The 60719-nt window shown below is 38.5% G+C and overlaps 2 protein-coding genes and 1 pseudogene across 2 annotated transcripts; 1 reads left to right on the top strand and 2 right to left on the bottom strand.

Moving 5' to 3' along the window:
* Nucleotides 1-4391: 4391 nt before the first annotated feature.
* LOC140242311 (uncharacterized) lies at nt 4392-6934 on the bottom strand (annotated as a pseudogene).
* A 9545-nt stretch (nt 6935-16479) lies between these two features.
* LOC140242542 (dehydrogenase/reductase SDR family member 6-like) lies at nt 16480-28805 on the bottom strand. The gene is made up of 8 exons (XM_072322282.1): nt 28673-28805; nt 24542-24620; nt 22795-22894; nt 21955-22063; nt 20962-21022; nt 19597-19769; nt 18274-18366; nt 16480-17708 (listed from the first exon to the last, which is right to left on the bottom strand). The coding sequence occupies exons 1-8, from the start codon at nt 28742-28744 to the stop codon at nt 17655-17657; spliced, it is 741 nt and encodes a 246-aa protein (XP_072178383.1). The 5' UTR covers nt 28745-28805; the 3' UTR covers nt 16480-17654.
* Nucleotides 28806-32646: 3841 nt separating this feature from the next.
* Nucleotides 32647-43547, top strand: LOC140242753 (pyridoxal kinase-like). The gene is made up of 7 exons (XM_072322511.1): nt 32647-32736; nt 34667-34826; nt 34976-35180; nt 36345-36493; nt 39044-39165; nt 40091-40157; nt 43010-43547. Exons 1-7 carry the CDS (start codon nt 32647-32649, stop codon nt 43126-43128), a joined length of 912 nt encoding a protein of 303 aa, XP_072178612.1. The 3' UTR covers nt 43129-43547.
* The last annotated feature ends 17172 nt before the right edge of the window (nt 43548-60719 follow it).

Genomic DNA, 60719 nt, shown 5'->3' with positions numbered 1-60719 from the left:
CAAAGTTCTGATGTCAGAGATGATTATGACACTGTGTCAAATCATTTCATTAAAATAAGTAAATATATAACCAGGGCTCAACATTACTGGGTCAATCCACGTCAAATCAACCAATGGTGTTAACGCGACCCCCTTCAATTTTCTTTAAACTCGCACCAAATGTGCCCCCAAATTGCTGACGGAAGATTCTGAAATATTTTGGCCCAAGGTCAAACGGTTGCTAAGATACAGCCTCCCTTAGCAACCAATGCGTGGCTGAACAAACGAGTTTAAATAAAATTTGCAATTTTTGATTGACTGCTGCAGCCAAGTTATATGAGTTACATTGCTCATTTTCTGTAAATTGGAAGAACTATATGATCCTAACGTGCCAATATATTATGGCGCCGATATGACAATCCGTTATTGCGCAAGAGGTCACCGAAAATGGTGTTAAGCATCAAAGTTAATGTTTTTGGGTGCATGTTTGGAAGCTGATAACTTTAAAATTAGATTAGCTTAGAACCCAATATTATGCATATTTACAGACTCTAACTTGCTCTACACACCTACCAAAAATCGGTGGGGTGATGTCACTTATGCATATAGTGCACATGCGCAGTGTGCCGCACATAGGTTGTTTCGAAAATGGCGGATGGGATAGGCAGAATGGAGATGGACCTGTAGAAAAAGTCTTTTCAAGATCAAGGGGCCAGTGTGAACAAGAACAAGTGAACAACCGGTATACTATAAAAGTAAGCTTTTTTCTGGTGATATTTGTAACTTATAGAGCCGCGAATATCTGTGACAGACTGTATTTCTTTTTCAAAATTACTGATGTAGCACTCTTTTGACTCAGGGCGCTCCCACAGTCTTGCTGTGTACAAGGAGCGCCCTGGGGTTAGTAGGGACGTAATGTTAGTTATGTTAGTACATTGCACTCTCGTTACAACGAACACGGTTATAACGAAATTTCATTATAACGAAGTAAAACTTCTGGTCCCAAAATTATCGCCATTAAAGTCTATGGTACAAAATTCGCTTGAAACAAACATGGTTATAGCGAAAATTTTTGTTATAACGAAGTCTTTTCTGAGCACGACTGACAAAGAAAAACAAAAGAAATGAGCTCCATTATAGCGAAATGCGGATCGCGTCCGAAAATACGTAATGGAACAACTGAACATTCATATCATCTCTGCATGGGCGAACGCTTCACATTACTGTGTGTTCGCTCCTTGTGTCCTGCACAGTTTCCGAGGGTGACTTGCATTATTGTTATACAATAATCTGAAATTAAACTAGGTTAGATTTGTTCCGAAGGTACTTTATTACAAAACACACAGATTCTGATACATTTAAATGTCCATTAGTTCGGAAATGAAATAGGGTTTGTTATTACAAACTTTTTGGCGTTATTCAAAAGGTTCGTTATTAGTAAGGTTTGTTAAACCGACAATGAAATATGGTTGTTATTACCACGGTTCGTTAGTCCGAAAATAATAGTGATTCTAAGCTTTCTTTAATCGGAACATTAAAAACAATAGTTAATCCAATAGTGAAAAAGGTGTGTCCACTAACAAAACTTAGGAATTGGAAACTTTATAATCGTCTTAAGATAATTGAACCTTCAAAATAACTAACCTTTCACCTTTTTATTTTATTTACAAACCTTCGGAAGAATAACAAACCTTATTTCATTGTCGGATTAAAAAACCTTTGGAACAGTGAACCTTTCTCATTTTTTCTTTTACAAACCTTAGGAATGACGAAACTCATTTCATTTTCCGATCAACAAGTCTTCGGAAAACTAACAAAATATTTGTATCTAAATGATGAACTTTTGGAATAATGAATCGTCGGTAGAGCGAAGCTTCAAAATAATGAACAAACCTTCGGAATCCCGGGAATGGCAAAACTTCGGAATAAAGAGCCTTTTTGAGTAACGAACTTTAGTAAGAAACGAATCTTTGGAATAGCGAACTGTAACGGAATCCTAAACCGTCATTTTCTATACGACTTATTGTGTTACACTATTTATGCACTCTTTTAAATGTAATATTCAAACGAAGTTATAAAGGTACCATCTCATTTCACATAGCTTTCCAGTGTATGATGAGTATCCAACAAACAGAATATGATATATGCGTGGTTTCCTTGTTTTTGTTATATATTATATTTTTTCGGTTATAACAAAATTTCGTAATAACAAAAGAAAATGGCCGGTCCCGAGCATTTTGTTTTAACGGGAGTGCACTTTACTACTACTAATAGAGGTCTAGACCATCTAACATTAGTAGATTTCTAACGGTTAGTAGATTTAACTGTTACTTATCTTTTACAGTCAACTATTCTAGACCTAGGTCTAACCGGTTTAAGGAGAGGGAGAGAGAGAGAGATAGTCTACTCAAAATTAGGCAGAGAGAGTTATATTGGATAAAAAATTTGAACATTCACAGTTCATTCAAACTTGTAGTTTGCATATAATGGAGTTTTTCATGCAGTACACTGAATCGGTTGCAAAAAAATTAAGTGTAACAAAAACTTGGGAGGCTGGCTGGAAGTGCATGATTTCTCTTTGTTTCATGACTGAGACTTGGCTCCAGCATTTCAACGAGCCTCATGCAACCTTCCCTAGTAAATCTATATTTTCTTCTGTTGTCGCTATCAGATAATGCTAATGGTTGCGACCGATCCCTGAAAACCTGTGGGAGTCTCTTTCTTCTATCTGCCTCAGCAGCTAGCATGAGCATGGCAGCCATGATGAAATGAAGTTGCCAATTGCATAGCAACCAATAGTATTCTAATTACTAGCTTATTTTAGGGAATCAACGCACAATGAAGGGAAAATATGACTTCCATTATGGTAGGTTTGCTACAAAATCGGTAGATCAGAAGAGAAAATCAGTAGCCGGTCAAAACCTCTAAAAAGCGGTAGTCTACCGCCCAAAGCGGTAGAGTTGGCAAGTATGGAATAAATTACCTTTATGTCCTGATCATTCCTGCTTTTCCTGGTCCTCTCACTGGTGAAATGCACAAAAAATATGCGATAAGATTCCTGTTGCAGAGGTGCAGCATTCCCATTGTCTTCTAACCCCTTTCCCACTTTTGCTCCTCTCATGAGCCTTTCAAACTGTTGTCACTGTACTGTTCCCAGACAAAATCCACACAATACGCATATTGCATCTGATGCTGTACATGTGGCCGGAACACATTTAATGCATTATATACTTTGAAGGTCTTACTAGTAATATGTTTAAGAATGTTCACTGCCACATCTTCATCCAGGGTGATCACATCAGTCTTTACATAGGTAGTTGCCTCTGGATTCAGCACATTTCTGTAATGGAGCAATGAGGTCAAATTTGCTTCTTTATCTTTAGTTACTGCAGTAGCAAGTGCAAAGCACTTGCAGAAACTCCAGTGTCGCGCAGTTGACCGCCGATTCTAGGTGTACAGCTCTTGTGTTGAGGCAGGTTATGTTTTGCCGTCTCATTTCTGCCAAGTCGAGCATTGAATGGACCGGTGTGGGCCTTGCCCGTTTAACTGTTGGACCTGATGAAAAGCGTCAATCTGACCCTGGGTTGCTGCACTGTTCCCTAGCCCCCTTCTTGCCAGACAATCTCTCTGCCAGTGTCCAGGTTGGAAGCCTTCCCAGCACTACTAATGTTGACTAACTGGCCCTCTGGGGCTGCTCGAGGCCAGTTCCAGTGCCTCCAGTCTCCCCTCAAGTGCTGCTACCCTCTCACTGTTCGTCTTTTGCGTGGCTATGACATCTTTTACCAAGATCATGGTGTCCTCTGATGTCTTGCTGATCGACGTGGAGGAGTCTGGCTTTGGTCTCATCAGTATGGTCTGGAGTGGTAGCAGTATGGGAGCAGGTTGCTGCTGTCTAACATGCCTTCCCTTGCTGCTCTGCACAAACCTCCTAACCTCACAGAGACCCCTGACGGACATGTTGCAGGGTCTCATTAGTGCGAGTCATAGTCTGAACTCCTCATCCTCCAACCCCCACATGAACTGATTTATGAGGATGCAGTCTCCTTGTCCATCATGAGTGGCCTCAGGGTAGTTATCCACAATGCACATATAGAGGGACTAGAGCGCAATCACGTATGACTGGGCAATTTCTCCCGTCTGCTTCGTTCGCTTGTAAAAGACAGCAAACGGATCATCATTGATGGCATCTCCATATTCTGTTTTCAGTTTATTAAAAGCCGCTTGTGGCATCTACTTTGGAGAGGGCAAGTTTAGTACCAGTTGCCGGGCCTCTCCCCTGAGATTCTTCACAATGGTTGAGTATTGGAGAAAGTTGGGCTTGTCGTTGTTGGTACCTCCTGCTGGGTCAACAGATTGATGAGAGCGCTAATGAGCTCTGTGTCGGCTCGAGTAGCCATTTTGAATATTGCATCTTAAAAATAAAGAAAAGCCTGCTTCCTCTGTTTATTGATGTTGTGGTCAAATATAGCAAGCTGAGTGTGACCTTGCATGGTTAAGAAGTGAATTCCACAAAATATCTTCTCTTTTTTTCGTTTTTTTTTTTTTTTTTTTTTTGGGGGGGGGGGGGGGTTTACAGGACAATACTTCAACATCGCACTATAGAAGACCTGAAGCTCACCAGTGTGGCAAGCTTTTTTCAAGAGAGAGACGTCCTTCAGAATATACCTCAAAAAGAGGTGCAACCAAGCCTTGAAGTCTTAATCTTCTAATTCGTCAAGGGAACGATTAATCTGCTGACCAGTCTCCCATTCATGTTAGTATGTGTTGTAGAACATAAGGGAGGTCCAGTTCTCCACCAGAAGATAGGCACCGCCTCTGCATGAGTGCGGACACTACCATATATAGATATTGAATGTATCCAGGGTGCTAGTGCTTCATGCGACTACTTCTTGGCATCCTCAAGGAGCTTCTTTTTGACAGACTTGGCAAGATGCCACACATCAAACTGGTGAACTACATTTGGATACTCCTTCTTTTAAAAGCACAAATACCCACATGCCAGTCTGCAGCCACAAGTAATGGCATCATGCTCAAAGGAAGTGAAGTGTAGAGCCTACACAGCATTGGTTAGGCCTAAACTGGAGTATGCCTCTGAGGTTTGGAACACTCACACCTTGACGTCCATTAGCAGCCTCGAACAAGTGCAGAAGGCAGCAGCCCGGTTTGTTGCTGGTGACTACAGATGGTCTACATCATCTACCCGTCTGGTGTCGGCACACGGATGGAACACGTTACACCACCGGCGACTCCTGGACCAATGTTCACTTTTTTACAAAATCCACTATGGAGTGGTAAGCCTACCATTGCCCTCAGCGGTTACCCCTGCAACCTACAATGGAAGGAACGATCATGACCTCAAGTTCAACATACCCAAGACAACTATTGATGCATTCAAGTACTCATTCTTTCCAAGGACAATTTGGATCTGGAACCGCCTGCCTAGTCAAGTTGTACATGCCACCACCTTAACAACATTCAGAGAAGCTGCTCTCCCATGTATTACAACCTTGCAGCCTTCTTCTGGATCACTCATCCCTTAAAAGGAGGATGCATTCAGATTTTACTCGCACAGTGCACACTTTTATTGTGAATAGAGATCATCACCATGGCACCTCCCAATGGCACACATGTGTAGTTTCATCCCAGTATAGCTTCTTGGAGCTGCGAGAGGGATTACAGTATCAAGTATCAAGTATCACTTGATCTGTTGCAAGGCTTTCCATGTACCACTGAAATCCAAGCTTCTTCATTGTCATCGAGCTTGTCTCGGACACCTGTACTAAAGCTGCAGCAATAATTTCATTGGTGTAGCAACCCATCATTGAGTAAGTACAATATTTCAACAAATAGCCTAAAGAATTGCATCATCCATCCCCACATACCTCTACCTGTGTGCTGGTGCAGGCACTGTGAAGAGGGGCAATGTGACTAAGATAGTATTCATTAACTACAGGAAGTAGAAAATGACTGATAGTCATAAAAGCTGATTTGCCTATATACTTCAACCCCAGTGTAGCTGCAAAGGTCCATATCCACTTCTCAGTAGCACCACTTAAAAGAATAGCAGTGGTACAAAGAATATTACCTGCACCTGTCTGATTTATGATAGGTTTAGATGCCCAGTTGAGCATCACATGTCCAGAAAAACAAATTAGGTTGACTCAAAGGAGAGAACCTGGTGTTGATTTCTGCTTCTCGTCTACTTTGCACTGGCAGAACCCACAGCGTAGACTATGAAATAGCATGTCAAGATTCTCCATGAATACCATGTATTTGGCCTGCTCACACATGCAGTATGTAGCAGTGCTTCAGTATCATACTCCTCGTCATGTTCACTGTAATGGTCACTAGAGATGTAGCTTTAATTCCGATGCTGTCAAGGGATCACTTTGGATGGAACTTTCATTTCAAGATGACTTTATCCTGCTGCAGTGAGTTGGCTGTCCTGTACAGTACAGTAGAAAGAATCAAGAAATTGTAATTATACTTTACCTATTTTGGCCAAACAGGATGACATCCAGGTTTGCCATAGTGAACAAATAAAATAGAACAAAAACTTATTTGGTCCTGTCATTATCACATCACAATTTTTTCCCCTCTAATAACATGTCTTTGATAGGAGCAAATCTATTCCTTGTCTCATGAATCATGGAAGAGAGGATGGACTAAATTTTGCTTGCTTCTGATTTCAACACTTTAGTTACATAGACATTTCTGTTATCTTCAGACTGGACACTGCCTCATGTCCAATGATCATGTCTGATCTACTGGCTAATGTAGCTGCTACAACATGTAGCTGTATTCATTCCACTGTGGTGAACTGTCCCTGATGTTTTATTGTAGTTCTGTTGACTGTCATTTTTTCCTAGCCTGAAGTTTACTCCTTGTTCACTTGTACACATCCTTCTGCTTTATTTTTCTGTTCAGATATTTCAAAGAATCCCCTACTCCACATGCTGTGAACTGACTTTGTCACATGACAAAGGTGTCTAAATGACTGTATTGCCTTGTCGAAGTCATGCTTGTTGGAGTAGGGTAAGGCATGTGTCGCAGGTTTTACTTGGAAACCTTGCCCAGTTCAGGTTTATTTATCAAACAGGAGGTTTTACAACAATAAAAAAAACATAAACACTTCAATCACAGTTAAAGAAAACAAATTTATTGGACTTAGTCCAATGCCGTTGACTATTAAGCCGGGAATAATAATTGTAATTATAGTGAACGTTATTAAAGTGTGTTCACACGATTGTGAAATGATAGAAAAGTGTACCTCTAAATTGCAAGACACAGCGTGAGGAAAAAAAATACAAAAGTTGCAAACACTTCAATAGACACAAGGCATTGAAGACATGTATAAAATACTTTGGGTAAAAAATTATTATCTTACATTATTTAATGCTGGAACAATGGTGTGTCCTCATAATTCCAAATCTTATATCAAGCAACAATGTGATAAGATAATGTGATTCTCAGAAGTTGAGAATGTTTTCAGGCTTACAGAACTCAATTTTATGTTAAATTATGAAAAGCTATGGAGTGGACAGGACTTGTGATGTTAGGTCCTTCCCTCAGGGACAAGCTACAAAAAATCATCAAGGCCACAGGTCAGTGCTAAAACAAGGGGCACATTATGAGTTGTCCACTCCGACCTCTTCCATTCTCGCAACATTGCTTTCATCTCTTCGGATGCTTTTCTCCAGCAGGCCGCCTTAGGAAACTCTTCCTGCTGTTTCATCTGTACAATCTTTCCCAGGAGGGGGTCTTCGTGCTGAGCTTTGTGCTAACTCTGACTTGATGACTTCCTGGATAGTTGTTGCCAATTCCTTCTCTGCATCTCCATTGTTCAGATTGACATTGAGACTCATAACTAGTGGCAGGGGTGGGATTAGACTGCAGCACAAATGACACCCGGTAGAGTCTCCTCAGTGCAGTCCCTGATGTATGCTTCCATGTCTAGTGGGATTCTAGACAGGGTGTCTGCGTCGGCATTGGTACGTCCGGGTCTGTATCTGACCGGGAAGTTGTAGTTGGCAAGTTCCCTGACCCAGTGCTAGCTGGTTGCAGTCAGTTTGGCTGTAGATAGTACATATGTCAATGAAGGAGGATGCATAGTATAGGTGGTCACGAAACTTGTCACATTTGGACCACTTACATGCCAGAAACTCAAACTTGCCTGAATGCAGATGATAGTTGCATTCAGCTGGTGTCAAGAGTTCGCGATGCATCGGCAATTCCTCCAAGTCTCTCCCCTTCTTGTTGATATAGCATAGCCCCTAAGCCATCGTTCGACGAATCCATATGGCGGATTGTGCCTGCCTCTGAATAAACCGTACCGTTGAAATGACAACAGATCACAAGTTCTCATTTATGGGCTTTGTTGGAGTCTTTATAATAGTCACATACGTATGCCTCTCACATCATGCATATGTTCACAAACTCTGTTTCAGTTTCAGTTTTCAGTGAGTTTTATTTCTCCACTTGTACATAACAGAAAATAAGTATAAGAATATTGCATTAATTTTGCATTACAAATATTTAATCATGTGAAATAATACATAAATATCATGATTCAGATCTTTAAGTGTACAGGTGGAGGAGACCATTATCAATAAGGCAAACGCTTGACTTGGACAACGGCCTCTGAATATAATATGCCTTGTAAAATTTTTTTATTTAACTAAAGGAAGGAATGGAACAATTATACACACGTAGAACAAATAATGTAAATCTTTAAAGTATTCTAAATGTCATTTGACCAAAAAGGACAACACAAGGTGGAATGTATAAGGACAAAAGAACAAAACAAAGAAAAACAAAATCCGAGAATAAGGTACCCGAATAGGAAGAGTAGAGGAAAGGGAGAAGAATAAAGAAGAAAAGCGATGAGATACAGTGTTCAGGAGTTGGGAACTACAACAAAAGCGTAATTTCTAATTCCAGTGGTACATTGCAAGAAGAATGTTTTTTATAGGATGATTTAAAACATTGTAGAGAAGAACTGCATTTAAGGTCATCATTCAATGAGTTCCATACGTCTGGACCATGATGTCTTCTGGAATTTTTAGCGATAATGAGTTTAGGATTTTCCAAATGATAATCTGTTGCATGACGGGTAGGATATGAATGAATACTATAATTTGAAATATACATATCTTTTAAACAATTCAGGGAGCTGATTGCTAGTATATTTATACATAAATATTGGTGTTTGCCATGTATGTATATCAAAAATTCTAAGAGTCTTTAAATCATAAAACAAAGATTCAGTGTGTGCTAAGTACAGATTGTAGTGTGAACTGGTAATAAGTCTTACAGCTCGTTTTTGTAATACATGTAACAATATCGACTTTATTTTGTTGACACTGCAATTCCCCCACACAATATTACAGTAGGTGATATGGGGTGATATGGGGTAATATGAGTGCATTATAAAGAATTTGAAGGGTATGTTTGGTAAGATATTCTCTTACTTTCCAGAGGATCCCGATATTTTTTTATATTGTTGAATGAACTTGGTGTATAACATCGGACCATGTTAGGTGTGAATCGATAGTTAACCCCCAAAATTTTACACAAGACTTTTGATCCAGTTGCTTACCATTAATATATAACATATCATCCATTGGTGTATGGCTATTTCTAAAGAAAACATAATTCGTTTTTTCAATATTCAATGATAATTTGTTGCACTTAAACCACGTTGAAACCTTTCATAATTCTGAATTGACAATTGTAATGATTGTATGTAGGTTTTTATGAGAAAAGAGGATGCTCATGTCATCTGCAAACAAAATAAAGTTAAATAACTAAGATGAATGCACTAAATCATTTATATATATCAAGAACAATAAAGGTCCTAAAATCGATCCTTGTGGGACACCACAGAGAACGTTTTCTTTATTGGACTCAGTCAATTGATAAAACACATATTGCTTTCTGTTGTGTAAATAATCTTTAAACCAGTTTAGAGCTTGGCCGTGGATACCGTATTTCTGCATTTTATACAATAAGATATTATGATCTATGGTATCGAATGACTTGCTCAGATCCATGAAAATCCCGATAGCATGTTCTTTTTTCATAGACGATTCAATAATTTGATCATGTAATTGAATAATTGCATAATCAGTAGAATGTCTTTTTCTAAAACCAAATTGATTAGGAACTAATAATGCATTATCATGCAGAAACCCATAAAGTCTTTTATGTACAATCTTTTCTAAAACCTTTGATAGGGCAGGAAGCAAAGAAATTGGATGATAATTCTTCATTTGAGATGAGTCATCTTTCTTATAAATTGGTATAACTTTGCCTGTTTTTAATGAGTTTGGGAATTGACCAGAAGAAAGCAATAAATTAAAAATACAAGATAATGGGTCGGCTATGTGGTTTATTATCTGCTTAATAAGGTTAACACTAAACCCATCATAGCCTTTAGAATGACTATCTTCTGTGTCTCCTTGACTGGTCAGCCTTTTCGTGGGATGTCTGCTTGGCCAAGGTGTAAGCCTCCTGCATCGCTCCTTTCCATCGTAGTGCGTAGGCCTTGTGGTCCCCTCCGTATGGGATCTCAGTATCTAGTCCAAAAGCAAGGTCAATGGGAAGCCTTGGAGTCCGTCCAAACATTAGGTAGGCAGGAGCGTAGCCTGTGGCTTCATTCTTTGTTGCATTAAAGGCATGCACTACCTTATTTAAGTGTTCCTTCCAGTTGGCTTTTGCATTTGCTGTCAGTGTTCTGAGTTTTGACAGGAGAGTCCTGCTAAAGCATTCTGCTTTGCCATTTCCCTCGGGGTGATAGGGAGTGGTCCTGGCGTTTTGAACTCCAGAGAGCTGCTGAAGCCGGCGGAACAGCTTATTTTCAAACTCTCCCCCTTGGTCATGGAGGATCCGGTGGGGGAATCCAAACCTCAGTACGAAGTCATTAAAAATCCTATCTGCCGCTGTCTGCCCTGCCTTGTTCCTGGTGGGGTAAACATGAGCGTACCTGGTAAAGTGGTCTACTACAACCAGGATATACCCAAAACCTCCCTTGCTAGTTTCAAGATGCAGAAAGTCAATGGAGATGAGTTCAAGGGGTTCAGACATTATACCATTGGGGCCTTTGGGGGACGATTCGGTTTGCGCTGAACAAGACAACTGCATTCATGGTGAATGAAATGCTCCACTGTTCCCTGCATGTTCAGTCAATAGAATCGCTGTCTTCGTTCAACACCAAGGTGGCCCATTTCGACATGAAGATCATGAAGAGCACGCCTATGGTATTTGGCAGGTAGAACCAATTGTCGTCTTGTTGATGTATTCCGGTAGAGGATGTCATCCTTGCCCAACTCCAACCTCTTCCATTCCTGGAACAATGCTCTCATCTCTTTGGGTGCATTTCTCCAGCAGGCCGCCTTAGGAGACTCTCCCTGCTGCTTCATCTGCACCATCTTTTCCAGGGGGGGCTCTTTGTGTTGAGCTTTAGCTAACTCTGCCTTGCTGACTACTTAGATAGGCGTCGCCAATTTTCATTCTGTATTTTCATTGCTCAGGTTGGCAGTGAGACTCGTAACCAGTGGCAGGGGTGGGGTTTGGGTTGAATGTAGCTGTGAGACTGCAGCACAAACGATGCCTGATGGAGTCTCCTTAGTGCAGTCTCTTATGTATGCTTCCATGTCTAGTGGGACTCTAGACAGGGTGTCTGCATCGGCATTGGTCCGTCTGTATCTGATTTGGAAGTTGAAGTCGGCGAGTTCCGCGACCCAACACTGGCTCGTTGGGTTCAGCTTGGCTTTGGATAGTACATATGTCAATGGGTTGTTGTCCGTGTAGACCATGAAGGAGGGTGCATAGTACAGGTAATCATGGACCACTTTAGTGCCAGAAACTCCAACTTTCCCGAATGCAGATGGTAGTTTCATTACGCTGGTGTCAGAGTTCGAGATGCGTAGGCGATCACTCGCAGTCTCCCCCCTTGCCATTGGTACAACACAGCCCCTAAGCCATCGTTCGATGCATCCGTATGGAGGACAAATGGCTGCTTGAAATTGGGGAAAGCCACAATTGGTGGTCTAGTAAAGTGGTCAATTAGCTTTTCTAGTCGCTCCTGGTGAAGTCTTGTCTGTTTGACTGGAGTCCCAGATGGGGCTTGGGCATTCTTCGTAGTCCCTCTTGATGGTCCTTTTGACGTCTTGATGGCTGCCTCTTCTGCCGTGACAGAAAGCAGATCATATATCGGTTTTGGTCACCCTGGAAAAGTCTGGTATGTATCGCCTGTAATAGCCACGTTGTCCCATTGCTTTTCTCACATCCCTGACCATAGCTGGTTCCTTCTTCTTGAGGGAGAGTACTGCAGCAATATCGCTTGGATTCGGCTTGTGGCCCTCTGCAGAGACGATGCGCCCCAGGTAATTCACCTCCCGCTTGAAGAGATGGCATTTCGTTGGGCACAGTTTCATCCCATGCTTTCTTGCTGACTGTAACACTCTTCTTAGGCGAGAGACATGTTCGTCAAACATGTCACTGTATACCAAGATATCATCAATTTAGATAACACATATCTTGTTGTTGAGGCCTTCTAAGCATGCTTCCATGCACCTTTGGAAGGCTGCAGGGGCGTTCTTCAGTCCAAATGGGATCCTAACCCATTCGTAAAGACCCCAGGGAGTGATGAAGGTTGTCAGGGGTCGGGTGACTTCATCCATAAACCCTTGATGATAGGCCTTCCCCTGGTCGAGGGTGGGGAACCATTTCTTGCCTCCCTAGGTGTCGAGCATGTCTTGAATCTGGGGGTTGGTTGCCGGTTTATACTCACCGTCCTTTGGTTGAACTGACGGTATTCTACACACAACCGTAGTGTCCCACTCTTCTTGCGCGCACACACAATTGGGGATGAATACGTGGACTTAAGAGTAAGTCGTAACTGAAGGGTAGGGATACATCCCATATATCTTGTTTGTCCTTGACAAAAGCATCACTCTCCACTATTGACAGATCCAAGTTTCTTCTTTTTTTTTTTTTACCTTTTGAAGTCGTGTTAACGAATTGAATAACAACAAAAAAAAAAAGTCTTATTTCAGAGACATGCGGATTGTTAGTCAATGTTTCTCAACTGGCACATGAATTCTACTCCTGCTACTGTTCGAAAATTTCATGGTCAGCTCATAGTAAAGCACTGCCTCTGTATTCTTGAGATCTTATTTTGACACACCTCAGCAGTTTGAAAAAAAAACCTCTTCTTAAGTCCTAAATGACAATTAGTGATCCAAATGCTTTGAACATCAGCATTTTGCATAGCAAGGCTGCACTTATAAATTGGTGCATATACAGTAGAAGTGAAACTTTGACATCACTTCACTTCTTATCTAATTTGTGTTTTGGTGGGAAATTCAAATACATGTATTTTAAGTAAAATGGCTGCCACTCATTTGCTGTTAAAAAAATTGTCAGTACTTGTACTGAGTTGAGCCTTAAGAATTAAAATTGACACCATTATACCCTTTAAGTAATATTACAAATAATATGCAGTACAACCATACCAAGGGTGTTATGCTGCCTACTGTAAAATAAATTCTGGTTTCTCTCCAGTATATTTCCTTCTCGAAGCTACTCTACCATCTCATATACATCACTACTTAGCAGCTACAGTGTAGGTGAAGCCAAATATAGGAACACAAAGTTGAGTGAAGCTGTTTCTCTTCCAATTATAAGTTCCTATTATAAATGGGAACAGTTGGTAGGTATGTGAGTGAAATGGTCATAACATGATGATGTGTTAAGGGTTTTGATTGGAATACATGTATATGTTGTGTCCTGGAAACCACAGTCTGACTTTTATCACTTCATAATGGTTTTGTTTTATTTTATTATTTTTTGTTTGATTCTACTTTGATGGAGAAAAAAAGACTTGACAGATAAAGTTGAAATAAAAGAAGTATACAATTTGAAAATACATACACTGTATGCGCTAATTCTTGTGTAAGTCTCATCAGTAAGTGAATATGATACCTAAGTGTAATATGAGTGGTGTCAAGTCTTTATAGGACAAGTTCACCTTCATATCCATGTAAATTGAGAGAATGCAGCAACATTAATAGAAAACATCAGTGAAAATTAGAGGAAAATTGGACAATCCGATCAAGTTTTCAATTTTTGAAGTTTCAGTGCTGCAATCAGTCGATGAGAAGACTACAACAGCTTGTGATATCCCATGTGTAGAACGATATAAAGAGGATATAAAGAAAATTCTGCAAATTTTCTCTTTTCTCGCTTTATAAAAGAGTGCTTTACTTGCCTCTTTCAGAAAGTGGGGGAATGATATTACCCTGAACATATGCCAGGATGTTTTCACTGTAACAAGTTGAGGGCTTGCATGTGTACTTCTTTCAAAAAATATTTTGGGGAATTCTTTTTATATTTTCCTCTTTTTTTTCCAGGCAGATGACATCACAAACCTTCTCATCCAGCAGAGACAACACAGAAACTTTAGAAATGAAAACTTCTGAACCAATCCACTGATGTGTTTTACTGATATTGCTGCATTCACTCAATCAACATGTATATGTACATATGAAAGTGAACTTGTCCTTCAATATTCATAGTGAGAGTGCAGTAATTCTGTGAATGGCCCATAGCCAAGCGAGAGAATGACATACACCCATGAGATCATCAAATACATGTACATACATCTATGAATATACAAAGAAGCACACACAAATGTAAACACACACACATATATCTATTCATGTTTGTTGTATTTAATTTTTTCTGCAATCACATTATTACTGATTTCACAGCACTTTGCATTACAAACCATTCTCCTGTTTTGCACTTAGAGTGCAAACTATTAATCTTTGTTAAGCACTCATTATTTGACTATGCATGATGTCAGTCTTCTGTCCTCTTTTGAGCTTTACCACATAATGTGACACCTTTGATTGGATTTGGCATCATCACATTTGATACTGTAATTATATTTTGCACAAAAGATAAATGCACAAAGGGAAAGATGAGCAAAAAGCTGTCACACCTGCCATATCCTAATAATCATAAAAATGGAGATGTTCTGAGTTTTACATAAAGCTGCTGGTACATGGCAAACAATTCTTAAATTTTCTCTCACACAAACATACATTCCGTGTACTTTTTGGGTAGCTGCCCTCTTTCTACCGTCTTCACATTTCTACAAGAATCATATGTTTTGAAAACATATACAGTATGCAAGTACAAGTGTACTTTATAGCATGTCAATCACATTTCGCCTCTGCAGAACAGGGCTACCAATAATGACATTCTTTCAAAGGTTGCATGACAAGTTAAACCCTTTACATATATTACTGATGACAAACATGATATGATTTCATTCTACAATTGTATAGAATTTGGTTTACAAAAATATACACAAAATTTCCAGAAAGATGGCAGTGAATGACATAAGTAGCTGCATCTGCTCTCCTTTTCATTTCCACAGTTCAAAGAATGCATTGGCAGTTATCAAGAAAGAGATGTCAAGAGGGAATACTGTACAACAAATTTCAAATCTGATAAATCCTTCATGATTTCACCTAACATGTATTGTCTAATGTATTGTACTTCCTCATTATGTTCATCATGTGTTCATGTGAAAGCCATTGTGTATTTGTGATGGCTGTTTAGTGATGTGATGCCTGGAAGAGATCCATGTGATACCCAGTATGTCAAAAACTTGTACACTGTAACAGGATAAAAAGAAGTTTTTGGTTCGGGTCCATACTTTTCCTGCACTTAAAGCTCATACAATGTATAGATGTTTGATATGAAAAAACTCATTTGTAATCACATTTTTACAATTTGTTTCTGAGAGTGTTTAGTGGTGTGGAGTGTTCAGATGCTCAAGAATGTCCCTTCATCAACTGCTCACTGCAAAGAATACTCCATAAAACACTCCACATACTCCATGTCACATTCATATTTCGTGGCCTATCAACTGAAATTACAGTTTTTATGTATATACTTTAAAAGTGTACAAATACCCTGGAAATCAAATTATGTTCAGCTAGAATACACAAAAGACAGCCATAATTCACCTGTGATAGCCCCTGAAAGTATACATATTTCGAAAAATCAGATCATATCTCTATAACAATTTGGCACTTGTGCTCTGTGCGTTTAAGTTCTCCATAAGCACCGGTACTGATGTGTGTGCATCCTAGCTACATTGGCGTGTATACGTGTACGTTTTTACGAATAATAGCAAGATTCCATGTTGGTCGGTCAAGCTGATGATGCACATGCATTGCACAAAACTACTGTTCAAGACATGTTTGGAAAAAAAAAAATATGTGACCCGCTACAACAAAAGGATTCGAAAGTCGGGGGAGGACAATTTTCGGAAAATGGCATGACATTATTCCCTTACTCTTCTACTTTCATTTCATATATAGCACAACTCATAAAAGTACTCGGTTGCGGAGATATCAATGATCTTACTAACGCATGTCAAGTGGTTGAGGAAATCAGAGTTTTGAGAAAAGCGCCTTCAAAATTTTCTTTCTGACAAGGGGAGGCGAGACACTTTTCACCGCTTGACAATAAAAGGCACGCTCCTAGCGATGTTTATTCAAGCAGAGCGCCAGCGGTCTATGTACGACCAATCAGTAATCAGGATGCCACGCGCTGACCATTAAGATCACTCCCTCGTTGCTAAGGGAGGAGTCTAGCTGCGGCACTAAATCCAAATCTTTGGACATCTTTCTGTTACTTTGAAAGTCGGAAAACCATGGCCCAGAAAAACGCTGGTTTCTTGCCTTTCCTTTGATCATTTAGCTTCGAAATTTCGGCAGATGATAAACAAAACATTAGGCCACAAAATTATGCCAAAAACAGAAATCAGATTGTTTTGACCACTTTTGATGTGACTTCAAACTCGATTTTCTCGGTTCAGCGACTTTAGGATCCTTTTGTTGCAGCGGGTCACATATGTATAGCGCGATTGTTCAGTTGAAAGGATCGGGTCACTGACTAGTCTATTTCAAGTTGTTTTTGTTTTGTATACTTTTTAAGATTTACATTTACACCCCAATAAATTAGAATAGGAGAGACCAAAAAAAAATTATATTTTGCAGAGGGCATGTCTCAAGTACATTCTACAAGTATAGCAATTATAATACTCAGGGTATTGGTACACTTTAATCATGTATCATCACATAATAGATTTCATGGTTAACCAAAAACTGACTCCTGGAACATGATCAGCCCGACGTGATGTGAGAAATATATGTATTGGAGAAACATCCTTAAAATTTGCTTTCTACTAAACAGAACTCATTTAGCATGGATTGTTTTTTGAAACACCTTTACAAACACGTTCTTTAGCAGTTCCAAAAGATTCACATACCCAATACAGGACACTCTTGATCAAATTAACATGGTTATAACGACATTTTGATAAACCAAAGTACTGGCAGGAATTCAAGATCTTACATGTATATGTATCATCAATGAAGTCTATTGCTGAAGACTCAACTTACAATTGCTAAAGAGAATTTCACATTTTACCAAAGGCACTTCAATTTCACAGCAATTGCCACAGAGGAATGTTAATCAGTATAAGAACTGTACCATAATCCAAATGCACAAAATGCATTTCTAAATTTGAAATGTCAATATATCTGAGTGTACAGTCACAGAAGGGTGGGATCACTAGCTGCAGTATCCGCTCAGATTGACCATCCTCCATCCACTTTCATTTCACAGCCTGTGATGAAACTTGCCTGAAAAAAAAAGAGAGAGAAAAAAAAGATGGCTTTGATTGCCAAAGGAAACTGCAAAGAATACAGACTATTTCTGCCATATTACCATCAAGAAATTACATCAATGCTGATGAAATCTGATTTGAAAGAGGCATCTCTAAAAGTTTGTTTGAACATTAAAATTCTGCAAGATGCAACACTTAGAATGGTTACAGGTCAATGGCATGCATATACATATAGTAATATCTCTGCTGATTCTAGCAATACTGTACTTTCAAATACAGTTTATGACATTCTTTTGGTGATAAAGACCTTTCTTATCTTGGCAGAAAATAAATTGTGTAAGAATAAGCTTACAAACAACAAAATCCTAATTTCAGGGTGATATGCAGCAGTTGCACTAAATTTCAAAATGGTCCTAGAAAACAAAGGAAAATTACACCATCTCTAAGGGTAAATTGATTCATTTATTAGATTGAAGTTATTCAGATACAAATTTCTTTGCATAAAGCAATGTGAGTGATTGGGCTAACCATGACAGATGGATGGCTGTAACTGTAACAGATATTGGATAAAGTTTCCTCACCTCATCAGAAGCTAGAAATACTGCAACATTAGAAACTTCCGTCGCACTGCCAAGACGCCCGCCAGGCTGACGTGCAAGAAATGACTTCATGGCCTGTAAGGTAACAGGAATGTTTTTCCTTCATTATTACACATGTATATCTTGATGAATCGCTTATAACAAACACCAAAACAATGAGATTTCATAACTAAGAGCGTTTCTTGAAACATATTTATTTCTATAATACTAACATCTATTACAACATGCCCAATATAAACAGCCAATTTGCTTGATTTCTTTATACATGCAACAAGTACGCTGCATTCACCACCTGACAAATATATGGCACACACAATATCCACATAAGCAGGCAAAGAACATCACATGCTCAGTTCACTGTTTATCCTACAGAATTACTGGTAACAGTTCATAGGAGCCAAAAGCACTACAAGTGAAAAACAAAAAGATGGTGTGAAAAAAAAAAAGAGAGAAAGAAATATAAAGCAAGTACATGTAGACAGAAATGGGGCGAGGACTCAAGGTGACTAGGTAACCTTCATAAGAGTTTAGAGGCATCACAATTGCATCTTATTATAATACAAGCATTCAAATGCAAGCTCTTTTGAGCCAATGATCTATCTGGAAAGAGTATTTTTAGTAGTTTTTCTAGAACACCTTTTTAGTAGAAAAGTGTGATTAGGTAACAATGTCTTTGAGGCCCCTTTTCATTTCTTACAAAAATCCTTAACACACTCCTCACTTTCAACTTTAATAACTTTTGAAGAGATGATAATTTTGCTTTGAAAGTTGGTATTAGTCATGAATAGAAAATGTTCATAGAGCATGCGAAATTTCAGCGTTATCTAGTAATCGCTTCATTTTTGCTGCTATTAGTGTTCTACATCCTGTTTTTTGTCCCTTTCATTGCAAGGCAAGCATGGCTTGGGAAGATTGTACATGCTTAAATTGAACATAATTATACTTCAGAGCCTCTTGTTCAATACACACTTTTCCAGACTGTATGCTTTCTTTCGAATATTTTCATAGGTTCGTAGAGTCCATTTGAATTGAGCTATGTATCACTTTAAAGCTTACAATCTGCTCTTTCAGAATCTGCCCTTAAGTAAACTAAAAGTCAATGTCTGGTGACTTTTATTGGTTTTGTGAGGCACAGTCACATATGCTTGTAAAAGGCATCTCACTGCATGACACGAGTAATACACTCGTGTCAAACTGAACATGCCGAATGATCCTACCAGTACTGTACCTCAGGTTACAACATAGACATCCCCTATGCTACCAGCAAATATCAAATGAACACTATTGTATGTGAACTGAACACACTTGTTCCATGTCTCCCGTGTCAGCCATTCTCTGCCTGAGTGATGGGGTGTCGATAGTTCCGGGGCAGATACAGTTACATCGGATGCCCTTGCTGACATAGTCTGCTGCCACTCCTTTGGTAAAGCCAATCACTGCAGCTTTAGTTGTGCCATACACACATCTGTTGACTGCACCTATTACATGAATTTTGAAGAATTTATAATATGATAAACACAGATAATATGGAGGAAGCATTGTTCTTCCACATAGTAATTTTGCTCCACATTTGAAAATGCACTTTGAGACAATGCACACTTTAATATGTGAAATATTTTGACTTCATTCTACTCAGCGGATGTGTAAATACACTGGTGTACTACACAATTGAAAAGTAGAGTTAAAATATGTTGAAACTTGAATATGAAGACATTTCATTTTGTAAACTAATGGGTACTCAACTGACGTTGCACATGGTGTGTAAAATCTTAAGGATTACAGACACAGTTGAAGTGCTTACCAATCTTTCCACTGCTAAGAAGCTCAGCAGCCAATATGTAATGCTTATGCAGTGTACATGTACATTAGACACATGGATACAGCATGTGACTTTTGCATGTATGATCTACTTCATTAAGGGCAATACAGTAACATTTGGTTACTGTACTAATTATGGGTTCAATGGAATTGCATTGCACAAATCTTTAAAAATGAGTGACATTTCACTCCAATGTATTAACATGCAAATAATATGTTTGTTCACCTTATCATATTTGTGATCATATGATATTCATGCTCTCAAACAATGATCATATTCCTTCTATGCAAACTTAGTGTACATGTTAATCATGGACGTTACCCAACTATTGTGCTGTGGGAAAGACTTTGCCCTTTGAAGACCCTGTTGAGAATACTAGTAATCCAAGTTGTTATCTTTAATGTTGACACTTGCTCAGTGACTGGAAAAGCTATTGTTCCACATTTGTTGAAGTGAAACCTTGCAGACAGTTAACAGATAGGTAAGATAAAGTTTTGAAAAGGAAATTTAAATTTGGGTGTCTTGGCCCATGCCCTAACAATGAAATTGCCTAGACATGAATGCAGAAAATGTCCCAAGAACATACAAAAAAAACAAAGTTGTTTTGGTGAACTTAGCACAGGAAGATAGTCCTTCAAAAGTACAGCAAGCACTGAATAGTCACTTCAAAACAATTATTTTTCTAGAAATTTTTCTAAAAGCAGATGTAAGCAATAGTTACAACACTAGAACATGATTAAAACATTTATTTTGACTGTAAAGAGACACACACACACAAAAACAAACAAACAAAACCAACAACATAGAGTTGCAATCAAAATCATTAAAAAAAAAAAATATGAGTAGTGTACCTTTTATGCTGGATGCTACCGAGGACATGTTTATGATACTTCCACTCTTCTGTTCTAGCATCTGTGAAATGAAAGTTATAGTAAGAATCACAAGTACGTCATTCTTTATGTCTTCAGTAACACTATATGAGAACCCCCATTTTTGTATCATGGTTTTATGCTATATGTGTAACCATTGGTATGAAAAATAACTACAATATACAAAGACCAAACAATCTAATAATCCACTAAAATCTCATGATGCATTGACATAAAGGGACTGTACAGTACTGGTTGAGGTGGGGATTCGGGTTTATAACATTCCTAAGTGAGATAAAGAGAAACCTCTTATGGAATATGAAAGAGCATGTAATTTTAAGAAGGATTCAACGTTTATTTGATGAAATTTGGTTTTCAAATGGCTGAGATATCCGAAAAAGTGATAATAATAAAAGGCGACAGGCCACACCTTTTATTAGGATCTCTTTGTTTCACCTTGTTTTTGGATATCTCGGCCATTTCGAAACTGATTTTCATCAAATAAACTTTTGATACCCCTTAGAATTGCATGATCTTTGACATCTCATAGAGTGGTTTCTGAATATCTCGCAAAATGTTAAAAGCTAAATCCTCACCTCAAACAGAACTGTACAGTATACAAAGTATACAAGGCACACATGAAATTTCCTAAATCAATGATGTTCACTCTCTGTCTTGCCTAAGTCCAATACTCCCATCTTTAGTAATTTTGCCGACACCTCACACTTCTGATAATGATTCATTATAAATTCAGAAATCACACACACAAAAAGTATCAACGAAACAAAATTTGCAATGAGTATACAGTATTCATTGTAACAAATGTATCCAGTGACCTGGATAATAACAACATGTAAAGTGCATTGAAATTCTTAACAAGTCTGAAATGCGCTACATGTATATAAAATCAATATACATTGTATTATTATTATTACTATTATTCAATGCAATGTGCTCATGAAAAGGATATCACACCTTTGGTAAGATGGCCTTGGTCATGAAAAACATGGCTTTCACGTTCAAGTTCATGGAAAAGTCAAAGTCTTTCTCCTCTGTGTCCAGGACTGTACCATGAAAGACAAAACTGCATGGAAGTAGAAATGTGACAAGAAAATTTCTGGTGTCTGCAATCCTCAAGTATACATGTATAAGAAAATCTCAGGACTAAAGTCTGAAAAATTCTAGCCATGATCTGGAGCTTTGGAATGCCACTTGCAGCATCTTGAAGCAAAACATATATATTGTGTAATTCTTCACCAAGGTGGAGCACTGGCAAATTGAAATGTAATTTACCTAATATTCTCCTTGTACAATAACAATGTGCAAAGGTTCATTCCTGCTAAAATTCTGCCAAAATTATTACATGTGCAGTTAATTCTTGTATTCTATGGTATACTATTATAGAAAAAAAAAGAACTGTAAATAATCTTGCAGCTCAAATGAAACTATTTTTTTTTTTTATGTTACAATAAGAGAGTGGGAAAACAAAACAAGTTTTTTTTTATGTGTTTACCTCAACAATACTTTTTTCTTTAACTTTGTATGAACTTCTGCTGGTTTTGAGTGTTTATAACATACTGGTCCTATGACATAAATGAATCGCCCAAGAGGAGAACACAAAATGCATTTATAAAATTACTTACATCTGGGGATCATCCAATCTTTCAGAGGGGTGTTGATGCTTGTAAGTTGTATGTTATTGAGAAGACTCTTCATTAGATGCCTGGACTCACCATTCAAATACAGTACAGCACTAATAGTGTACCATTAGTACTGTAAGCAACAACACCAACAACAGGATTCATTCATATTTACCCAGCACAGTTGAAGAGCACATCAATCTTAGCTGGTAACCCAGCAACATAGGCCGCTACATCCTCCTTATTTGTGACATCTAGTTTACCCACAGTAATGCCTTAAATGCACACATAAGCACACACAAAAGAAAGAGAGAAGAGACTGTAATGGGTCATAATCTGAAGATGGGAACAAAGACATTCTTGTTGGATATTAAAGGGAATGACTAGTAACTGATCAGTGGGAATCAGTGGGAATGCTGGAGGTTGACTGTTCCAACCCTTGTGGGATTCATTTAAGAGTACATTATCTATTGTTAGTGAAAATTATTTGCTTCAGAATGGTCTCATATTCAAGTAATGTGCAGTTAAATGTTTCGAGGTTAGCATTCCTGTACAGTGAAGGGGCCTTAAACTGCACATTACTTGAATATGAGACCATTCTGAAGCAAGTAATTTTCACACAACAATAGATATATAATTTAAACTGCACATTACTTGAATATGAGACCATTCTGAAGCAAGTAATTTTCACACAACAATAGATATATAATTTACTCTTAAATGAATCCCACAAAGATTGGAACAATCATCCCCAAGCATTCCCACTGATCAGTTACTAGCCATCCCCTTTAACCCTAAAGGGGCCGGGCTTTTTTGGCTATGCTCAGACCGGGGGGGGGGGGGGGGGGGGAGGGATTCCGCCCCCCCCCCCCCCCCCCCCGAGATCTCGGCCATCAGTGGTGCGATCGCGATGAAATTTTGCATGCGTGAGACCCGCGTCATAATCTACAAGATTGTGTCATAAGATTTTTTGAAACAATCAATTTCTAATTTTAATTAATTAATTATGCAAATTAAGCTCAAGGTGATATTTTAGCTTAATTAAAAGCATTGGGAGTCTAATTTTTGATCTGTAAATCTGTTTTAGCATATTCAACAATTATACATCACAAAAACTTCCAAAACTCATTTCATTTCTTATGTATTTTATTGTTTTCAGAATTTCTTATGTATTTCTTTGTTTTTCAACTTTTGTTTATTCTTTGTTTTTTCATTGGAAATTGTCACTGACCACTTTTCTACCATAATTAGCACAAAATTAATCAATGAAAGTGATTAATTGTAAAAATAATCAGGTTTTTATGCCTTTCATGACAGAGCACTGTTTTCCATAGGAAATGTACACAAAATCACAAAATTGTGCCCGTTTTGGAGCGACATTCCGTTACAAAAATGGGCGTGGCTTCGCAAAAGTATGCGCGGACGTTGCAAATTTGGTCTCAAAAGTTGCGCGAGACTTGAACGAAGAAAGTCAAGAAGCCTCGCGATGAGGCCTTCTCGCGTTACAGAATTATAGCGCGAAACGTCGAGGGGGGGGGGCGGATTCCGCCCCCCCCCCCGGCCCTTTTAGGGTTAAATGCAACACTGGTCAGAGTTTCGGTTAGGGTTAGGATTAGGTTCAGGATTAGGGTTTAGGGTCAGGGTTAGAGTTTGGGTTAGGGTTAGGATTAGATTCAGGATTAGGGTTTAGGGTCAGGGTTAGAGTTTGGGTTAGGGTTAGGATTAGGTTCAGAATTAGGATTAGGGTTACGGTCAGGGGAAGGGTCTAGGGTAATTGGCCAGGGTGTAATTGCCCAAGAACCCTTCCTGACATATTATATATTCAGGCATTTATATCTCCCGTCATATCCCCATCATCTATTAACTTGGAGATATAATTCTCTTGTTGAGAATGAAATGAAAAGATCTATATGGGTAGTTACCTGCAGTGTCTTTGAGTTCATTCAGTTTCTCAAGGTTGATATCTGTGGCATACACAGAAGCACCTTCTCTGGCAAATACCTGCACAATAAACAAGAAGCGTGCACAAAATATTTTCGATTTATTTTCTTTCCAGCTCACTTTGCAGGATGTACAATGCAGATTTCTGGGCCCTATTTCATAAAAAAAAGTTTGTAAATATGATAGCAACTCTTGCTGGAATGGCAATTGTCATGTAACAAGAATCCAGCTTACCTGATTGGCTGTTAAGAAGTTGCCATTTCAGCAAGAGTTGCTATCCTAACATCTTTTGTGAAATGGGGCCCTGGTCAACACGTTACTTATTGTGACAAGATAAACTAGAAATGTCGCTACAGCGACTGGTTATACCCCCGCCAAACAACATTTCATAAGCTTTGGTCAAAACAACATTTGATAAGCTTTGGTCAAAAAACTGAGGAAGTAGTTAAATCCGCAAGATCTTTCCTTGATCTTCTGCCATTAATATGCCGTTACCATGGCAACGTACTTTCGGGTACTGTTGAAAAATGCGTCTTGCACATCTACAACCAAAGGCACACATCTGTACCAAGTTTCATGGAAATTGGGCAAAAACTGAGGAAGTAGTTTGCAACACAAAATTTTCCATCATTTTGGCTCATAATATGTGAGCTGTTACCATGGCAACATACTTTTTGTTACTGTCAAGAAATGTGTCATGCTGACCTATATCCTAAGACAAACATTCAATATGAATTCCATGAGAATTGGAAGAACACTGATGAAGCAGTTTTGCCATGAAGCATTTTGCCCTATATTTTACCAATAACATGCCGTTACCATGGCAATGCACTTTTTGCCACTGCGGAAATATGTGTCTTGCACATTAACATATTCAGATGAACATCTGTACCTAATTTCATAAAAATTGATCAAAAACTGTGGGAGTTCGCGACGCAAGATTTGTACCCATTTTTGCCCATAATATGCCATTACCATGGCAACGTACTTTTGGGTACTGTCAAAAAATATGTCTTGCACATCTACAACCCAAGGCACACATCTGTGCCAAGTTTTATGGGAATCGGTTGAAAACTGAGGAAGTAGTTCGCGACGCAAGATTTGTACCCATTTTTGCCCATAATATGCCGTTACCATGGCAACATACTTTTGGGTACTGTCAAAAAATACGTCTTGCACATCTACAACCCAAGGCACACATCTGTGCTAAGTTTTATGGGAATCGGTCGAAAACTGAGGAAGTAGTTCGCGACGCAAGATTTGTACCCATTTTTGCCCATAATATGCCGTTACCATGGCAACATACTTTTGGGTACTGTCAAAAAATACGTCTTGCACATCTACAACCCAAGGCACACATCTGTGCCAAGTTTTATGGGAATCGGTTGAAAACTGAGGAAGTAGTTCGCGACGCAAGATTTGCAACGGACTGACCGCCCGACCGCCCGCCCGACCGCCCGCCCGACCGACCGCCCGACTGCCCGACCGACCGTCCGCTGATTCCTATATACCCCCTTCAAACTTCGTTTGGCGGGGGTATAACTACTGAGTATATTGTACGCCCAAGTTGTTCTATATCCATCAGCTGATAGTGAACATTGCCACTTATCATTTCAATCCTCAATCAATTTAATGCCTATAAAGCAAAAGTATGGTTTTGAAATGAAGGGCTTGAGGAGAAAGATAATCATAATTTTTGTTTGTTAGATGTTTCCCCGAAAACAAAATAGGATGTAACTTATATACATGACATATACATGCAATAATCATAATAATAATAATAATAACTGACAGTGCCTATATAGCGTATAACACAAAGTGATAATGTCCCTATGAGTTCAAAAAATGGAAAGATTATACAAAAACATACAATTCCAATTACAATGATGGTACCGAGTTTCATGTTTGCTTACATGGATATTTTTTTATTTGGATTATGATTATGCCAGTATATGCTCCACTTGATCATTATTCTTCCCCTCCATTAATGCATTTATTTGTCACCACACAATCAGACCTTGTGAGAGTAAAGATTCAAGAAATTTTGTGTCATGGTTGTATGTGTGACATATATTTCTCTATAGATATTATGTCAGTCAGTGCTTTCGCTATCTTCCCGTTTTCCAGTAATCTCATCATTGCAGTCCTAAGATACTCTATTATTGCAAATTGCTATTATCAGTGAAGACCCCAGAAGATATGCTGCATTAAGGCCGTTAGGATTAAAGTCCCCTGAAACCAAGGATTGAGGTTGTATTGATGACACATATGCCTGTATGTGTATCATATACACTGACTTTTTCACTACTTCTGCGCTGTGCCCCCTTTTGTCCTTGCACTTCTAACTATTTTGACATTTAAGCCTCAACTTGCTATGAGCAATTATCCTGGAATATAATGCTGTTTTAAAGGGGAATGAAACCAACTAATGGTATTACGTGGATTGAACGAACGTAAAAATATTAGTATGACACATTGCAGTAAAGTTTGAGGAAGACCAGAAAATCCATTCAGAAGTTTGCTGGATAAGAAGACTAAGCTAACAATTCAAGATATTTAACAGAAAGCAATATACTGACATATATAAAGAGAATTCAACAAATAATATATCGATTTCATTTTCCAGCATAATGAAATCTGAGCATTTGGCTTACCTCTTTTATAAGGCAGGGGCCTAATAGCCTATATACTACTCTCAGTAACAAGAGGAAAAATATGCCATGACAAATAATTTCCAGTACTTTCCCATTTTCGTATCCAGCAATTGTATGAGGCTTACCGAAACTTTATAAATTTCTAGCTTTTGAAGAGATTGCTTGATTTTCCTCAAACTTCATTCATGTGTTCTAATTTTCTGTATTCACTCAGCCCAATATGAAATGTTTAGAATAAATATTTGGGTGTCATTTCCCTTTCTTTAAGTCTGTAAGAAGTTAACCCGTTGAGGACAAGTCCCGAGTATATTCGGGCAAGGGTCTATGGGAAATGCATGCTGTAGCAAAATCAGCCCATCCACAATGGGTTAAAGCCCCTGAAATCAAGGAGGTCATACAGACCGGTAGGCCTAGGCCTACAGGCTATAGTATGAAACATGCTAAAGCGAGTAAAGGACAAGTTCACCTTCATAAACATAAGGATTGAGAGAATGTAGCAATATTAGTAGAACACATCATTGAAAGTTTGAGGAAAATTTATCTTTTGAAAAAAGTACACATTCCCTTGACTCGTTTCCGACATATGTTATGGGTAATATTATTCCCCTTGCCCTTAGAAAGAGGCAAGTCAAGTGCTCTTTTATTATGCGAAAAAAGTGAAAATATGTTGAATTTTCTTTATATTTTCTTTATACTGTTGTACGCATATGACTTACAAGATATAGTAGTCTCCTCATCCACGGTTCCAACACAAAAATTTTAAAAATTCATAACTTTTGCATCAATTGTCCAATTTTCCTCAAACTTTCACTGATGTGTTCTACTAATATTGCTGCATTCTCTCAATCCTTATGTTTATGACGGTGAACTTGTCCTTTAACTATACACAGCCCAGTCGCTGTGGCTGTGCGAAGTGCTTCGCACAGCGTCTGGTCGGGCTAGAAACATGTGTGCCTGTATATATACAGTACTTCCCTTGACCTTTTGCCTACCTCCTGCCCCCAATCTCGAAGTAATCCCATCTTGCTACTATGACTGGACTACTATGAGCAAATAAAAGACCCCAGAAAATGTGCTTTTTAGCCCTCTAATAAACTGAGTCCCCTCACACCAAGTCCAAGGCAAGGGCAAGGAGGTTGGATTGGGTACTGCTAGTATATTCCTGTTTATATTCATCTTTTAAAATGCCAAAGTTCACAAATACCTTTCATTGCAATTTCCCAAAGTGTATTTTTAAACTGAATGCCAATTTTTACTATAAAAGCAGGGAGGTGGCTATGATAAAAAGGGAAACCCAACCTCTATGTGGGAAGAAGTGGGCGGGGTTGCTGATCGCGGGACGCGTACTTTGTGCATTGGCCACCTCCCTAATTGTATCCATGTATCCCACATGTCATGACCTGGTGCGTGGAGTGAGCAGAAGCATGCAGCAGGTGTATAGAAGACAAGGCGCCTTACCTCTGCGGTAGCTCTCCCGATGCCTTGAGCAGCTGCAGTAACAACTGCAACTTTTCCGTCCAGACGACCCATACTTAATTTAAACTTCACTCAAAGATAATAAGGAAATGTGATTATATAAATCGACGCGATCACGCAAATAATTACTGTTAACACGCAGCAACCAACCAGTGTAGTGTAGTCGAAATCCCAGGTTTCGCGTAGCGGACATGACAGCTACTAAGTACGATGTTTTGCTGTCCGGTACCTGTGCGTCATTCATGACCTTTTTGCATTTGACAAGCAAAGGTCCTTTGCGACACCACAAGGCCTGCAACGGCCTAGGGTACTCGTAAGCTAATTGATAAGTGCAATATACATTAGTACTCCTTGACGAGATGCTGCCCAAAGAGTGTAGAAGCGCACGCAGCGCTATTTTTAGCATTTCTTTTCCACCTTCCCCTGATCATCGGAGCTACAAACGAAGGTCGTTTGTAGCTCCATGTCCTGATCTATCATAAGGAAAATGAAGTTATGCTGCTTGGGGCGTGGGTGGGGGTGCTGTGATCGAGCTTGAGCCGGGAAATATGCAAAAAACAAGAAATGTGAAAACAACAGCTAGGTAATTGTGCAAACGTCTCGCTGTGAAATACATGTATGCAAACTCTAAAATTGCACCAGCGGTAAATGTAAAAACACGACGCCGTGATAATGTGCAAACGTTCAATTTCGACCGGAAATGTGTGAATTTCTAAGATTGCACCAGTGGCAATACTGACGCCGTGAAATGTGCAAACGGCATCCTGGAATTAATGATAGTAATATTTTCTATATTTACCGCAAATTACAAGGAAGCTTGAGAAAGAAGATCTCGAAGGAGAGATAGAAAAAAAAATATAAGCATTCCTTGCTTTGCAATTACATAAAATCAATAAACCACAAAAAGGTGTGTTACCATTTCGAATTTGATCGAATGGGAAGATTGTTTCAAAGATATGAAGCTGCATTAGAGAATGAACATTGACCATAATAATTGTTTGTAAGAATGAGACCGAGTAAGATCTCAAAACCCGGACAGGATTATATTCAGGAAGGAGTTCAGAAAGATATGAAGGGTCCAGGCCATGATAATAAAAAGTATGAAGGAGAATTTCGCAGGTAATGACTATTGTGAGAAGTAATGAGGAAGCCAGTGCGGTAGCGAGGAGCAAAGGAAACAATAGCCCCCCCCCCCCCCCCATCACTCAGGTGGTCCCTGTACCGCATGAGATGCGCGTTCCCTTAGGCCTATATTATATTTACGTTTAACCCATTCGGGGGAAAAATCCCGGAAAATCGTTGAAATAGGAGGCCGTACAGGAATTTTCATGCAAATATTTTTAATTAGGGGTAGTTTTCAAAATCTTCCCCCAACAATCTTGAAATGGGGTCCCCGAATAGGGTTATTTTCAAACCCCCGAAAAATTCCAAAATATGGGCGTGCAGCTTAATTTTTGGTATTTTCCCGATTCCCCCGAATGTGCTTACTGTGCCCGTTTTGTTACAAAGCATGCCTGGTTGGCCTTCTTTTCGCAGTGAAGTATCCTCCTCCGGGTTATATTCAGCATAAAAAGTCTCTATAGACATTCCTGTCCATGCAAGTGTTGAAATTGGGGACACTCTATAATTCACCTCAGACTCTCCCTTAGTTTTGGGAGGGAGGGGGAATGCTTGTCAAGATAACCATTTTCATAATCTTAAAAAACTTCTTTGTATAGGTAGTAGACTTTCATTAAACTTGACACTAGGGAGGTGGCCCTATTGGCAAATAGCATCTCTAGGGTGATAGAATCTCTCCTTTTGTTCACATGAGCATGACCGGCGCCGCTTTTTCAAAAGTGTGTGTGTGTGGGGGGGGGGGGGGTTCACTTCCGGGTTTCATCATCAGCTAACAAGCAAAAAAAAAAAAAAAAAAATCCTTCAACGCAAAGAGAGAGAGAGAGAGAAAGGTTTTCAAAAAACCTTCTCTTTATATCATTAGACCTATTGCGCTAATAGTATAAAGTAGGCCTATACATACTATGATGAAGTTTCTGATTCGCTTACGGCGGATCTGTTGTTTATCTTGAAACTCAAAAAGTAAGTGATTTACACATTTAAAGGGGAAAAATAAGATGATAATAGCAATAGGCCTATAAAGTTGTGCTACTTCAACCAATTAGATTGGTATGAATATACTGTAATTATCATTGTCACATTTACGAGCGAATGCTATGCATAAAATACAGTTTCGCTGCGGGAGTCATCATTTCCCCAATGTAAGTGGGCGATATGGAGGATTAGCAAGGCCAAGCAGAGTGTATACCTTGTATAGTGTTAGTTTAATAATGGTGATGAGTTTCATTGTGTTCCAGTGCGAATTATTTTCCGAGGAAAGGAAAGTTTATATTTCAAAGAAATTATACGTATGAATTAGGCCAAATACAGTCCTCTGAAAATAAACGAGTTATTTAATACTAAAAATAAAAAGGTGCTGTTCAAACTTGCTAAGTTTGTTAAGTGAAATTACAGAAGTCTAGTTCATAATTTTTTTAAAGAAGTGTTTTTACTTTTTACCTCTTTGCATATTTGTTCACTTCATAAATGATGAGTTTTCAAAACTGCTATTTTGTGATTGTTTCATGTTGTACAATATTGTAATGTTAAATTTTTCATACTCCTGAAGGGAACGAAAGAGATAAGTTTAAAGTTCAAAAATCAAAGATCAAGGCTTTGACAAAAAAAAAAGAAGCAAAAACAAAAACCCAAAACAACCTGGGGAAATCGGAAAACAATATCACTATGACAAAACGTACCATGAATCTATACTCTCCGTGGCCGGTGGTTATAAAGGGCGTCGATAATTCCAAAAGAAATTGCGTGGTTTAGACTAGATCTATACATAGGCCTACAACATCAAATTGAAAAAAAAAAGAATGATTAGAAGATTTGCTTTCCTTTTAGAGTTGTTCAGATACCATAGATACATTACGCAATCATTATGCTAGCCCCCCCCCCCCCCACCCCGCGTGTTTTTTTTTAGACGGCGCAGATTGGGGACCCTAAAAATCTATTGGGGACCCTATCCCTAAACCTAATCCTAGTCCTAACCCTAACCATCAAACCCTAACCCCAACCCTAACCCTAACCCTAACCAAAAACCCTAACCCAACGTTTTTCCCATAGGTTTAACACGCGCCATGCCCCAATCTGTGCCTTGTCTCAAAAAAACAAAAACAAAAAACGCCCCCCCCCCCCCCCCCCCCCCCGCATTACGTGGACTCATGCTAGCTCAGAACGTGAACAGGGAGGTGGAAGAGAGAACCTCCCTGCTCAGCAGAAGCACTGCACTCGGGTAGCACCCACCGAATAACTGAAGTAGCACCTCCCTGGGTAGACGTATACACCAAGCACCACTACACCGACCGCACCTCCATGTATCATGCACACGCACGCGAGCAGCACGTTACACCGACCGAGCTCACAATCACCGCGCGCGTTTGTGTACAGAAAGACTACGAACGTGTTAGAGCGAGTGCTAGTGTCATCCACAGAACTGTGGTGTCATCGAGTGACTGCTGAGCTGAGCAGATTCTGAACGAATTCTGTACAGTAACTGCCGCCATTTACATTATGTTCAACTCATGACCTGGTGATAAGTAAAGAGCTCAGGACAAGTGTCGAATTATATCGTCAAGTTGTTCTTGAATGGTGATAAGGCGCCAGCAATCCATCTAACAGTTAGTGAACTATACACGGCAGCCAGCTGGCAGCAGAGCTCTGGTCCTGGAGCAGCACAATTCCGCTGGTACGTACAGCCGCCAGAGCAGGGGACTCGATCGTTCACAATCGACCCACCGTTAGCGTGCTTCACTTGTGTGAGAGCGACATCATTTAATACACTATACATCACAAGTTCGTCATCGGAGTTTATTTTGTGTGTTTTCAACAGTTGAAAAAACAAAACAAAACAAGAAATGGCGCTTCCTGACCACAGGGTAATTTCCATTCAGAGTCACGTTGTATCTGGATACGTGGGAAACAAGTCTGCCGTCTTTCCAATGCAGGTAAGATGAACTGTCTGTAACTTAAGTCCGTGACCCATTCCATGCACGCGTTGGCCTGAGCTGATGCTGTATGTGCTGTGGTCGGCCGGGACTTGCCGGGCCGGGTGACTATGGTGCATGGTGACAGGCCGACCCCTATTCTAGGAGAGCCACACGTTCGGCCCCGTTTCATAAAAGATGTTAGGATGTCAACTCTTGCTGGAACGACAACTTCCCATAGCAACAGCCAATCAGGATGCTGCATTCTTGTCGTTGCCATGACAATTGACATTCCAGCAAGAGTTGTTATCATATCAACTTTTTATGAAACGGGGCCCAGGGTCGCTGCATGTCTCGAGCAATAATGCAGTAGGCCCTATAGCGTCAGTGCCAGTGTCAGTGTTGATTGACACCAACTAAATTTCATCGAGTTGTAACTAAAAGACAATTTTTTTTTTTTTTTTTTAATGATTTGCTCAAGTCAAGATAAAGTACCAGGTACCAGAAAAGTGCTTATAAAAATGACATTACAAAGCCTGCACCAAGGTTTGACCTCCTGTGCCAAATTTGACCATGTGCAAAACGTACAAGCATAGGTTTCTGCATGTTCATGATATAGCTGCTGGTTAAATTTTAGACAGCATTTAGAATATGGTCGAATTATGCCTCTATGGCCATGGGTGCGGTGGCTTGCTTTACTAAATTTACTCAAAAGCAGAGGTCATATCTAAACCTGCAAACCAATAACGTTAAGAGTTAGGGCATCTAAAGTTCAGCTGTAGCTTGACCAAACTTAGTTAAATTTGCATTTAATGTTTTTCAACATATTAAAATCATTATTTTCATTGTAAATTTGAACCTCAGTGGATCACAGCACAGGCTTGCAGCATCATGAAATCATTTGGCTTTTTATACAGTAAAAATATCAGCTACATCATGGACCTACAACAGTAATGCTGCAGCATCGTGTAGCTGATAATTATTCTGTGTTATTATAAAAGCATAATAGCGTCAGGAGAAATGCTTTTTCAACCAACCGCGACTGCAATACTGAACAACATCGCCAGTCAAAGCCAAATGTGGCACTGTCTGAAGTAGTTCAAGTTCACTTTCCTATGATATTTGTATTCTCCAGTAAAGTAACTCAAGTTGTTAAACATATGTATTCCTCCCACATTCCTCTGAGAACCTGTGCACAGTGCTCCAAAATGAGATTATTTTTGCCCTCAACAAAGGACAGACAGGTTGGTAATCTGTCTGCAAGAAAACAGTTTTAGAAAGCAGTTCAGTACATGTATCCCCTTTTGCACGGTCAACTGCATACGCCATCAGACAATCAAACACATACGCAACTGAATGGGGTTACCAAAAGTCTATTGTATCTAGATACAAAGCCCAATACAATGCTGTGTATGTCATCATACAAGTTTTTAAAGCAAAACAAGCTCACTGCTATGTTGTAAAAGGTAAATTTATTAATAGTCGAGTAGTATATGCACTTTTGCAGAAAAGGAACAGAAAGAGAACAGATATTGATAGAAGAAACTCAGTTGATCTACATGTATGTCAAACATTAATTACAGCCGATATAAATGTATGTGTCTTTAAGTGTGTTCGGGGGATGGGCATACAACATAAATATTTATGTACATTGTATGTGGAGTTCTAGGCCTGTACATGTATGTACACAACTAGAGTTCTATTGCAGAGAGTAACTTTGAACCTGTGATGATATAACATTATATTGGAAACACTGTGAGCATACTGTGATAATATGTTAGGCCCCCATGTCTATTGGTCACCAGTATTGCTTGGCATCATTACTAGCTTTTATATGTTAGCCTGGACTGCGGGTTTGATGTTTGCAAACCAAACTACAATTGTGGTTCATCTCCTCCTTCCCCATAGGTAGTTGCTGGAATCACTCCTTGTACTATTTTCCTTCAACCAGGTCCTTGGATATGAGGTAGATGCTGTCAACTCAGTACAGCTGTGCTGTCACACAGGATACAAGCATTTTCAAGGTCAGGTCCTGAACGATTCGGACCTGAGGACGCTCTTTGATGGTCTCAAACTGAATGACATTCATCAGTACTCCCACCTCCTGACAGGTTAGTTGCATTTATCAGTACAATGTGCACTATAGTGTTTGTAATACTAATGAAAATTCATCATTAAAGAAAGTACATTTCTAGTCTGATTATGTGCGCGTAAGGATATTTCAACTTGCAAATTTTTCATCCTTCCCCCTCCTAACCAGGCTATGTAGGGTCAGAGTCCTTCCTCCATGAGGTCATACGAGTGGTCAAGGAGCTCAGGGAAGCCAACCCGGACATCACCTACGTCTGTGACCCTGTTCTTGGGGACAATGGTCACTTCTATGTGCCCAAGGAGCTGATGCCCATCTACAGAGACCAGCTGCTTCCACTTGCAGACATAATCACTCCCAACCAGTTTGAAGCGGAGTAAGTGTTGAGCAGTAGGGCATTGGTTCCCTCTCATTCAATGTATTTGCCCCACAGTGGGCCCCATTTCTAACTTACCCTCATATCATTTGTTGAAATGGATGTAATTATAATTTTGTCTTTTTCTTTGCACTTTGAACCAAGAGCCAGTTAAAAATTTTTTTATGCATTGACATTATCCTTGTATAATTGGCATGAATTTTATACTTTTGGACATTCGTGAAACATAAGATTTCATATTTAATGTCCAAGTGGGGTCTAGGGCAATTAACCCCTGGGCAATTACCCCGGACCCTTCCCCTGTCCCTAATCCTAATCCTAATCCTGAAACTAATCCTAACCATAACCCAAACTCCTAACACTAAACCTAACCCTAACCCTAATCTTAACTCTAACTTTACCACTAACCAGTATTCAGCCGGGGGGTAATTGCCCTCTGGGGATAATTGCCCGGACACGGTCCAAGTGTTAAAGGTAGGGGATACCTTTTACAGACCTCCCAAAATGCAGCAAAACATTAAATATGAACCATAGGGGACTTGTTTAGGCCACTGCTGAGAAATTTGGAAGTTAACAGTTATCTACAATTTGAATAATGCACAAAACTCAACTACTCAGTAGTTCTGTGTGTCAGCCACACTTCAGCCTTTTTGTTGCAGTCTTCTGTATTTTTTATCTATAAACACAAATCTAAAAGTATAAGAGCTGATGTAATAACATATAGAGTGTGTGGCAAGAATGTATATAGAAATGTTTGTAAGTTTTGATGAACTTTCTTCACAAAATAGACATGATGGACACACATGCAGTGCATGGGTCTGCAAAGGTAGCCTAGTAATGTACTGGAATTTACGGTGAGCCCCGAAAAAATTCAATTCAAAATCTAACGGTCAATAAAAATATACTTGTAAATGTTACCTTCCACTTTCATTACTTTATGGGAGTTTCTAAAATGATACTCTCTTCAACATACCACTGTATTTATACAACTCTTCATTTGAGGCATGCAAATGGGATTCCCTACCTTTAACGAAATTTCTAACATTATGTTTGTAGGATTTTAATCTTAATTGAATTCAACTTAGACATGGAATGAAAATGCAAAAACTGTTTGAGGTATTCCAGAAAGGGATGAAACATTTTGGACAATCTCTATCATGTCAGGTTGCTCTCAGGTGTAACCATCAACGATGAAGAGTCGGCTCTCCGTGCCATAAGCATCCTCCATGACAAGGGCATTAAGACTGTCATCCTGAGCAGCTTTGAGGCTGGCAAAGAAGACAAGCTTGTTACCCTGGGGTCAACTGTCAAAGGTTAGTGAGTGTTCCATAAAGCAGTGTATTTATACATTCATGAGACTAAATACTATTAGTTATCCCCTGCTTGTTCACGAAATACGGGCAAATATCTACGGTCTGGTGCCATATTCCATGAGGCCGAAGGCCGAATGGAATATGGCACCAGACCGTAGATATTTTCCGTATTTCGTAAGAACAAGCAGGGGGTAACGATTTTATCTTTTAGTGTAAGTGCTAACCTTCTTCTCGCTGATTTCCTCTCGTGAATGATGTTGAAATCGCCGGCTGTCAGCCATGACCATGTTGACTTAGGCCTACGTCTCGCGAGCGAGCTGATTACTGCATGCGATGCGCGCATACTGTACACGTACAAGCCATAAGATACTGCAGTGCAGTAGCCAGATAAGTTGCTGTTGTTTATCAAGCGTCTAGTGGTCTCAGGTTATGTGCGCAATACGCTTGAGGACCGCGCGCTGTCCATTTGTTTTGTACAGGATTAGCGCGCACTTTCCTATAAGCGTCTTTGGTACACGCGCAGCTGGCTGTGTAATACAGTATCATGACGTCATATCCACGGAATACGGGATATATTCAGTGGTTGATTGACCAATGAGATTACAGAATTCACGATCACTAAAAGATAAATACTTGCCCCAGTAACATCCTATTGATCTTTTTGTGTACATTAAAGGGAAGATAAACCCCAAGAGCAATGTGGATTGAGTGAAAGCAGCAACATTAGTAGAACACATCAGTGAAAGTTTGAGAAAATTGGACAATCGATGCAAAAGTTATTAATTTTTAAAGTTTTGGTGTTGGAACCGCTGGATGAGGAGACTACTAGAGGATATGACGTATGAGTGGACAACAATACAAAGAAAATATAAAGGAAATTCAACAAAAATTCACTTTTCTAGAATCATGAAAGAGCAATGGACCAACCTCTTTCAGAAAGCAGGGGGAATAATTGCTACCCTTAACATATATCAATATCAAGTTGATGGAATTTGTAATTTTCATGAAAAATGGATTTTTGTAGAATTTTCTTTATATTTTCTTGGTATTGTTGTCCACTCATACGTCATATCCTCTAGTAGTCTCCTCATCCAGCGGTTCCAACACCAAAACTTTAAAAATTCATAACTTTTGCATCGATTGTCCGATTTTCTTCAAACTTTCACTGATGTGTTCTACTAATGTTGCTGCTTTCACTCAATCCACATTGCTCTTGGGGTTTATCTTCCCTTTAATAGAAATAAAAATTAATGAAAAAAATACTACACACTTCCACAGACATATGTGTTGCAAGTAATGTTTATGATTTATATGAACAAAGCCAAGTGTTTGTTTGTTGTTGTTGTTGTTGTTTGTTTGTTTGTTTGTTTGTTGTTTTTTTTTTTTTTGGGGGGGGGTCATGATTGCTGCTACTGTGAGTTGCATTCATCTCAACTTCAAGTGGAAACTTTTTATTAAGGAGTGATACCAAATTTATAATTTGAAACACTGGGTACATACAAAATGCAGCAATGCATTCCTTTGCAGTGTATTTAAAAGATATTTCTTTCACTTTCCTGAATGGGCATTTAAGCAAGTGTTGCATGTATTTGAGAAGGCAAGTGCCTATTCATGCTACTTGTCCAACTGGAAATTATATTTGCCCCAGGTTAGTGGGCAAGATTGAAGGACCCTATAAGGACTGTGTCCTATGTACCTGTTGTTAGGTCTGTGGGAGTAAATAGACCAATCCAACCTGGCAGAAAATCTGCCATTACTGTGTTGTCCAAATGCACATGTATACCATAGGTGTGCTGAATACATGATATGATAATCGACCCCATACATGAGCCGGTCGCAACATATAGCATGCATTCACATATTATGTATGCGTGCATGGGACGCCGCAGTAATGGTAGATTTTGCTGCCAGGTTGAATCAGGCTATGTCTTCAGTGGATGAAACAGACATGCTAGTCACTCTTTGGTTAGTGCTTAAAACTTTGGAATGTTGGTGTTACGAAGCCTGATATAGCCTCAATTTCAGTATTAAGACAAGGTCCAAGGGCCACAAACCTGCATACATGCAAAGGTTAACCTGTTTATGTAGCTCCTTCTGTCCATGATCTTTGGAACCAATAGCCATCAGAAACTACCAGAAGTGATATCAGACAGGTGTGCAACACAATTGGGGGGGGGGGGGGGGGGGGGGGCTGTCCTGGATTTACCAAGGAACAAACAAAATGACGTCAGTTTTATGGCTTAATAAATACATGTAGGGTCAGAATCATACCGTGGTTGTAGTGTATGTACACCATTTTACACAAATTCACCTAGTTTAACCCGTTGAGGACGAGTCCCGAGTATACTCGGGCAGGTGTCTATGGGAAATGCGTGTTGTAGCAAAATCAAACCGTCCTAAACGGGTTAATGCCATGAATGGGTGTGAAACTTATTCATGCTCAGGAGAACTGGATGATTTGTGTGTACTTAAGTTGTATTATCATTTATATTCAGATTTGCCTGTGTGTAATTGTACTGCATTCTTGTTCATTGTTGCTTTTATCAACAGGCAATGAAAAGACTGTCTGCCGGCTTGAATTTTCTCGCCTCGACTGTACATTCACAGGGACTGGTGACCTTTTCTCAGCCCTTATGCTAGTATGGACTCACAAGCATCCAGATAATCTCTTGGTTAGTTGAAGTTCTTGCTCACACTTTGGGCTGCGGTGTTCAGACTCGGTGTACAATTTTCAGCAAATTTGCATTTAATGAAACAGTTGGAAGGATTTGTCAGCACACATTTTACTTTATTGATTTTCCAATTTGACAAATAATCTCCTCAGTTTCTCAGTGTCAGTAATTTGTTGAAAAGTTACTTCTTTTCAAACTCACTCAAATTGAAATTGAATTAACAATAAATGAAACTGAAATTATTTCAGAGAGGTTTTTTTTTTTTCATTAAAAAAATTGTGTAGCTTTCAACTTAATGACTAACCCTGTTGTGAGGTTTTCATAAGAGCATAATTGTATCTGTTGGAGATAATGCAATAATATTTCCTATCAAGAACCGTGATATTGGTACAATTCCTGTACAGATCAAATTTTGCCATACTTTAATGACCTAAATATTTGTACCAAAATGTGTGTTCCTGTATTTGTCAAATTTAGCTCGAAGTTTCATGTGTCCATAGCTTTTATTTCTACAAAAGTTTAAATTCCTTTTGCATTGCCAGACAATGTATGCATATTTTGACTCATGCTCAAGAGTGACACCATCTTTTTATTTCTCCCTCCATTACTTTCCTAGTCGAGGTGTTTAACTAACTGATATGGACAGGCAGTCGTTATGAAGTCCTTGTATTGCACGTGTGAAAGTAGATAATTTTTTATCGAAAATGTATTTGAGTGGTTGATCACTTTTTATCTGAAATTGATGGAGAACTCCAAACCACTTTTTGATCCTCTAAAGTTTGAAGAAAATGGGGAAATCCTTTGATAGGCAAAGAAAAGAAAAATCTTTTCAAGAGAGGGAGATTACAGTGACCACTTGAAAATTGGAGAATTATTACATGAATTTCAAGAAGTATTTTGTGCTTTGGAATTGTCTCCTATTAAGCTGGCATGTGAGAAAGCTCTGTCCACGATGCAGGCAGTTCTGAAGCGGACTCTACTAAGCGCTCAGGGTATGCAGGCTGTATATTTGTGACACTTATTTTGTGTATCTTACTTCTGCTTTTATGTTGTTATTGTGTTTGAAGTGCAGTTTACTTTATGTTCAAGTTGGCTGATTAAATACAGTAAAATCAGATAAACAGAATGGCCAAGACTTTCCAAGGCTTTGTAACCCCCCCCCCCAAAAAAAAAAGGGGAAAAAAAAGAAGCGTATGGAATTAATATTTAAATGTTGCCTACTTCATGTGATTGTCATATTACAAGCAGCCACACATGCAAACTAGACCAGATGAAAGCATCATGGTCTTTCAAGTCTTCAGTAGACCACCATGCATATCTTACTGCATTTCCTATTTCTGACATGAACTGAAGTACTAGGTGTTACAAAAAACATTCCCCACTTTTGATCCTTAATAGCTGAAAACTATACATCAGATATCACTATCATTGATATGAGTAACAGCTGAATAGTGTACAATTTAGTTGGAGGTGATTTGAACATGAGAACAGGGAGGTGTTACAGAGATGGAGTGGCAACTCTTCGGAATTCATGCAAACACATGTTTGGGTTCAAGGCGTTAAAATGGGATGTCTAGCATTCCACTACACTTTGAAGTCATGCTCGGCACCGCTCTAGTTGCAAGACGAAGTTCGGAGATGAAGAACGCATTTTACCTTTCGTTGAATTACAAGCTTTATTTCACCGTAAAATTTTAAATGAAATACTCGAATTGATTTAGAATAGTTTAGGAAAGAATTCAGTATTATAGACATGTATTTCTAGTTTCTTCGTAATGCGCAAATCAAAATGAAATGAAAATTAGGCCCTCTAAAAAACCTAATATTTTTCTATAATGCGCACATTTCCGCATGTTAGTTTTCTATCTTTTAATCTGGGATATTTTGATCTTTCAAGTAAAGTACTCCGTTAAACCGTGTTCCAGCGTGCTTTTAAACTATTTACTGTTAAAATTGTCAGTTTTACACTGCATTTTGATTCGCTGCTCCAATTCAAGGTAAACAAATTCATTGTTGCCATCACATTGAAAGAGAGGGCGAATTACAGTAGGGGCAAGTATTTCTAGATGTGAGAGCGTTAGTCCTGATTATTGATGCTCTCTTTTGTCAAAGCACATGGGTAACACCTGTAGTTGAACGCATGACTTCTCGGCAGTGCTGCGCAGGACTTTAAAGGACAGCAGTAGTTGTCTCTCCTTCTCTAGCACCTCCCTGATGAGAGCAGGAATCAGTTTCGTTAAATCCATGATAGATTTTAAAGTTAAGTTCCAGATTTTGGTCAAATATGAACCCTCTGTACAAAATTGAACTTTACACAAGAACCAATGATGTGTATGTGAGTTTGTGCTTACAATGATCCTGAACAATAGACACGATACCGCGAATACCACCTTTTCAGAGCTCTGCTGACTCGGCTTCCGGACTCTTGCTCCAAAGCACATGAATGCTTTATTAATAATTCATGATGGATTGCCCTGGGCACTGCTAGTCTGAATTCATAGTAAAGGGTAAAATGCATGCACATGAAAAAAAAAAAAAAAAATAAGCACATGTTTTCATGTGCTTGCATACACTACATTTAATGTGGATAAAGACTAGCTGTGATAGTGGAATTTCTCATGAATATGTAATAGAGCATTCCAATCCTGGCTGTTGTTCAGGACCATTGTCAGGGTGTCAACCCCCAGCGTATCACCTAACTCATCTTCAGTGTGACGAGTTTCATATCTCATTTTAATTTTTTTTTTTACAAATATTTTGTTCACCAATCAATGGGAGAATTATGAGTCAGTTATTTATGACCGCACCGGTCAGACTGGCAAAAGATCGAGTAAGTTTAACATCGCGATCTTTAAGATCTCGAAGTTTTGCCAGTGTGACCGCAAACTTCCCGCGAAACTTCTCGCGAAACTTCCCACTCCAACTAGGGATATTTCCTTCACCCCCGTCAAACTTTTTGATCTGTTTGCAGGCGGTGTCTCCGAAGCGTGAGGCCATTGTCATGTACAGATGTGCATTGTTACGTCACAATCACTAGCTGTCGGACGGCGCGCTCTTTCTTCTTTCTTGCGCGCGTGTACCAGTGACCCAAACTTTTTGATCCAAGGTTTGCTGCCAGTGTGACCGCACGACACAAGATCGCAAAGACTTCACGATCTTAAACTTCTCGAACTTTTGCCAGTCTGACCGCACCTAATGACATTAGACCAGCTAATTTGCATCTGGTTTCAGCCAGTAATGTCTGATTTTGCTGAGACTTCCTTTATGTCTGTTTGATTTTAGTTAATGTATTCAAATAACTTGAACACAATGTGAATTATAGAATCACATCCTATGTGCTTTTTTTTTTTTTTTTTGCTAAATACAGATGCCAAATAATGGGGTTGAATACCATGAGTAGTTCTGATTGCATCTGAGTTTATAAAATGTTCACTCACAAGAACCAGTTTCAAACTTGCTTTGCTTTACTGCTTTACTGCCCTGTTTCATGGTAAAAGGAAAATGAATATCAAAAGGGGAAGTATTCACCTCAAAGCCAGACTTTGCAGCAGTAGGCAAAACTAAGATTGAGTGATATAATATTTAAGTTGCAACAAGCTGCATTTTTGTTTGTTTGTTTGTTTGTTTGTTTTTCTTTTTTTTAAGAGCAATACAAATTGACAACTTTTGGCATATATCAAGATATTAGATATGTGTATTTATGCTTCAATTATATGATTTTTTTCTCACTTTTTATCACTATCACTCCTTGCCCCCCCCCCCCCCACCATCTGTTTGTCTTTTTGTTGTTGGTTTACTGCTATAAATGTTTATTTGGATATCCATCTTATTTTTCCCTGATCAGAATTAGCTGGTCCTGGCAATGTACCTACTGCTGCCCAGCGTGAACTGAGGTTAGTCAAGAGCAAACAGGACATCGAGGAACCACCCTCTTTAGTAGCAGGGAAGTATTTAGAGCTATGATAAGCAGTGGATAGCATCAATACCAGTAGGATTTAAGTCAAAAAACTTGTGATGCAGTACAGGCACAAATAAGACTTTGTATTTTTAAGTATTATGTGCATCTTCGAAGCAATGTGTGTTTTAAAAATTTCAGGTGACATTTTACCAAGGTATATACAAACCTGAAGTAGGTTTTGTGACATATTCAGGGCAGGTTCAAAGTTATATGAGTTTAAAGATATGTAAGTGAATCTCTACTCCACATGTAGCTTGACAGTAATATATAAAGTAAAACAAAACAAAGCATAAAAGTTGAAATTTCAGTAGAATGGGAGGTGAAATTAGAGCATATTTTATTTTTAGGTTTCATGTGTTTTCTCGAAATAGTGAAATCAATCACAGTCACATATGCGAGTTGGATAAGATTATGATTACAGCTCATGAGTCTTCTGTTGACTGCCACAAAATCTTTATAAAGTGTCATATCGTCGCTGGGGCGACAAGACCTCGTATCTCAAAAATGTCAAATGTTCAGGAGAGCCAAAAAACATGGCGGCCAAAGCACTATACTGAATGGGATAGCCATTCCTTTAACATGCCGTGGTGGCTTCATTTTTGGGGTAAGACAGCTGGGATTTGGACAGGACATCACTTAACCGATTATTTGACCACTAATGCAAAAAAGTCATTTTCACCAAAATTTGAGATACAAGGTCTTGTCACCCCAGCGACGATATTTTAGAATGATGTATAAAAGAATAATTATATCCTGTCCTTCAAATTAATGCAGAGTGATGCTGATTGTTATATGATTTATTTTCTAAGCTATCATGAGTTTGCTTGTTGTCGTCTGTAATCTCATACATACAACTGCATAACCTTAAAATGTAACTGTTTGCATTCATTTGTAAAGTCCCAACAAATTTGGTTTGTTACAGTTTTGTTGTCATGCATTGCTTATTGCGTGCACAATTGACATATTATGGTACACAATATTGTAATCTGTTGTTACATATACCCTAACTGTAAGCCCTGCATTGGGGCCTACTATATACATGTAGCAAAGCGTGTGCAAGACTAGACCCACTGAAAAAGATAGGCGATGTGAGCTAATCAACTTGACAAATGAAAAAACTCCCTCTGCTATATGTCTTTTCAAAGAAATATGTAATATGTTTCATACATGTGCAAATTTAAGTGGTGATTTTTGTCACATATACATATATTTGGGTATGTATAATATGCTGTAAGAGTGGAAATTTACAGGTGATTTTTTTTTCAATGATGAATTTCACAGACGGTCATGACAATTGAGCAAGCACATTAAACATCTCACTTCTCTCACAGCAGCAAAGGGTTTTGTCAGCACATACTTCAGTAAAAGTGACTGGTCCGCATTACAACAGTAAATTCTCTCCTGCTACATGACTAGTGAACACAAAGAAAACTACAAATAACATAACAGTTATACCACAAAATATACCTACCGTGAAATCACAGATATGAAATGATTTTCCCATTGCAAGCAAAAATGTTTGCATGTTTTTATTATCTTGCCAGCACCCTGTGAAAATTTTCGCTTTCACAGTATGATAAAGATAAAACATGAGACATGAGCAGCAGCCACAAAGAAGCCCAACACCATATCAATGGAGAAGGTTATTCAGTGATCTCTGTCAGTCTTACATGTCTTCCCTTGTTAACATAGTTTTTGGCACACATTGTAGTGTCTGCACACCGAGAGTAGATAGCTGTACTGTGACTTTGGAATGTTTATATCATGTACGAATGCTATAGATCTTTGATTTTTTTTTTTTTTTTTTTTTTTGGGGGGGGGGGCTGAAACTTGTCCTCTTGGTGTGATATACTAATGCTGACACCTTAGAAAATAACCCACAATGTCTTTACCATCATCCTGCATTCCCAATACATCCAATACATCTAGGTTTTAAGCTCCAAGCTTGCATACTGCAGTTAGTGGATTATGGCATTGTTCTTACACTGTACATTGCCTCTTTCAACATGGTATACACAACTTTGTTTGCAAATGACATCAAAATTCGAAAAAAAAGTTTTGCCAGAAGACATTGCATTTAAAACAAGTAGAACTCAATCTTCATGCCCCAGAATAAAGATTTGGTGTGGCATTTGAGGAGACTAGAAAAATGATGGTCCATATGAGCTTCCACCTGTCACTTGTGGCATTACAACACAGCTATTATGTGTGTGTGGTGTTTTCCTTCTTCACAGGGGATTACGTACAAGTGCGCCCCCTTGTGACAAAGTGAGAAAAGTGTCCATCCAATCTGTAAGGCAGCAAGCTGGCTCATAGTAGCCAGTGTTTTTTGCTATCAAGAGAATAAGCCAGTTCGGGGTTCCAGTTTGAGCATGAGCAGAAAAAGGTCATTTGTACCGAGAGACAGGTTGGTTTTTAATTTCACTGAGATAAGCATTACATTGCTTTGAATTGAGTGAAGTGCCTAACCAACTGAGAAAAATGAAAAATCATTTGTACCCACGTGCACATGAGCTATCTCTGAACTGGCTTATAGGGTTTGAAGCTCAGTGAGCCCTTTTGAACAGGGATGTGTGTCATCATCCCATGCAGTCTGGTGACAAGCAGAACACTTTCTCTGTCTGTAGTACATAAAATGAAGTCCTTTAGTTCATGCGACAGGGTCACAACTCTCTCTCTCACACACACACACACACACACACACACACAAGACATTGCCTTATAAGAGCATTTCAATTTTGCATATATCCCCTGAACTTGTCCATCCAGTACAGTGGAACCTTGTAATTATAAGGTCCTAAAAACCATAACAATTACCTTGTATAAGGTTTCTCACTATATCACGGTACAAGACCAAAGAATGCATCGTATAAAAGTATTTTGGAGCTGCAAAATCACCTTGTTGTGAGAGTGTTATGTTATATCTGACCTTCTTATAGTAAGGTTCCACTGTACTTGCATTAACACTGGAAAACAATGAAATGATGCAAACCCTTGATGGCTTGCCCCTTTTGACTAGCTCTGTTTAACAAATGGTATTGACCCTACAAGACCAGCTGATGCAAATGAAGTTATGAATTCTTGATCCATCCACAGTTAGCATGCTTTGCAAGAAAACCTCTCGGCCTTCTCTGAAGTTTGAAAATGCTCATTTGGAAACTAGAAAAAGATGTAAACTGTTGAAACCATGATTTTGATGTTACACGTATTTCATGATAAATGAAATAAATTTGATAGCTTAACCTGTTGGAAGTCTAGTCCCAAGAATACTCGGGCAGGTGTCTATGAAAAATGTGTGTTATAGCAAAACGAGTTCATCCTCAGTGGGTTAGTTCTCACTTCAACTTTCAAGTGTAGAATGGTTTTGTGTAAATGTTTTATCTCTTTTGGACAAACTGAGGGAAATGACTGAGATCCCAAACTACACATTAGTAACTGCATTATCTGAGATGGATGTGTACGTATCTACATAAGAAATTTTATGCATACGTCAGCTGTTCTTCAGAGAGACTTTCCGTCCTAAAGAGTGGTATTATAGATGTAATGGAAAAGTATCAACTTCAGTCTTTAAAAGACAGTGACTGTTCATATTGTTCTGTATGGTGTGTATGTGAACTGTGTATGTGTAAGCAAACTGCTTCTTAGAATGTATAAGAAATTTACTGACTCATGACACTAGGTATTGCAAAAGTGAAACAAGAGTAGTTCAAGTGTGAGGAATTTTCTGAACAGAGCCAGTGCAGTTACAGTTCTGTGAGTTCTTTCTGCCTGTCATGGCTGCCCACAATGCTAAATCACAATAACCTTCATGATATGTTGAATATTTGTGTGGGTTTATTGAGACAAGTTTCAATATTATTTTAGAGTTGGCTCAAAAGCACAACCAAAGTACAGGGCATTTTGACTGAACCAAACTTGCCTTTGCAAGTAGAATTTGTGTTAGGCAAGTAGATGTTTACATGAAGTGAAATAAATGAATGGTGTAAATCAGGGGCTTGTCTTTTGTGGGACAGAGCACAATGAACATTTAGAATGCATACTTTATTGAACAGTATTTTATCTCGGTTGAAATCTTCCTAATTCACATGTAAATTGCTGGCATGTGATTTGTATGCAACTCAAAATCAACAAATTTGATCATTTTAATGAATTCAACAGGATGGTTTCTAATACCAGTCCATTTCCATCAAGTGCATTTCGATAAATTGAACAAATGTTGACAAATATATACGGCATGCTTCATATCAAAGTGATGGCAGTCACCCGCAAGAGATTTTATGAGTTTTAGTTAAAAGTATATAAATTGGAGTATCAAATTAAAATTCATGCTGTTTCATCGTGGCTGTATCGGGCCCCTGTAGAGAGACCGTTATATTGTTGAGGGACTGAAGGATGACATGAACACCGAAAGAAAAATAAATCCTGATTTGATTAATTTTGTGATGAAGTGAGGATGTCAGGATCCCATTCTGCAACGCTGAAGGGATCTCTCCATATTTCTTGTGTGAGAGAATTGGGGGGGGGGGGGGGGTTATAAGGGGGATACAATACTGGTGAAAGCCAGCGAGGGAAGATATTTACCTGTAGGGACAGTGATAGGAATATATATCTGTAAGGACAGTAATACCCCTACATGTGAAAGCTTCTCAGTAGGCTTTTTTAAGTGTTTATTTTTCTGGGTCAGTTCATGTGTTTATTATGTCTAGGTAATGAGAAATCAAATTCCCTCTGCTGAATGGAGTTGATGATTGTATCGTCCATGATATTTAGCTGGCAAAAACAAAACAAAACTTACACATAAGAGATACTTTTTGTTTTCTTCAACAGCCGGCTTTCAGTAGAATTACAGTCAGGTGCATGTCATACGTGTTTATGGTCATTCTCATGGCAGTGTATTTCCATGTCAGATGTGTGTATGACCACTGTCATAACACTGTTTTCCAGTGAGATGTGTGTGACCATGTTTCATTGCATTGTGTTTCTATTACACTTTATTGTGTCTCAGGGTGTGTGTGTTGTTGTTGTTATTTTTGAGGATAAAAGTTGACATTACAGAGATACAGACACTATAAAGATGTGTAAATCAATAACTTTATCAAATGTGTATTGTAGAATGATACGTAGGGTGTATGTATTTTCGTCATGCTGTGGTGGATTTGGTGGTGGTGTGATGTGTATAATAATTATACAATTAGAAAAATTAATGTACAATGTTGGACCATAGTATATATTTTTCCACAAGTCCATCTGACTGTACATGTACTATCATTAGCATAAATGATTAAAAGAACTTTGAATGCAATAAGCCTTGTTCTGTGTAAAGCTCAGAGATAATCAATGGCCAGAGAGGGCACAATGAGAAAAACATGTATTCCTGTAGCCTACATATTTTGTGTTTTTCAATGTCATTGCCCATTATGCTGTGAATTACAATAAATGTAATGCAAGGCGAAACAGATCATAAACATTGATGTGGTCTCTGTAGTCTTTCGTCAGTGAAAAGTAGTCTTAGTGTAAGATCTTAGCTCATCTTAGCTAAAGGCTCAAATGAGCTACACTGTATTGTGATCATTCATTGTCCGTTGTTCACTGTGCGTAGTTGGTTCATCGTGTGTTGGGGGGGGGGGGGGGGAGCACAGGTATCCCCAAACCCTGAAATTACAGAGGAAATCCAGCCCAAATATAAGTTAATTTGATAAAAAAGAGTAAAATCATACAAGTTAAACTGTAAAAATTTGACTGAAATCGGATGAAAAATAAGGAAGTTATGACATTTTGAAGGTTTGCTAATTTCTGCAAAACAGTTCTTGTACAGTGGATATAAATATGCAAATGACTGAGCTAACCATGTCATACCCTCACAGTTTTCCATTGATCATGTACTACAAAAATTGACGAAAATTCAATGTTTCTGTCATCGAAGTCTAAAACATGATGTTATTCCTGGTTGAATAACTTCACAATAGTGACCAATGAGATATACGAGGATCTGAGCCTCGGGCATGACTGCGTTTGAATGAAAAACTTGAAATTTCACAAGTTTATGTACAAACTATATGACAAGTTGTGAGGGTGGATGACATGCTCACTTTGCATATTCATATTGACTGTTCAAGAACTGTTTCCCCCCAAAATAGCGAAACTCCAAAATTTCATAACTTCCTCATTTTTCATCCCATTTCGATCAAAATTATACCGTTGAACTCGTAACATTTTACTTTTTCTTATCAGACTAATTTATTTTTGGACTGGGTTTCCCCTCTAAGGGGTTGTTGAAAACTTCTCTAGACCCAGAAGTGAAAGAACTAGGAAGTTACACAATATTGTAGGACATGTACACTGATGCCTGTATGAATGCATGGAAGGCAAACTTGCGATACTCATTTGAGCGCTAGACCCAGTGGGTCTCATTTTTTTTTGGTTAATTATGCCATAATCTTGAACACCTGTGTCTTGCTCTTGATTTATACGTGTACTTCCTGTAAACCTGTATAACTCGATGACTGGAAGTGTTTATTCTGCAATGGAAGATAGACCCACAGCAGCTCACTTCCCTGATGGGAAACAAAGTTGAAGATCCCGCCACTTTTCTTAGCATTAGATTGAAGCTCGGACGAGCTTTGCTGCCAAACTTTAGGGTCACCTTTAAGCACTTATTTAAGTGCATTTGCCAGGTAATCGCCAATTTTTCTCGCGTGAAATAATGATGAACGTGAAAGAAGATGAGGAGGAGGAGGAAGAAGAAGAAGAAGCAGACGGTGATGATGATAATGAAAGTGATAATTGTTATGAGAATAGTAAGAGCTGTGGTAGCGGTAGTAGTTATAAGTAGGTACTCGGTAGTGGAAAAGAAACTCCTAGAAATAATGATACTTATAATAGTGATGCCTACATCTCATGTAAGAACTTATGCTGTTACATTGTATCACTGATGATGATCTCGAAGTTGCTTGTGTGACCTTTTGATTCGGCACGCCGTACACCGGGGTACCGTTGTAACCCGGGGGTACTGCGTTGTATAGCGCCATCTCATGCCCATTATTTATAATGCGTATCCGAATTCAGATACGCTGATTCCGAATTCGGATACGGCAAAGTCGTCGCAATGAACTAGCACCATAGGTGTTTTTCGAAGTAATTTCTAACACCACACCGTTTTGTAAACATCATCTACCGTAACTTTTATTTTCAGAAAAAAAAAAGATAATCACCGAAAGCCCAGAAAATTCACCCCAAAATCAACTGTATTTCTTCAAAATTTGATCATGTGGGCTGCCATCTTTATAATCTTACAGGGTTGGACCTACTACTAATCGACCGCCTAATGTTTATTTGCTTGATAAGAATATTTAACACTGAAATTCACGTAAAAAACTTGACCTACGTGATTGAGAAAATCCAGCTCTATCAAATGCCGTTGCTCCCTTTTCGATTCGAAGTTTCAGTGCAAAAATATCGCCGACGAACTTGCGTGGCCTCGTTTCAGCTCCCCGCGGTAAATCGCGTTTTTAGGATCGACCGCTGATTTTGCATTGACAATACACGTAAACCGAGTTGTATTGAACAGCGTGTTGTACGGAGCTTTTTAGAAGCCTTTTAGAAACTTCCATAGACATTACATTGTGCTGTCATTACGATTCGGTGGAAATATTCATTCGAAATTTTGTCCTTGATTAAAACCATTAATGAACAGTGAATTATCGCGTTTTCCCACACCATCCTAATCTACATTCAAAGCCAATCCATTTTTATGTGCTTTGCGCGCAGAGAAGTGCGTACTAAGTGTTCAGTGCGCGAATTATACGCGGTCGGTTTCAATAAGGGTGGTCGATATGTAGTAGGGCTACCATACACGTGCGCGAATGGTCGGTAATAAGAGATGAAATGCGAAAGAAAAAGGTTCAGAGCAGAAAATAATTATTAGTTGCATACATTAATTGTTGCATAATCACAAATAAGAAAACATTTTTGTGCATAATAATACTAAAGTAATACTAAAAATATTTTGACACATTTTTTGGTAAGCCAGGGTACAGCGCTGAAAAAAAAAATTAGTTCAACAAAATGGCGAATTTTCATTTGGTACCCCAGGGTACCAAATAGTGCATATATATATAATATTATATATGTATATATATATATATATATATATATATATATATATTTATATAACGCCTGAAGAGATCCTTGTCATTTGATTGGTTGTTGGACATTGATCATTCGGCCATTTCACTATGACGTCATCACCCGTGCAATTGCGACTCCATTTACCGTGCAATTTTGGATCCATACGATTTGCTCCATTGCACGCTCGATGAGAGCCCGGCACACTACGCGTGTTAAACGCTTGCGTTTGCAGTGTGTGTATGCGACAGCGCGCTAGCGTAAAGCGCTCAGTGAGCACTCTCGCGATCTCAGATTCTCTCTTGTTTCTGAATTAATAAAACATCAAATGACAAGGATCTAATATAGGCGTTATATAAAACAAATAGTAAATGTTTTTCATTCGTGCTATGGACAGAATATTTCATTCGGTGAAAGATGAAATGTAGATCCATTCAACTCGGCTGCGCCTCGTTGAATGGATCATTCTTTCATCTTTTACTTCATGAAATATTCTGTCCATTGCTCTCACAAACATTCATTATTTGTATGATATACATATGTATATATATATATATATTATATATATATATACATATATATATATATATATATATATATATATATATCCCTAGTTGGCACCTTAGGGAGACATATTGGGGGGAAGTGTCTTTATTAGGGAGACAACTGGTCATTAAGGAGACAATTTTCGTGTCTCCATTGCGTAAACTGCCATTGAACATGTAATAATAAATTTGCATATAAAACAAATGGAAATGTCTTCCAAATGACCCATCTAGGAGTATATATATATATATATATATATATGGTCATCACTTACTAGACATAGTAGGCCTTCATACAGCACCCTGTCCGATGATGAACTCTCCTAACAGGAATCGAACTCCGGATCTCTAGGAGTGTGTATCCGCCGAGCGCTCTTGCCGCCCTCTATTCGTGGTTTTCAATACCGATTGGTATTCAGTGAGCACTGATTGCTTTTTGCAAAACCGGGAGGCAAGTTGATCTCTAATTCTGACCAACACCTCACTTTTTTTTTTGTGTGTGTAGCCAACTTCCGTTTTCTGACAGAACTAGGTGAGGATGTACCTACGGAAAAGGTGTCACCACTCTCATGAAATGTGCGAGGCTTTGCAAGACAATTGACAATATTTTTGAGAGAACTTACAGGCACGTTTGTGTGTGTGTGTGTATAATATATATATATATATATATATATATATATATATATATATATATATATATATATATATATATATATATATATCCCTTCTTTGTTTTTCTTGTGTGTATACACACTTTGGATATCTCTCTCCACGTAAAGAGCAATAATATAGTCATGAGGACGAATTCTATGTCTATCTAAAGACCAATCGGATACTATGCTCAAGAGATTTCCAGTTGCGCTAATATTGGCACTTCAGCGGGAACTAGAAGATGCTGTAAACTGTGTAATAACTCCTTGATTGCAGGATGACAACGCAGTCTCTCTCTACCCAAGATTTGAACGCGTGCTACTACTGCCTGGAGACGAGAGTATTTCGAGCTCGATTAGAGATGTTTTCTTTCCCCTTTTTCTGACCCTCTCGTGCGGTCTTGAATCGTTTTACTCATTTTGCTCCTCCTTTCTCGGCCTTTGCCGCTCCTCACTGTACCCCACCCCTTCCATCTTCATTGGCGGGATGACAGAGCAGACGAGCTATCTCCGCGACGTGCTCTACTTCGAACATTCCTCGATTTCTCGCAAGGGGCCCGCCAAAAAGCCTGCGATCTGCAATGAGCTGTCGCGTGTTCAGTGATGATGTTTGAACGGTGTTACGTTTCTCCACCAGGAATACGATTCGGAGGCTTCTTATTAGCGTTCTCGTCGCCATATTATTCCACAGTCGGGAATAATCATGGCTACCGGGCTGAGTGGATACACCCGATGCTTCAAAATTTACATGAACAACAACCTTAACACCAAATCGGATTGCTGCTGAAGGCGAGAACTCGTAATGTATGTCTAGAATGTAAGGCTGTAATCGATGAGGGCATAATGAAATTGACAGCGGAGTCTAGTGATATTTTGATAACACAAGGCTGTCGATATGATCATCGGAGTACCTTCGTTAAAGTAGTTACGTCTTTGCTATCGTGGTACATGTAGTTCTATCTTAAATGCATCGCCCTTTAATGTAGTGAAAGCTTGCCCATTGACGTCCATTTGTTTAGGAAAAACATCTTGCTACTCTTCCTAGTAAAAAAAACAAAAACCCAACAACAACAAACAACAAACAAACGAATAAACAAAAACAAAAACAAGAATAGGGCTCTGCGGGTTCGACTTATGGACGTCATGTAATTCACTGAACTTTACCGGACTTATGTATTTTTAAGAACTAGCGCCAATGTTTTGTCCTTTTTATAGATGCAAACTGCTGAAGGCAAGTACAAACATGATGCTACCACACAATCCAACAGACTGAGTGTCATATGCTAGTGAATGTTGTTAGTTCACTCTGTACGCTAAAGAGTTTTTGCCTGGACCTCCTGCCTGGACATCCACGTCCCTGGTCGAGCTGTGACGTGGCAGTTTTCCATTGGTCTGACTAAAAATTAATGGAATGCTGCGCTGGTGTGAAACAGTGACTTCTTCGGTTATAGCAGTTTATGATAATACCTTACTCGGATTGACTGATTCCAGTTTCTCTTTGTCGTAACTTTATTTTTCTACTTAAAATTTACTTGTGTTACACTGACTCTTCATCCAGCGGGATGAAGCGTTTTAGTGCCATTTTATGTTTTAATCACATATACACAGGACAAAAATTTAGCTGAAAGTGAACAAAAGAGAAAGTTGGACCTTTTTTTTTCCATAGCGAAAACAAAGCTAACAAACTCACCAGTGAATGTAAACCGAATCAACCTGATTGCTTTGATTTGGTTTACTTTATTTCTGTATATTTCGAACAGAAACAAAATTATGATTATGTAACATGATACTTAGATAACTTGACGTACATTGGATGCATAAATCAATATAAGGTGTAAAGTAATTTCCCGAAATAATAAACTGATATATTTACATTCCTTACAAATAAAAGTGATAAAATTTTCACGTTATCATGTGAATCTCTTGGATATGATATGAAGAGTAGGCCTACAGGAGACCGCCACCATAAACATTTACTTGATTTCGAGGGGACCTCACGGAGAACAAAATGTGGGGACTATGAGTAAATAATGGAAAGTGGTTATATATAGAAATAAAAGTGCGTACTGAATGATACACATATTTATTTATTGGTGTGTGTAAGTGTGTTTGTTTGTGTGCAACTGTAGTCATATTTTATATATCATATATTATACAATCATCAGTACACTATCGTAGTCGTACAAGGCTTTACAACACGTATGAACACCATAACAGTTTATCTTCGCTTTTCATGACAGACGGCAAAGTGTTTTAGTATGTAATTAATGCATCTCTTCATAAATCTTTTATTGCTTATGATTGTGTGCAATCGGCAGTGTGTGAGAGAGAGAGGGAGAGAGAGAGAGAGAAAGAGGGAGTAATGTATTGTGTGCGACTTTGCTGCAGAAAGTATAGAAACGTCGATGATGTATAATTATGTGGTTCTCGCTGTTATGAACAATGATTCAATCACTGAAATCAAAGGCAGAGATTGGACGTAATTACGAAGATTTGAATGTACAAAATGCTGACTAAGTATGTTTATATGTGATATCATAGCCAAAAGAGAATAGGGTTAGCTCAAAAAAAGTCGAAATAAAAAAAATAATATTGAGTGATGGTGGGGGGGGGGGGGGGATATGAAAATGGCGCCGTCTTCTACCCTTCCGACATAGTTCTAAATTTGGCATTGTTTATCAGCACCACGCGGCTTGCATCTGGCATGGACACACTCTGATTTAGGGGATTTGGGATTAAAACTGACGTTGTGTAACGCTTCGTCTCCGTCCGTGTATACACCCAGAGTTTTTACTCCGGAGGCAGGCCCAAGAATCGTGCATCACGGCAGGAGCTATCCAGGGAACCACCTGGGCAGCTCTCTTATTATCCACTGTCTCGTTTCAATGTCTTATCCTATAATTTCTAGCAACCGTAATTGTAGGGCATCACATCAATCCGGTGTTATCATCGTTTCGAAATGGTGGGAAAAAGGCAAATGTAATTCAGCGGTGAGATAAAATACGCTCAGCGAATTTCTCTCGTTTGTGCCTGCCAAGATTAATGAGAATTTATGCATACCTCTATAACTTTAACTGAGGAAGCTTGGCCTACCTTAATTAGGACGTTTGATGCACCTCGGTTTTAGGGGGACTTCCATGGTCAAGTATATTAACAGATCAAACTACAAATGAAATCTACTGCTTAAGTATTTTCCTTAACTTCGGACGAAATGTCAACGTGATTGATTAGGTTTTAAAATGCATCATCATAATCTTAGTCTACATTGCTAAACACCATATACTGAATCTTGCATTTTTCAATATAGTACTTTTTCATGTAATACCGGAGCGATTCACGCAAAACAGCATAGCTGATAAAACACGAAGTCGTATATGTAATAATTATGATGATAATAGCAACTATTACTATGATATTGAAAATGATAGTCGTAATAATGATAATGGTAATAACAATGATGGTGATGATGATGATGATAATAATAATAATAATAATAATAATAATAATAATAATAATAATAATAATGATAAAGTAATAATAATATAGTAATAATAATAAAAGTAACAATAATAATAATAATAATATTATGTATTGTTAGTAATGATGTAAATTTATGATGGGCTTCGTATAACATGTCTAAGCGCTTGATGGTAGTTTGGTGGCAATTTTATCTAATATAGTTTGATTGCCCGGAGGAGCATTTGTTTATGACATACCTACTCTGTGATGTTATGTCTTCCCAGTTTCTTGTCTGTCACGCCTAATTGATATTGATATTGAATGATAATAGATAAAACGAAACGGACGTAAACAATAGTAAATGCTGTAAACAGATATTCGATAATGCAATATGTCATGGAGCTGAAGTAATAGATATGAGAGAGAAAAAAGGAGGAAAGAAAGAAATGTGTGGAGGAATTATTAAGAAAGGGAGATGGATTCGGTACAGGGGGTCATGAAAGAAGGAAGGAGAAGTAATAATAAGACAAGAGAGAAATAAAGTAAGTAGGTCATTAGGTGGGCGGAGATAGAGGAAGAGTCGGAGAAAGGGGTAGAAGCGATGTAATAACAGATGGAGAGGGAGAGAGAAAGAAGAGAGATTGGTAGATAGGTCAGGAAGAATACTGGAAGAGAGAGAGATGGAAGGGGGAGGGAGATATGGAGGATACCATCCTTTGGGGGCAATCTCATAACATGGAAATATCCTCTGGATCATCTCTCTACCATGAAAGCAAGATCTTATTTCAGGTGCTGAAATGATATTATTAATTATGATAACAGAAAAAGAGAACACGGTCTACATAAGTTCCCTCTTCATTCTGCTCGTGCTATTGGCAAAATTACGTGCAAGGCATGATCCTCTCTCCGTCTGAGAACATGACTGGGAGCTGTTTTATTTTTGGAGATTCTTTTTTTCCTCGTCTTTATTCTGATCATTCCCACTGCAGCGAGCAATGTGCCACCAAACTGAATGCAATCACAACAAACGCTAGGGGCATCAGATGACTTTCTGCGCTTCATACTCAATCCGCGGTTTTTGCAGCCCCGTTCATCGAGCCATTACTTGAACTAGATCATTTCCCTTTCTAATATAACACTTTAAACTTCAACCTGATGACAACCCCCCCCTCAATAAAAGAAAAACAACTATCACCACCATCGCAACAACAACATTTCCTTAACTACAGGAGTACCGTGAAGTGTGGCGGAGAGGACTCTTGATGTTAAACCGAAGGTCCTTGGTTCGGATATCCCCTGGTGCCTTTATCCTTTGACATATTGATGTTTTGCCCACAGTATCCCTCTGGACCCAGGTGTATGATTAGATGCCTGGTAATGCTAGGACTCACTGGTAACGATAAAGCAAATGTCGGCGGAGCAATTGTCAGCTGAGAAATAACGGCGGAGCAATTGACGGCGAAGCATGCCGTGTCATTGATGATGATAATGATAATGATAATGCTGAAAATGATATTAATACTTATACATGTAGTAGTGTTAGTGATCAAAACAATGATAAGATTACACTGTAAAAACATGGGTGTTAGATTTAACACCACGGGTGTTAAATCTAACACCGATCAAACTTCAATAAAGGACCACACCCAGAGGTGTTAAAAATGCACTGTGATGGTGTTGAAAAGTGTTCACCTGACACTTCGTGGTGTTAATTTGACACTGTACCAGGTGTTGTTTTGACACTGTACTGGTGTTAATTAAAAAATGACACCACATGGTGTTGATTTGATACTTGTTGGTGTTAATATCAATGGTTTAACACCCGTCCAGCTTCAATAAGGGACCAGCTGGTGTTACTTTGGTGTAAAATTATTTTCACATTTTTTCAAAAATCTAGTATTTCAACGTAAAATTCTTGATCGTCTTGTTTAAATTAAAAATCAACAAGAAGTGCAGTTACTAAGAAACTTTCAAAAAACAGTTTAAAATTTGGAAATGACACCCGGGGGTGTTAATTTAACACCATAAATGAGCACCGAAAATTTAACACCAGCTCGGTGTTCACTATTTAACACCGGACTTTTTGCAGTGTATTTATATGGAAGATAATGATGACAGGACGATATGCTCTTAGTCATTCAAACTTAAGAGGCTACTTTGGATGAGCATAATATATCGTCCTTATTATTATTATTTTTTTTACTGTTATTGTTATTTTCCTCATTATCTTCCGTATCAATAATTTCAGCATTGTTTTAATCATTATCATTGCCATAAGTATTGATATAATTATCAGTAATATCATTATTATCATCAATAACACGGCATGCTTCGCTGGCATTTACTAGGCCAATGATTGTTACGCAGATAATTACTCCGCCGACAATTGCTCCGCCGACATTTGCTCTATCGACGACTGCTCCGCTAAAATGTCCTCCGCCGAAGTCTGATATGGAGATACGACATTTCCTCAGTAATAATTGCTCTGCCGAGATAATAATAATAATAATAATAATAATAATAATAATAATAATAATAATAATAATAATAATAATAACAATAATAATGATAATAATAACAATAATAATAATAATAATGATAATTATAATGATGATAATAATAAACACCTTCTGATATCGAAATTATTGATGGAACAAAAATAATATGTAATAATGTAGTATTACCGCTCTTCTGACGCCCTTGGTTTCATGATGCAATCATTATGTAGGCGAAAGTAGGCCTAAATGATCTCAAGAGCATTGTATCAGAAAAAATATCGACAGTGTATAGTTGTCGCGGAGCAAATGCATAATTAAAACCTAAGTGTAGCATTATGCAATACATGAGTGTTTAACCTGGTCCTAAACCCATTAAAGGGGAAATCCAGTCCAAATATAAGTTAGTCTGATAAGAAAGAGTAAAATATTACGAGTTCAACGGGATAAATTTGATCGAAATCGGAAAAAAAATAAGGAAGTTATGACATCAAGTTTCGTTATGGGGGGGGGGGGGGGGAAACAATTCTTGAACAGTCAATATGAATATGCAAATGGCAAAGTGAGCATGTCATTCCCTCACAACTTACCATATAGTTTGTACATAAAATTTTGAAATTTCCAGTTTTTCATTCAAACGCAATTATGCCCGAGGCTCAAATCCTCGTATGTCTAATTGATCACTATTCTAAAATTATCTAACCAAGAATAACGTCATATTTCAGACTTTAATGACAGAAACGTTGAATTTTTGTCATTTTTTTTTGTACACAATCAATGGAAAATAATGTGAGGGTATGACATGGTTAGCTCACTCATTTGCATATTCATATCCACTGTACAAGAACTGTTTTGCAGAAAATAGCAAAACTTCAAAATGTCACAACTTCCTTATTTTTCATCAAATTTCAGTCAAATTTTTACTGTTGAACTCGTAAGATTTTACTCTTTTTTTTATCAGACTAACTTATATTTGGACTGGATTTCCTCTTTAACTGTTGCTGCTTGCCCGACAAACAAAGGGAGATTATTCCTTTAATAATTTCGATGCAGCGTACAAGATATGCCCTGTCACCAAAGGAAGCTTTTGATATCCCTGTGATATATTTCAATAGTGTTTGATCCTGTGAACTTCGGAGATTGTAAAATGTTTAGGGTGATGACTTCAACTCTGTAGTTCCTGTCTGTACACGTACACTGTACCATAAATAGCTTTGTAGTACTATCAACAAAGATTTAAATATAATTCTCAGTTTTACAGGCAACTTATATAACTCACGTAGTAATGGACTACAATGAGAAAAACGAGGAGAATTGCAAAATAATGTAGCACATGCATTTGAACCCTTATAGTAGTTTACCTATATTGATTGCTACGTAACCCGAGAAATAAACTGTTACAATAATCCAAGCTACTTGTGACAAACGCATGGATTTTTTTTTTCTCAATTACTTTTACGTGCCAAATGGCTTTGAACAACTGTGTGTAATAGTAAACAAAAGTTAATAGTTGTAGTGGAAGATCAGTGAACCAAGAAATAACCTTTTTATGAAAACAATACAGTTTATTCAAAATGTTGACAATGACAGGTGCATAATAGGCCTACGACGTACAATAGGCATGCCGGTATTTTAGGCAAATTACTGTCTCTTAAATGGTTTTGTTGTTGTTGTTGTTATTGTTGTTGTTGTTGTTGTTGTTGTTGTTGTTGTCGTTGTTGTTGTAAGTAAGCTGTCTCCCTCAAGTAATTTCCTATTTGTTTCTATAAGTCATCATTATTCAACATTGAGCAATATTTTTCTCTTTAATATTACACAAAAAGGCCCAAGTATCACCAGTTGATAAATTCCCATTGTTTCCAGATATTCGTCACCATCATTCATATCATTTAATGCGTTGTCATTATTTTTAGCCACCAAAACTATCATTCTGTTAATATCTGTTCCTCTTCGGTGTAGAGAGCAAAACAAAGCAAAGAAAACTACAAAATAAGATATGCTGTCTGTTGTACCCGGAGACATACAGCAAGCATATTTGAATTGAATTCAGATACAGGCGTATGGCATGCTTTATTGATATAAACACAGTTCGCAGTAAAGAAATCAGATTGCCTCTGTAAGAAGGAAATGAAATTAAGTGCCTCTGTAAGAAGGAAAAGAATGAAGTGCGACGAAATGGATTTGACATTACCCCGAGATGAGAAGCCAATTTCGGAAATTGGATCGGTGGCACCCTTACGAAATGTCATCTTTTTATTCTCCGGTTACTCATCCGCTGCTGCCGCTAAACACCAACGACTGCACACCCTGTCTCCGATCTTAG

This window comes from Diadema setosum, chromosome 19 (assembly GCF_964275005.1).
Source record: "Diadema setosum chromosome 19, eeDiaSeto1, whole genome shotgun sequence".
NCBI classification, from domain to species: Eukaryota; Metazoa; Echinodermata; class Echinoidea; order Diadematoida; family Diadematidae; genus Diadema; species Diadema setosum.
Note: the sequence above shows the minus strand (reverse complement) of the source record. Positions and strands in the feature narration are given on the sequence as shown.

Bases quoted from the DNA above. Each gene is read 5' to 3' on its own strand.
- LOC140242542 (XM_072322282.1), bottom strand. From the start codon at position 28,744: ATGGGTCGTCTGGACGGAAAAGTTGCAGTTGTTACTGCAGCTGCTCAA. The intron at 22,064-22,794 runs GTAAATATGAAT...ACTTCCATGCAG, and splicing joins GTGCTCTTCAACTGTGCTGG to TTTTGTCTTTCATGGTACAG. The intron at 21,023-21,954 runs GTGTGATATCCT...TTCATTTCACAG, and splicing joins CCAAGGCCATCTTACCAAAG to ATGCTAGAACAGAAGAGTGG.
- LOC140242753 (XM_072322511.1), top strand. From the start codon at position 32,647: ATGGCGCTTCCTGACCACAGGGTAATTTCCATTCAGAGTCACGTTGTA. The intron at 36,494-39,043 runs GTTAGTGAGTGT...TTTTATCAACAG, and splicing joins CCTGGGGTCAACTGTCAAAG to GCAATGAAAAGACTGTCTGC. The intron at 40,158-43,009 runs GTATGCAGGCTG...TTCCCTGATCAG, and splicing joins GACTCTACTAAGCGCTCAGG to AATTAGCTGGTCCTGGCAAT.